This window comes from Chenopodium album, chromosome 24 (assembly GCF_948465745.1).
Source record: "Chenopodium album chromosome 24, dcCheAlbu1.1, whole genome shotgun sequence".
NCBI lineage: Eukaryota > Viridiplantae > Streptophyta > Magnoliopsida > Caryophyllales > Amaranthaceae > Chenopodium > Chenopodium album.
Window position 1 is genome coordinate 302742 of NC_137857.1, and position 57429 is coordinate 360170.

At 33.9% G+C, this 57429-nt stretch overlaps 6 protein-coding genes and 1 pseudogene across 7 annotated transcripts; 3 read left to right on the top strand and 4 right to left on the bottom strand.

The window, feature by feature from the left end:
* Nucleotides 1-353: 353 nt before the first annotated feature.
* LOC145610392 (putative lipase C4A8.10) lies at nucleotides 354-6619 on the bottom strand. Its single transcript, XM_081665737.1, has 10 exons — nucleotides 5895-6619; nucleotides 4116-4183; nucleotides 3792-3862; nucleotides 3374-3652; nucleotides 2014-2177; nucleotides 1870-1925; nucleotides 1717-1769; nucleotides 1491-1611; nucleotides 1092-1189; nucleotides 354-670 (listed from the first exon to the last, which is right to left on the bottom strand). The coding sequence occupies exons 1-10, from the start codon at nucleotides 6299-6301 to the stop codon at nucleotides 599-601; spliced, it is 1389 nt and encodes a 462-aa protein (XP_081521863.1). The 5' UTR covers nucleotides 6302-6619; the 3' UTR covers nucleotides 354-598.
* Nucleotides 6620-8939: 2320 nt separating this feature from the next.
* On the top strand, nucleotides 8940-9786 carry LOC145611841 (pathogenesis-related protein PR-1-like). The gene has a single exon (XM_081667221.1). It carries the CDS (start codon nucleotides 8948-8950, stop codon nucleotides 9593-9595), a length of 648 nt encoding a protein of 215 aa, XP_081523347.1. The 5' UTR covers nucleotides 8940-8947; the 3' UTR covers nucleotides 9596-9786.
* A 488-nt stretch (nucleotides 9787-10274) lies between these two features.
* On the bottom strand, nucleotides 10275-10839 carry LOC145612669 (pathogenesis-related protein 1 pseudogene; annotated as a pseudogene).
* Nucleotides 10840-14503: 3664 nt separating this feature from the next.
* On the top strand, nucleotides 14504-23126 carry LOC145610343 (uncharacterized). Its single transcript, XM_081665673.1, has 15 exons — nucleotides 14504-14697; nucleotides 15560-15639; nucleotides 15880-15997; nucleotides 16115-16293; nucleotides 17842-17924; nucleotides 17998-18182; nucleotides 18739-18800; nucleotides 18971-19079; nucleotides 19153-19272; nucleotides 19602-19721; nucleotides 20032-20152; nucleotides 20238-20394; nucleotides 21874-21946; nucleotides 22386-22513; nucleotides 22636-23126. The coding sequence occupies exons 1-15, from the start codon at nucleotides 14622-14624 to the stop codon at nucleotides 22756-22758; spliced, it is 1734 nt and encodes a 577-aa protein (XP_081521799.1). The 5' UTR covers nucleotides 14504-14621; the 3' UTR covers nucleotides 22759-23126.
* Nucleotides 23127-25866: 2740 nt separating this feature from the next.
* Nucleotides 25867-31811, bottom strand: LOC145610380 (26S proteasome regulatory subunit 4 homolog A-like). Its single transcript, XM_081665724.1, has 6 exons — nucleotides 31217-31811; nucleotides 29694-29939; nucleotides 27393-27562; nucleotides 27075-27291; nucleotides 26829-26969; nucleotides 25867-26189 (listed from the first exon to the last, which is right to left on the bottom strand). Exons 1-6 carry the CDS (start codon nucleotides 31691-31693, stop codon nucleotides 26106-26108), a joined length of 1335 nt encoding a protein of 444 aa, XP_081521850.1. The 5' UTR covers nucleotides 31694-31811; the 3' UTR covers nucleotides 25867-26105.
* Nucleotides 31812-37586: 5775 nt separating this feature from the next.
* LOC145610338 (RAF-like serine/threonine-protein kinase 20) lies at nucleotides 37587-47406 on the top strand. 2 transcript variants are annotated; one of them, XM_081665668.1, is made up of 10 exons: nucleotides 37587-40453; nucleotides 40552-40653; nucleotides 41028-41180; nucleotides 42588-42751; nucleotides 42931-43078; nucleotides 44117-44239; nucleotides 44307-44394; nucleotides 46347-46543; nucleotides 46618-46740; nucleotides 47125-47406. In XM_081665668.1, the coding sequence occupies exons 1-8, from the start codon at nucleotides 38015-38017 to the stop codon at nucleotides 46511-46513; spliced, it is 3384 nt and encodes a 1127-aa protein (XP_081521794.1). In that variant the 5' UTR covers nucleotides 37587-38014; the 3' UTR covers nucleotides 46514-46543; nucleotides 46618-46740; nucleotides 47125-47406. The 2 variants fall into 2 exon arrangements, with proteins under 2 accessions (XP_081521794.1, XP_081521793.1); XM_081665667.1 differs by having other exon boundaries at nucleotides 46347-46740.
* A 1260-nt stretch (nucleotides 47407-48666) lies between these two features.
* LOC145611443 (large ribosomal subunit protein eL33y-like) lies at nucleotides 48667-50368 on the bottom strand. Its single transcript, XM_081666774.1, has 4 exons — nucleotides 50226-50368; nucleotides 49615-49843; nucleotides 49479-49524; nucleotides 48667-48909 (listed from the first exon to the last, which is right to left on the bottom strand). The coding sequence occupies exons 1-3, from the start codon at nucleotides 50291-50293 to the stop codon at nucleotides 49483-49485; spliced, it is 339 nt and encodes a 112-aa protein (XP_081522900.1). The 5' UTR covers nucleotides 50294-50368; the 3' UTR covers nucleotides 48667-48909; nucleotides 49479-49482.
* Between the last annotated feature and the right edge of the window lie 7061 nt (nucleotides 50369-57429).

Here is a 57429-nt window from a genome sequence, read left to right on the forward strand (position 1 = left end):
GGAAGTGTTGCAACTATAAAAAAAAAACATAAAAAATATATGACAAAACGAAAATGAATCAAAGAAAGAACAATTTAACAGGTTAATGTATACTCGCCTAGAAAACACGAACATGGGACATTCACTTTCAACTTAAATGGAACAGCAGAGTCTAGTATTGATTTCATATGAATAGAAAGTAATGAGCAGGGATCTCCATAACCAACACAGACACATTACAAAGTCGTCTATTCTATCTGAGTCATCCTTGTATATCAACACCATCAGAATACTTTCAGCTATATTGTCATGGGACTATAGGAGAGATCAAGGAAAAAAAAAGCTCTTTTGGAGGAAAAATGAGAGCTCTTGCATAACACAAAGGTCGCATTGACCACCGGCTGTGATAGATGAAAAAGGTAATAATTACAATGATCATATACTAATACGTAGTAAGAACGTTCTAAATTCCAAAAATGACGTCTAATAGACATACATGACCAGAATTTTCGGTAAAATACAACATGCACAGCTATATCTAGTCTAAGAAATGCAGAGTAAAGTATTTTACAATTCAGACAAACCCATGGGACACAAGATAAGGAGCGATATATGGAGATTAAACCAGGAAGTTGTTGATCATATGGTAGATAACATCTGCACCATCAGAATTCAACCAATAGCTCTTCACCTATGTTTATCGAAGAAATGCAACTATTAGTAGCCATTCCATTGTAAGATTTATGAAAAAAGATGAATTAGTGAGCATTTTGCAGTCCGCTTCTAGGTATATGTTATTTATCCTGACTAGCCTCAGCTTCATATTTTTAAAGCAACAATTACAGTTCTGGAGCACTGCTCCAGGAAAACAAAAGAAGGAAAACATATCAAAAGAAGTCAAGCTCAAACAGAGACTTGTATTTGCATTCTCTCTTACTTTATCCTACTTTATCCTACTTTATATTACAAACCACTCACATTCTTCAATACGAGTGTTTTCTTAACTTGCATATCTACAATAGCTGAGTAGAACATAAATGGAGATGATAACTACAACAGTACAAGGTAACATACTGTGACAATGCAGCACATGCATTTGGTTTGTCACTTACCTGAATGGTATTATGTGCAATGTAACGCTGTCTGCTCCGATGGAAGCTAACATCTACACGTTCCCAAGGTACTTGGTTAAGACCTCGGATCATCTCCTCTACAAGGGGCCAGAAAAAAAAAATGAATAAGAAAACTTGTTTTAACCAATGTGCCCTCAGTATTGAACCACATATAATAGAAAAATCTTGGAAATGATATTGCCCCCAGGTATGAGGAAGTTTAAGAATCAATAATGTCCTTTTTTTACATAGATAATGAATCAATAATGTCCTTGAAGGCTTGAATATTATATGTATATGATGAGATATTTAATAATTCCATTCAAGAAACAGAATTAATTGTTAGCTAGGATCTATCCAGCACAGAGCCTAACATCCAAATTGCAGGTAAAAACAGACCTTCATAGTCAAGTGTCTGGTTATCAGCATATGAAGGCACTTTATGGCGACCGTTATCCAGAGTGTCATGCTCCACGTAAACAATATGAGGGTACTTGTCATCGTTTGCGAGTAAATTTGACTATAAAATGGAGGGAAAAAGTAAGTTTGATGATATATAGTTTTATCAAAGACTAATGATTATTCTGGTAAAAGTAAAATATGATCAGGACTAAGAAACATCAACCTTAGGTAGTTCATGCTGCCTGCGGATTGAAGAGGTGCTCCACCCAACTACATCTGAACAAGCAGTCAGGAACAACAAAATAATTGCATCCAATGGCTTACATAGCTCACAAAACAATAGAAGGAAAAATCATATTTTAACAAGGAAGGATACGATCAAAGTTAACATTAGCATAAGCAACACGCCGCTTGAAAGATCGTAAAGCAGAACTGTGAAGGTCCAAAAGATAACCAGATTAAATTGATGATAAATTCAATATATACAAGTCAATTATGAGACAACTAATGATATACCAACATGAATTTTAGTTCATATGAATCAGAAGCCATACGAACAAGAAGTGGAGGTTTGCCTTCTTCAATATCAGTTAGAAAGAGATGCTTTCCAGACCTTCCAGCAATCAAGTGCGCAGTTTGTGAAGCTTGTTTCTCCAAGAAAAGGACGCCACAAAGGAAAGGTAACTGTGGTTAAAACAAGTTGTGGATGAGATTAATGTTTTTAATCATACTCCAGATGGCTCTCAAATAAATGATCGAAACAAATTGTGAAATGAATCAGCAAAGCTGGACACAGATACCTAGACTTAGATGGATGAGGTACAAAACTGGGTGGTTCAGAACACACTGAACCAGAATTGGACCAGTACCAGGCCTCAACAGACCCTTGAGGTGGAAGGTTGGGTATTTTATCATTTTTTTTCCCAAGTTAATATTTTAAAAAAAGACAGTCCGATGAACCAGGCTGTGCCTAGGCTGATCCAGCGATCCAAGATAAAGCAATCCACTTAGAAGCTCCATGGATCAAGAACCAGTTGCCCTTGTGTTAGAAACCATTGGATTTAATCCATTTGCTCTCAAGCCCCAATTTGTCACTTTGCTCACTTGGGAGATCACTTCAAGCCCACGAAGGAGTATTATTTATGTGTGCATGGCCCATTTGCTATTTTGGGCTATATAATTAAGTTTATTTTATCTTTTATTTAAGTTGTAATAAGGCTTAGAGGAGTTACTAACTTCCTCTCATATTTAGCCATAAGTTTATGTGTGATTAAGTGTAATTGTAACTCTTAATTGCTGATTTATAGCTACCCATTTAAATAGGTGTTACAAAGGAGTGAATTAAGAGATTTTATTCAGTTTTTGTAACGTTGAATGTGGACAGTTTTAGGAAGATGTTAAGTTGTAACCTCTCACTTGCCTTGCTGCCCATATTTCCTATAAATAGGGAGCTAATAACAAGAGAATGACAGCTTTTGATTATTGATAAAATAACCGAGTGTTTTTAGCATTAGGCTTTGAGTTTGTCTCGAGTTAAAGTGTTTCCTTATAGATTTGAGTTTGTTCTTGAGTTATAAGATTAGGGTAAACTTTGAGTGTGTCTCGAGTTCTTGCCTAAGTTACTTGAGGGTGTTCTGGGGTTTTGGTTATATATCCCGTTTCATGAGTTTTCTAGTGTAATTCGTGAGTAACCCACTTTAAAAAGTTTGAATCCATCGACCTATATTCGGTTGGGTGTATTTAGACTTAAATCCTTCAGGCAAAGAATATTCAAGATCTAGCCTTTAACCTAGAGTTTATGCCTAGAGGGATTCGTATGAGAAATAACAGTACGCACAAGTTAAGAAGAAACATTATGCAAGTCTAGCTGAAGTACCTACCTGTCTATGTCCTCGTGAACCCAGATGTGGAGTTGCAACAGTGATAAAATTCATCGGTTCCAGTCCAGCAATTCTACCTTGGCCGTCTTCCCCAACCCTTTCCACACTACAACTTAAAGTCTCATCTTCGAAGTAGTTTCCCTTTGCAACCAAAATGTTTGATGTTTCCTGAGGTTCATACAGCTTTCCAATAGCATGCCTTGCAACAAGACCCCCTAAAGAATGTGAAATAAATGAAATCTTCTGCAACCCTGGCCTGCGGCTGATAACAGTGGATACCTGCAGTTGTGCAAAGTATGAACATATCATCCCCAAAGTCTTGTAAGGAGCAGAAAGCATAAGCTATTCATAGGGAAGACAAGGCAAAAAATTACAGGTAACTTAGGCTATGAGGATGAAATAGCTATTACCCAAATACCTCATCAGCAAGACGTTCACCCATCAAGTCAACACCGTCAAATGTCAATGTAGCGGTGTTGCATTGACTACCTGCAGCAAAGTGGAATGAAAACTTTGGCAAATTTTTTGATGAATATAGAGAGAAAACTAGCTTCCTCTCAATCAATGATAAATAATAACGCTTTTTTATTTGAATGGAAGAAAGGCTGGTAACAATTCATGTCTAAAAAAGGAAAAGCTTATAATAATTTCTGGATGGATCAGTAATATGACTAGAGGAGGACGCCTCCCTGTAAAGTGAAGTTACTAAAGTATGGAGCAGGAGGGGCAAAATAGAACTCACAATGCACCATTACTTTGTCAGGGAGCTGCTTCACAAATTGATCAGCAGCAAATTTCCAGTCAGTGGCACTACATTATAAGTGTTCACAAGTCAAGTAAGTATGTGTAGCAAGTGTATAATTATAGAGAGGGGCACCAAAAAATATATTATTAAGTACTATAAATTTCAGAATGGAGAAAATTAAAAAAATTCAAGTTGCCAAATCATATGCATGGTGAAATATTTCTTAAAAGTTTTAGCAGAACAAAACTATAACGATGAAACTGAACCACCTTATACAGATAGAGAATGGTGAGTTATAGGATTATAGGCATATAGAAGGGCAGACAAACAAGGTAACAACTTCTATCTTTTGGCTAATTCAGCACTAAGTGATAACGGGTGACAAGACATGATGAAAGGTTCAATCTTCTCAGTTAATATGTTTTCTTTTTGTCATTTTGTGGGACAAGGAATAATAAATTGATGCATATTAATCACTCATATAGTGGTTCAAGTACACATTAAACCACTGTTGCCGATAAACACATGTAAATGATTCTGGATCTGTAATTTTACAAAAATTAGCATTTCCATAAAAGAGTGGACAAACCTTAATAGAGAAGGCTGCTAAGCGCGTATAATATGTAAGTAAACACTGCCCAATCGCTGACATCAGTTGGAAAAAATCGTCTGCTCATACATACTCCATATTACATAACATCAAACAAGAATATCTCATCCTTTGTGTCACCTAACAGACCTAGAAGTTATTTCTATAGTTCTCATAATTTCCTCATACATGTCATTCTGTCAATTACCAATTAATAGTCAACCAGATTACTTACAAAAATGCTTACTAAACTAGTTAAAGTGGCATTTATTATCTCCCCTGCTTAAAATGACTGCACTGCAATAATTTCTGTTCATTTGTTTGGCCATAATCCAATAAAAGGAGCCTTCAATTTCATTCTTCACAAGGTCTTTAAGAAAACGTATCTAAAGCACTTTTAGTCCCCACATTAACTCAATGTTTAAGGAACTGAGCATAAAGGCATACCCCATACACCAATAATATCTTTACTACCCCCCTTCATAATCACTCTCTCTCTCTTTCTATTTCTTTTGCTAACTTCAAATTGATGGTCCATTGCCACAAGATTCATAATTTCAACAAAGTAGCACTACAACAAGTTGTCTTATCATCCAAATTCCAACATATGATCCTCTTGAGTAAAAGCGTCAAAATCCTTTATCAAACATTAATTTAATTAAGCACAATAGGGTAATTTGTCTCATAAAATTTCCACTAAGGATTGATATGCTTCCTCAAACCCTTTATCATTAAAAAAGCAACGAGCACATATATTGCATTTGTATATATCTTTTATCCTCAACTTCCATCACTTATATCAAACTTCCTATCGGCATTGCCATCAAACAAGCATCCCTTGTGACTACATTCTTTCAACAAGATAAACACATAACAAGTTATTGGCTCTCTAAAACTTTCAATTAATATTGGTTCTTCCACAATCCACATGATGCTAATCCTCAAACTCAAGTTTTGGAGTTAAACCACAAGTTCAATCATTAGGTTGAGTTACATACTACTAGTAGTTACTACCCTCAAAAACAATGACTACTATACTTTAACCCTCTAACATAATATGCAATCATGGATTAACATCAACCTACCAATATTATCTATCATATCATATTATCATTGCATAAATTAATGAACATTATAAGAATTACAAAACGAATGTAAGGGATAGGAGAGAGTAAGAGAGAGAGGACCTTCCAATAAGACCATTAACCATGACAACAAGATGCTTAGGAGAGAGCTTATGTTCAACCATGGCAGAATCCACAAAATCCTGCCCACCAGCAACAGACTCAGTCTCTGTCTTCTGCCCTAATTGCTGCAATTGCTTATTTTTCCTATTCCCAAAACACCCAATTCCCAATTTACTAAGAAATTCCATCATCAAAACACTATCAGATTTGTTCTGTATACTACTACTACTGCTGCTAAAAAAATTGTGCTGAAAAATCCCTTTTTTCTGCTGAAATCTGCAAGAAATGGGTGTTAAAGCAGGAAATTGAACTGGGTTTTTGCTTTTTCTATGCTTACAATCAGATCTCCATGAAATGGGGTTTGAGGGTTTGATTAAAAGTGCAGAACTTTGATGCAAGAATATCATGAGATACAGAAAATGGGAAAGTAAGAAGAAGGGTACATTTATTTAAAAAAATAAATTAAGAATAAAATTAAGGAATAGTGAAGAAGTGACAACTAGAAAGTGGTGGAAGAAGAGTGGAGTGTAGATGGTGGCACTGTAATGTGACTGCAACTTTTTTATGTAAATTTCTTTGCTTGAACGATATGTATGATGATTAGTTTGTGTGAATATCAAGGTTACCAAAGATCTTGTCATCACATTAGGATTTGAGTATTTTTTGACCAATTCTATTCCTAACACTAACGAATTAGATTCTCCTGTTAATAGAAAGAATTTGATTCTTTGATGACTTTGAGTTACACATGATCCACGAGTACTTCAATCAAAGTTAGTACTCCGTATGTTTTTAGTTTTGTTCGTTTTATTTAATACTACATCCGTTACATATTATTTGCAACGATTAGACATTTTCCCTCTCTACTTTATGTCAAATCGTTGTAAATAATATGTAATGGAGGTAGTAAATAAGATTAGTATAAGTTATACTTCATACTCCCTTCATTTCAATAATCGCAGCATTAGAGTATCTTGTAAATGTACATGGACACTTGTAATAGCCCGTAAATCCACTCGATGCTCTACAACGACGATTAAGGTGTATCACTCAAGAGGATGACATCCTAATTGTACTTTTTGCTTATCTCATAGGTGGCTGATGGGAGTGAATTTAGACATGTTTATGCCATTTATGAGCTTTTTTTTTTTTTTTTAACATGATGAGCTTTTGTTATTTTAACTTGCTCAATGAAAAACAAAAAAATGGGCAAAGGAGCACAAAATACACGTGTATATATAAGATTCTAGAAGATAAATGGGAAAATTTATTTTATACATAAACCAATTCATGACCTTATTACTCGTAATGATAGTTTCCAAAGCTTATAAAATACTATATGTAGGCACGTCATCCATTATTCATATTGGTGATTAGAGTGCCACAAGGCGGGTGATTAGAATTGATTTCGTGTTCTCCTATAACCGAGAGAAAATCTCTAATTTAACCACTTGAATTATACCTCACTCTTGTATTGACAGTTAACAGCTTCTAAAGCTTCCTTATTTCATATCGGTGATTAGAGTGTCACAAGGCGAGTAATGAAAATTGATCTCATGATCTCCTATAACTGAGAGAAAATCTCTAACCACTTGAATTACACCTCACTCTCGTATTGACATTTTTTAAAGCTTCCTTATTTAATTTTTGGGAATGCAAAGAACTTAAACAAGTAGAGATAGAAGTTAAATTGACATATTTTGGATCCGTTAACCCGTGAACAAAAATGTACTCGTGTTTCAACTAATTATCCTCATCTATAATTATTAATACTAATTAAAGACAAATCAAACAAACCACATTATTAGCTAGTTAACGTTTATGTGTTTTGATACCAATGAACTCTATTAGTCATGTGATGAGTAGAACTGTAGAGTCTTCCAGATTGTTATTGTTAATGGTAGGTGGTCCATGATGTCTTAAGAAACAAACAATGTAGAGCTTCACGGGTTTATAGTTTTAGAGACTCGCAATCACGACTTCACGAGAGAATATATTGGCACCTATATATGGCCTTCCCACCACCAATCGTATGTACCTGTGGTTGTCAACTATCTTGATAAAATCATGTAAACGGGAAATTAGTAATATCTTAAAAAAAAAGTACTCTACAATGTACATAATATTACAAGATTTATAATGAATTATGATTAACTAATTTATTTTAATTAAGGTGTGTTTAGTGCACCTTTTACAAAAAAGGTTTTAAGTCTGATCCGTTTTTATCCTAATCCATTATACATATAACATGAAAATCAAGGGTAATCAGGTATTAATAAGATAAGTTTAAGGAAAATGCTATACATAGCCCTAAGGGCTACATATAAGCATTTATTTTATTCTTGAAAATTGTTTAAATTTAGAAAATCATGACAAAAATACACTAATTACACCGATTTGCGCGTGTTTTTGTCATGAATTCCCAACTTTATACATTTTTCAAACGTAAATTCAATGCTTATATATAGCCCTAAGGGCTATGTATAGCATTACCCTAAGTTTAAATAGCACTCTCAAATCCTCAATTAAAGTTTTAGAATGGTACTCGAAATCTATGATCACTCTATCATATCTCATCTGTTTTATAAGTCTATTTTGTCCCTAATATAAGCTTTTGACATTTTATTATTTCGCATAATATATACAAGCACACTAGGGTTAAGGCTAAGAATACGTAAGTAAAATACCAAATTAATAATATACAGTAAAGATTATTTACATAATCTAACACAATGTATGTACTTTAATTATATGAAGAATTATAAAAGGAACTTTACATAAGTTAGCTACATGATCCCTTATTGTATGTACTTTAATTATATGAAGAATTATAAAAGGAACTTTACATTTCTGAGCATGTGACTATCAAATAAGACATTATCATAGACATTATTATCTATATAGCACAACCGTACGACCACATTCTCGTGCATTGAATAAAATCCTATTTATCTTATTCATATATTATTTCTACTCCACATATCAAACATCAAATATTACTTTCACACCATATAATATAGCTACTCGACCAATATATATACACCTCCAACAATATGCTATTTCTAACCATATTTTTGGCACATATAACTTCCAAAAAAACAAAAAACATGAAACCTTATTATTATTTCTTCCTTTCTTTCATCTCCACCTTACTAATAATCCTCACTTCCTACCCAAAACCATCATTCTCCACCCAAGAACTCACCCCACTTAACCCTAACTACAACTTCCCACAAGTGTACAACCTCTCCAAGCAACTATGTTGGGGTTGCCTCGGTGAAGCCCTAGAGTTCCTAGCGTACCAAAACCTCGTACGAGCCAAAAAGTTTGAGTTCCCCCTAGTATGGGACACTAAACTTGAGAAATACGCGAAGTGGTGGGCAGGACAAAGGTATCAAGATTGTAAGTTACAACATTCGTTTCCTGAGGGCGGGTTTACGTTAGGGGAGAACATATTTTGGGGGAGTGGATCACAATGGAGGCCTAGGGATGCTGTTCAAGATTGGGCTGATGAGGAGAAATATTATGATTATGGATCAAATAGTTGTGCTGAGGGACAAATGTGTGGACATTATACACAAATTGTTTGGAGTAAAACAAGGAGTGTTGGGTGTGCTAGGAGTGTTTGTGAAAATGGGGACGTGTTTATGACTTGTAATTATTATCCTCCTGGAAATTATGTTGGTGAACGACCTTATTAACTCGGGTTTAGTTTGGCTTTGATTTGGGTTTCAAGAAATTATAAACCCAAATAGGCAAATATATAAGCAAAGGGCATATATATTTTGAATATATATATAGCAATTATATATGTACTACTTATATTGTACTATTATATGTCAAACTAATTATGAAAGTCATAATATATGAGTTGGATTGAATTTGTGTTGTATGTTAATTTATTGTGATCATAGTGATCAATGAATACCCTTATCTATACGCTACATTGCTAGCAAATCTATGAATGAAGAAGTTGATTGGAAAGTATAAGTTGAGATTACTTGTCTCTAATAAGCAAGTACAAGTTTCGAGTAATTAAATATGATCTCGGATTTTATAGCTAGTTATAAACTTATAATTCATAGCTACTTAATAACCATGTCTTTTAGCTCAATTTTATCCATCCTTTTCGGTGTAGCTAGAAAGAGCCACAAGAACATGTAACAATTTCAACTTACAAACATTATATCAATAAAATCCAATTCAATGCAAAAGTAAAATTTTAATCAAAGTTTATAATTAAGCACTAACCACATCTTGTGGTTCTTAATAATAATAATAAGTTTTTAGTAATACTAGGTTATTACACAATAGATTGGACCAGGCCAACATACTAGGGTTTGTCATTGAAATTGAATACGTAGGTTATTTGGGCTCTACTTAGTAAGGCCTTAAACCAATATAGTTCCCACGCGGATCATAGTTGCAAGTAATAAAAACACCACGACCATTATAACAAACAACTTTAGCACAACCAACTCTCGTAGAACTTCTCCAAACAATTTGGGTATAATGTCCACAATCCTTGCCATAAGCACAAGAATTGGAGTTATAGTCATACCACTTTTTCTCATCAACCCAATATTGGGCTGCAAAGGCCGGTGACCAATCAGTACCACCACTCCCCCAAAATATGTTCTCCCCATAAGGACCTCTAGAGTGTTGTAGGGCACAATCGTACCGCCTTTGGTTAGCCCACCATTGAGCGTAGGCAGCCAACTTATTGTCCCATGACAAAGGCGGCACCCCAACAGCTAGCATTCCGAGCATCATTTTGAACCTTCATGTAAAGATCAATGTCACTCGTGGGTTGGGCTGGAGATATGTATGGACTACCACGATAAGGTGATGGACTATAACTATATGTTCTACTGTCATATGCATAAGATGACATTGAAAGTAGTAAAAGAACGAAGATAAAAACACATAATATGTTAGTAGACATTTTTTAATTTTTTCTTTTGGTTTTGGTTTATGGAGAAGGTTATAATTATGTTGCTCTTATTTATAAAGGCATAAGTGTAACATAATTTGTCAAAGTAAAAACTGTAGCATTTAGTGGCAACCCATGTTTTTTCATGATTAGTATGACCTTATGTCAAATTGAGATTAATGTGATTCGTTTCTTCATACAAATTGGGTTTGACGTTTAATTTATTTCCCATTAAAAGTAATTTAACAATTAAATATAATTGATTATTTCTTTAATTATGATTAACCCAATTGCTAGATAATTATGTCAAAGTTCCAACATGCATCAACATGGAAACTGGCCGGTTTAGGGTGATAAAATGATTTATGTTCAATAACATGTACAAGTATTTTAATAATTCTTTTTAGTTAACTGCTTGTACTGTTGTACATTGTCTTTAGTCTATTTAAATTTTAAAGTCACTAATAAAGTAATAAAAGTGTTATTGATAATGAACTTAGTATTTGTAGTATGTAACTTATGATAAGGGAAGTCATGTCGATGTTATTTGTTCATTCCGGTCAACTGCAACCATTCTCCGATCACCAAGGGTGCTCTTGATTGTAAAGGAACGACAAATAATGAGTCACCTATCTGAGGTGAGGATCCATAAACATCGACTAATCAAGATAATTTTTCTTACAAATTAAATCATGCTCTTGAACTCTAATACATTATGCATTTATCACGCTAAATTTTATATACGACGACCCTGCTGCACGCACAAAAATTACCTTAGATGCACCTAACATCCGAGTATATTAAAAAGAAAAAATCCATGGCAAACTAACCGTTTAATTAAGTTTAACAATTTGTATACAAGTAGGGCAGAGTACTTGATTAAAAAGTGGCTAGAAAAGGAAGATAATAGAACACAACACATGCAGATATAATCGGCCTAAGCTAGTGAGCATTCATGATCATGAGTATTTGAAAGAATTTTACGTATCACAAGTTTCCAATTTGGAGTTTATCACGCCGATGATTTGATAGCTTTTTAATTAATTTAAATTGTGTAAACCTATCTATATTCTATGTAACGTGATGAGGGCCACAAATTGTGTTGTAAGATAATGTCAATATGCAACACCCTTAATGTCAAAGACACCAATTAACTTTTCATACATACATTATCTTGTTGCATACAACTTGAATCCTTTGTTTTACTTTATTTTACCAAGTATTTTTTTTAAGTTTGTTTGTATCAGTATTTCCTTTGTTCAAACTTGGCACACATGTCAGCACAAGTTTAACCTTAAATATATGTACTTATTTAACAATATATATCATAATAAAATTGTATTATATATGTTATTACAAAGCGATAGTCAAAGTTAGTATATAAATCCTGAAAAAAAAAAAAGTTAAACATGTCAAGTTGACTTAAATTCATACCACATGTGTTTCAAAATATTCGTAATAATTTGACTTTTGCACTATTATATTAACCTTTTATACTTCTTCTTAAAAATACGAAGTTATATAATTACAAACTAATGTGTGGCCCGGGCGATGCCCCTGGTTGCTAGTTTGTACTTGTTGGTTTCGAGTTTAAGTCATGCTATAAACATTTTTAGTTGTCAAACTCAATCATTACATATTGGAAACAAATAGTATAATAAAAAATCAATAAACGTATCTAAGTTAACTATAATTATGTTGGATAATAAAACACAATTAATAAATGGCTAAGATGGTAAGACTTGTAACTTGACTTGTTGGTCTTGAGTATGTCGAACTTAAAAAAGGTGACACGTGGAACATATTCTGTTTTAGTATAGATATGTACTAGAGCTGTAAAAAACCGACCCGAACTGGTGATTTCGAACTGTTCCGAAAAGGAACCGAACCGTTAACAACCCGTTATGTTATAACCGTAAACTGACCCGACCCGATTTTTTAAAACCTGAAACTGAACCGATCCAAATGCTTGAAAACTGTTAAGAAACCGTACCTGTTTTCAAGCGAACCGATGCAACCCGAAACCGAGAACAACTCGAACCGAGTACTGCCGAACCCGATAGTAACCCGACCTAGTGTAAACCGAAACTGTTAAAACCCGACAAAAACCTGATTAACCCGAACCGTTTATAACGCATAACCAGTTATGACCGAACCGTTTACAACCCGTAACCGATTATGACCGAATCGTTTACAACCTGTAACCGGTTATGACCGAACTGTTTACAACCTGTGGCCAATTATGACAGATCAATTTATAACCCATAAGTCCATAACCTATTATGACCAAATCGTTAACCCTATATAAATTCCTTTTATGAGTAATGGCTTATTGGATAATATATATTGTATTAAAAAAAATATGAAATTAATAGCTAACTTTAGATTATATTTATTATAATAATAAAATAAAATAAATAAATAAATAAACAAAAAAAAAAAACACACTCAAATCATGATACTTTGGTAAACAAACAACAACATGACTATTTCATAATTTATTAACTTGGTAAGAGTGAAAAGTTTCGACTTGTTCTAATTTTCGTTACCTATTCAACCTAACTTGTTTAACTCATAACTCGATTTTAATTTGATCCGATTTGAATTCGTGTATGAGTCGTAACCTAAGTCATTTGATTTGAATTCGTGTATGAGTATAAATGTATGAGTCATAACTTGTTATACGTACAATATGACCTAATAAACCCAATTCTTTATAACCTGCTCAATCATATCCTAACTCACTTGATTTGTTTAACTCACTATTCAATCAACCCAGCTTGTTTTGTGACCCTTATTAATTAATTGTGACTTTGTGAGTTAGGATTTTACCCAACTCTTCATAACCGGCTCAATTATATCCTAACTCACTTGATTTGTTTAACTCACTATTCAATCAACCCAACTTGTTTTATGGCCCTTATTAATTAATTGTGACTTTGTGAGTTAGGATTTAACCCAATTTGTTTTGAACCAAAACCCGTTTTTAAATCGACTGAGTTCAACCGGAACCGATTATGACCCGAACAGATTATAACCCAACCCGATTAAAACCCGACCCGATTAGGACTCGATCTGTTTTGACCCGAAAACCGTTCTAAATTGGAAAACCCCGTTTTCAGACTAACCAAGTTAAACCCGAACCGATTATGACCTGAACCGATTACAACCCGACCCGATTAGGACCCGATCTGTTTTAACCCGAAACCCGCTTAAAACCGAAATAATCCATTTTCAAACTGTTGAATTCAACCCGAACCAATTATGACCCGAACCGATTACAGACCGATCTGATTAGAACCAGACCCGAATAGAAACCGTAGTTAAAAAAACCCAAACCGAACTGACCCGATTTTATTTAAAACCGAACTGAATCAACCCGTTAGAAACCGACCCATTAGAAACCGAAATCTGATAAACTGAATCGAAAACCGAACCGAAAATCCAATTGACACCTCTAATATGTACTCATTAATGGTCAAATTGTGAATTAGCACAAAAATTGTCAATCACCTCATATTTACACTTGATTGGAGCTTAATTCCTCGTGAATTTGATTACCTTAAAATTAAAAATGTGCACCAATATTCATTCAATTTGTCATCAATCCCCATCACACTAGATAAGATCATAAGATAGGATATACATACATTTAATAATTTTAAAAAAATAAAAGAAAAGAAAATTTCAAAAAAAATAAAATATAATAAATAATGTACGGCCAAAATGAAGAAAAATAATCAAGAACCCGTTAATTGAACCAACGCCACCCCTATTCAACGCTTGTGATCAGAATGTCCGGCGGCGATGACTCCCCTACTCGCTCCGTCTACCTCGGTGTCGACGTCGGCACTGGCAGCGCTCGCGCAGGTTCTCCTCCTCTCTTTCTCTCTCCACCTTACGACGTCGTTTCCTTTGTATATATGCGATCACACACTAATTTTTTTATTTTTTTTTTTTTTTTTTTTATAATTCAATGTAATCACTGTTTTATTGTAAATTGTAAAATGCCTTTGTTCTAAAAGATATTGTAATTTTGATTTTTCATTGTTGTTGTTGATTTTGTTGCATTAGCTGCTTATTTGTAATGCTTAAGTTAATTTTTGATTGCATGTATGTAAACTATAGGATATACATTTTAAAATAAGTTGATTAAATTTTTAAGTGATAGATTAAATGGAGCATAATTGAATTGCAAAAGTATATGAAATGTTTATATTTGTGTATTGGTTAGGATTCTGATAACAAGTAAATTGTTTATATTTGTGTAGGCATTTATATGTCTAGTTATATTTCAATGTTTTCTTGTTTTATGTTAATGTAGATTACTGAGGAATTCTGCAAAAATGCTAATCACCGAAACAATCTGATATTTCATGGCCTTTATAGATATCCTTGCTGGATTCAAGTACAATATTTTTTTCTATAATCTAGTAAATGACATCAGTTTAGTGACGTTAGGTTGTAATAACTACATATAAGTTCATATCTATTTGTCATGTAAATGTAATTGTTGTTTTAGATGAGATAGGTGGAAAGATCATTATTGAGATGAAGAAATTACATCACTTCAGAGGGTCCATGATTCCGAATTTCCGATCAACAAATTTGAAATGTGTTATTTCTATTAGTTACTATAGAAAGTTTAGCAAAGTTTCCTTACAAGTTTGATGCCACAATGTAGTCTGGCTCTTTATTCTAGGCTGTTTCTAACACATTTGTGCTGATATAGGTCTATTTGATGTGAACGGTAAGCTTCTAGGTTTTGGAAACTGTCCCATACAAATTTGGAAGGAGGCCGATTGTATTGAGGTGAGAAAGTTATCTTGTATATTATAGTAAGCCGACACCACCATTTCTCTTCTTTACTTGGTGTCTAATTGGTGGAAATCTGTCTTACCATTCTTACAAAGAAGTTGTATGAGATACAGAGTACATCATATTATTTATGATTACATTCAAGTTTGTTTTTTTTTTTTTTTAATTTTTTTTTTTTTAATTTTAATTCCAGTTATTATTTTTCGGAGGTTTAATTTTCCTGCTTTTATCCAGCAATCTTCAACCGATATCTGGCTTGCTGTCTGTTCAGCTGTGAAATTAGCATGCACTCTTGCAAATGTTGATGGAAAAGAAGTTGTGGGGATTGGGTTTGCAGCAACATGTTCCCTTGGTGCGTAAAATGTTCATTATTGTACTTAGTCAGTTTGTCTTCGAAAATTAAGGTTATGTTTTACTGCTTTCTATAGTTACTTCCTGAATTTTGACTAATGTGGCTTATTTTCTCCAGTGGCTGTAGATTCTGACGGTTCCCCAGTTACAGTTTCTTGGAGTGGTGATTCTAGAAGAAATGTTATTGTTTGGATGGACCATAGAGCTGTAAAGCAAGCTGAAAGGATCAATGCTTCTAACTCACCTGTATTGCAATACTGTGGGGGATCTCTTTCTCCTGAGATGGAACCGCCAAAGGTACCTGCTTGTTCAATATATTCTTCTTGTGGTGTGCAATAACCTTCATGGGAAGCAAATTTGTGAAATTCTTTTGATGCTTAAACCTCACGCTGATTCTAGTCAGAAAAACTTGTAATTAGCATCCATGTTGCAAACAGGCATGGTTCACTCCCACCATATAGGAGCTTGTGCCAAAAGGTTTACTTTTCCAAAGCTAAGTAAGAGGAGAGAATTAAGTATTTATTTGCATCTATATAGATAAGTAAGAGAAACATTATGATAAGAGTCCTCAATATTCTGTTTTGTGTGCCAAACTGCCATCGCTGTATGAGAATTGTAAAACTAGCAAATGCTGAGCCTGAAAGACTCAAACATGCCAGATTGTTTCTTGATTTTAAGGTTGTTCTTTATTTAGAGATAATTTCTTTAACCATCGCTTAAGGTTCTAGAACATTTCTGTTTCATTAGGGCCATTAGGCTGTTAACATACTGCTACTTCTAGATGCATTGCAAGTTGTTTTTGCAGCCTTGCAGCAACTTCTTGACTATATAAGGTGTTTGAACAACTTAGGGAACTCTGTTCGAATCCCAATTAGATACTAAAAACATTAGGATCAGACTGATAGTCGGTCTAGTGGTCATTTTTCCCAACACCTTTCTGGCTGTCTGCACTCTGCAGAGCTGCAGCATGCTATGTATTGTTTGTGATGATGGCCCCATTATAATATTTATTTGGGTTCTGCTTCTTCATATGGATCACTCATTTAGATGGCATAATATCTTGTGAAACTTAAAGTGTTTGAAGTGGGCTGTGGACCAAACTTTTCGAAGCGTCAAAGCAAACTGAAAAATAAAAAAAAATGGTGGCTACAAATTGCCTATTGAGGCTGATAGTATTTTGGGCTCAATCAGTATTTCCTTTGACAGCATGGGACAAATAATTTTATTGGGATACAAAATAGTCTTTGCTCCTTAAGCATCTTCTATTTAGCAAGTGGATTAATGCGTACTGGTACACTGGTACAGTTGAGAAATATACTCAGTCAATTAGCTTCTATAGCTACTTGAGGATGCTAGTTGAGCAATGATCGTGCGGAGACCAAGCCTTAGCTGTTATGGGCATAGCACCATCCAAAAATCACATGTGAATAATGAATTTGAGATACTTAAGAGATAGGGGAGATAGAAATATAGAATTGACAATGTATCTTCTTTTTTGTCGAGATCAAAATTAGCAATTAGATTTGCAAGAGGTGGAACTTGTGGAGGTTCTGGGGATTAAGCTACATTGTATTGAAACTGTATAAATAGTGGATATCCTTATCCTCTTGATAGTATCAGAGCTTTAGAACATTATTTTGAGAATTTGAGGGACAGAGCCACTATAAAACACCTGCATTGTTATTTTCCCTGCTTTAGGATTATCTTCTTGACGCATTGCTTTAACTTTAAAGGCAAATTTTAGCAAAAATAATCAGCTTGTGAACTTTGTTTCTTCTCCTCAAATGCATCACATATAAGCTCTAAATTAAGTGGCACATGATTTATAAGAGTGCTTTTCTGCAGCTTTTGTGGGTTAAGGAAAACCTCAAGGAATCCTGGTCAATGGCATTTCGGTGGATGGACTTAAGTGACTGGCTGTCCTATAGGTACTTGGTTGTTTTATTATTGTATTAAATTGGTTTAACATTGAGTTAATTCTTAGTTAAAATATCTTTCTAGAGCAACTGGTGATGATACGAGGAGCCTTTGCACCACTGTTTGCAAGTGGACATATCTGGGTCATGCACACCTGGAGCAATTGAATGAGAATGATTCCCGTGATATGGAAGCTTGTGGTTGGGATGATGAATTTTGGGAGGAGATTGGCTTAGGTGATTTGGTCGACGGACATCATGCCAAGATTGGTATACTTCATGCTTCTTTTTTATTGTGCCAAACTGCTAAATGCTACTACTTCACTCTGCTTTATGATTCTATAAAACCCTTTCAATTGAACATATCAACTTAGTAATTTTAACACCTAGATTACTTATGCTGATTTGAATATGTTGCGTGTATCAATAGGTGCACATGGTGAGCTTCCTGTCTAAAATCTCTCTTTTCTCTGTATTGCCAATAACAAAGTTTAGGTGATACCGTGATAATCTACACTGCCAAGTCAATCTAAGACTTCCATCAGCATATGTGTGGATATGTGCATCATATTCTTGTTCAGCCATTCACACGTATTCTAGGCTTGTTTGGCATCTCTAAAATTTTATTGATGTGTGTGTGATGAGATAGGCATTTAATCATTTATGTGATCTAAATGTATGTCCTTTAGGATGTAGTTAAAAAAAAAAAAAAAAAACAAACAAACAAACAAATTATACTACTTTTAAGGTTTATGTTAATTTCTTTTCTGTTTATATATATGTGGTATCTTATGAAGCCTATATTGCTCTCCAAATTTGCTAACAGGCCGGAGTGTTGCTTTTCCTGGACATTCTTTGGGCTCTGGTCTGACACCAGCTGCTGCAAAGGCAAGAAATTTTGTGCTGAAGAGTTCACACTGATTTCAAGTGGTGCTTCCTTGGGATCCATTCAACATAATATATAGCTACATCCTTTTAGTGGGCTTGGGAGGGAATTCTATGTGCTTATTGTAGATAAATGTTGTTGCTTCATTTTTTCAGGAATCTTTGTTTTTCAGGAGCTAGGTCTGGAAGCTGGTACTCCAGTAGGAACATCTTTAATTGATGCCCATGCAGGAGGGGTTGGGGTCATGGAAAGCTTGCCAGCATCTGACTTGAAATGTGAAGGTACATTTAGCTCTTCTAAGTGTCTTGTTAGCTCACAGACTACACTTTGTCTGACGGGAATTTAATTGTTCAGCTGATGAGAAGGATGGAATCTGCCGTCGTATGGTATTGGTTTGTGGAACATCTACTTGCCATATGGCTGTGTCTCAGAGCAAGTTGTTCATTCCAGGGGTCTGGGGACCATTTTGGTCTGGTATGCTTTTCCGTTTTCACCATGTTGTTTCCCTAGTTTTTTACCTGCTGTTGAACCCTTCTAGTGCTAGGTTTCTTTTCTAGGCTGAAGCTAGTGTGTTCATAGTTCATGTTAATTATCGCTTTGCAGATCAAATTTTTGTTTTTTATTTTTCCATCGTGTTTCATAAACATCTTGTGTCATAATATAGCAGATTGCCACATATATTATAAGTTTTTTTTCTTTCCTTTGTGTGGAAGTCTTTTTTATTCTATCGTTGATTATTTCTGTTTGATTGTCTATCTGAAAATTGGAGAGGTGATTCTGCATTTTCTTTTCCGCATGTTCAGCAATGGTACCTCAATTCTGGCTTACAGAGGGCGGTCAAAGTGCCACTGGGGCACTCTTGGATCACATAATTGAGAACCATGTAGCTTCTCCACATCTGGCAAATCGTGCTGCCTCTCAGGGTAATTTTTTTTGTTTTATTACTAATTAATAAACTATATTTATCAGATGTGATACGAAGTTAAAATAAAGAGTTCAGACAGTCTTTTAAACTGAAACCAAAAGTGCATATTAGTCCAGTTTCTTTGAACCTCCCTAATTGAATAACCTCCCAAAAACTTGAATCTCCTCTCTAAATATCTTCCCAAAAATGAATGTGCCAACCATTCCCTATCTCACACCTCACTAACCTAGGGTAATGCTGATTATTCAATCTTGGTTTAATCATCATCAGCCTTTTCAAATTCATAGACTGGTTTCTTTATCTTTCAGGGACCACAGTGTATGCACTTCTAAACAAGATGTTAGAATCAATGATGCAGGAGCTTGATGCTTCATTTCTTTCTGCTCTAACAAAGGATTTGCATGTCCTTCCTGACTTTCATGGGAATAGGTAAATTAAAATGCGAACAAGTCGTTATTTTCTAATTTTTATGGTGTACAAGAATGTAAACCTTTAAATTTGCAAATTGGTTCAGGTCTCCTATTGCAGATCCTAATGCAAAAGGGATGGTCAGTGGTCTTACGCTTGACACAAGCGAAAAGCAACTTGCTCTTTTATATCTTGCTACTGTACAAGGTATTGCATATGGCACCCGTCACATCATTGAGCAATGCAATGCCAATGGCCATAAAGTAAGTATGTATATTTTGTCGTTGTTTAACATCCTAAATTGTATTATAAGGGGGACTTTGTATTACTTTGTGAGACTGCTTTCATGAACTAAAATGCGTGTTTTTATATGAATGTACTACTTTATAACCCTGGGTATATGTAAGGTGACGTGTTATACCCAACCGTATGATTACGCTTTAATTATCAACAATGTAAAGATCGTTAAACAAATGTATACCTAATTTGAAAAATATATTCAACTATCAACAATGTAAACAAAGGTGAATTTAATGACCTTAATATATGAATATGCTTAATTAGTTAATTTACCCTAATTAATGAAAAAATAATCAGTGTTTGTGTTTTGGTGGGGGTTTGATGGAGGTAAAGTTATTAGATTGGTTAGGCTAGAGGTAATGGATGCTTTGGGTGGGCTAGTGATTTGTTTTCTCAGAAATTGGTAGTTTCTAGGGACATTTAGAGATGGATAGTGGGGTTGAAGGGGTTGGTGTGGTAGCAGAGGGGAGCTGAGTGAGGATGGGTGGTGCACGCATTAGGTGATAGGCAGTAGAGTACAGGAGTTTGTTGGGTCGATTTCTTTTACTTAACTATTTTTTTCCTAAAATTTAGAAATTTGTTTTCTTTTGTTAAGTTTCATTCAATTTTTATTAAGTTAGACTTTGTATTAGCGTTGAAATAGGGTCATTTACAAACTGTGTTCATGCTAAGCACTTTGTTAGGCTATGATCATGTAATGCATTTTTTCACGTATATGTTTGACCACCTATAGCTAGGTACATAGTGTAAACTCTAGTTCTTTGGAGTATCAATGCTCATAAGAGTGTTTAATTTGGATATTCATCATCATCATTTCCATTATTGTAACCTGATGATTATGGGATATTGTATTTGTGTACTTGACCATACCAAGAAAAGTTGTGGTTTTCAGAGGTGTGTATGGGAAACTTAGTGAAGATAAATGGCTTGAAAAAAAGGAATTTCTGCTTAAGATATGTCAACTGACATAGTGTACCTTATTGTTGCTCAAGGAGTTGAGGGCTTGTTTTCTTTTTGGTCAAGTTACAGACTCAGCTAGCTGTAGTATAAGGGATTGAATGTGTTCCACAGGGACTTCTGTTGGAAACACCTTCTAGTGTGCAGACTGCTGTGGTTGTGATTCCTGTGAACAAATTTGATAACAATTGTAAATGTTTGGGTTTCTATTTCTTACGAATGATTTGACATAAGGCAGTTCTGAATTCTTAAGCATTCAGAGGTAGGTCACTAGTTAAAATAGTACCTATTTCCTCGAGGATTTTGCTAGGTAAGCCAATAGTTGGTTGAAGCTTTCTTATGTAAAGCATGATATTTGTTCCCTATAGAAACCAATTGGTAAACTAAGACTCCAACTTGAGAAATTTTTTCTGTTCTGGTTATGATCCTTCCCAGTTCCCAGGATGTCCATAATGCTCCTAAATCTGACTTATTTATTGTAACAGATAGACACCCTTCTTGCTTGCGGTGGACTAGCAAAGAATCCTTTGTACATACAAGAGCATGCCGATATTACTGGTTTGTACCTGATTATCTTTCTCTACCTTCTTCCCCTTTCTAAATAACTTATTAAATTTTTTCAGTGAAATATATGCTTACAATCCTTCTGAATTCAAGATAAATTTATTTAGTTGCTTGATGGTTATAGATTAAACTAGTATCGTCTGTTCTTTGTCTGGATATGTTGATCCTACATTCCTACCATCAGTACATAAAGCTGTGTTCCTGTGTAATTCCATTCACTTCTCTCTGAAGAGGAACTTAGAGATGAAAAGGCTAACTCTATTATGTTTGTTTATTGTTAAGCAGAGCGTTTTTTTTTTCCTGTGTTTATATTCTGCCTACAGTAACACATGAAGTGGTATTGATATTCTCTAGTACTATATCAACTCATTCAAACACTAAGTTATTGCCCGCCATTAACATAGTCTGTAATAAACATATATTTTTTGCACAGGATACCCAGTAATTCTTCCTCGGGAAAATGAGTCTGTATTATTGGGTGCTGCTATTCTGGGTGCTGTTGCAGCAAAGAAATATCCCAGCCTACATGAGGCAATGAAGGCACTGAATGCAGCGGGCCAGGTAGGAACTTATGTATCTTGCTTTGAAATGATAAGAATGTGTATATATGCCCGTCACTCATGCATGTTGTCCATGTATGACAATTGATTCATTTTGCTAGTACTAACCCTTGAATGTTGTAGGTCATTAACCCATCCAAAGATCCCAATGTGAAGAAGTACCATGATGCGAAGTATAGGATTTTCCATGACCTTTACGAAAAACAAGTCTCATATCGGTCCATCATTGCTGAAGCTTTGGCCTAGGTGGTATGGTAGTATCTTCAGCTCTGAGACAAGAGTCCTTAAGAGCATAAAAGTTTATCAATTCGTGTTCAAAAGGAATTGGTTACCATTTGGAGCTGTACATTTCACTTTCTCCTTTTCCTCTTCCTTTTTCGCAGTCATTGATTAGTTTGCTTATTTCTAGCCTTTTATTTACTGTATACCCAGTTTGTTATGTTATTCGTCGCTGGTGTAATGCCTTCTTAACTTATTGGTTATAGATTTAACAAGGAAACGGGTTATGTAAAGCTTAGTACCTAATTTTCGTAGTGATAGAATTATGAACTCTTGCTTCACGGTTCTAATTTAGAGGAACTGCTGCTATTTGCTGTTCTTTTATTTACTTTCCACCGCGATGAACTTGAAATATCTCCTTGTCTATAAATTCTTAGTTGTACGGCTTGGACCTGGTACACCTAAAGCTAGTTATATGTTACTCCCTCCGTCCCTAAATTACATCCCTAAATTAAGAAAGAGGAATGTAATTTAGGGACGGAGGGAGTACTTTATTATTTGGGTCAGTTTATCAGTTTAGGTTATTTTAAAATCTCTTGATAAACTAAGGGTTAAAAAATTTTAATTCCAAAGTTGTAATTCTCGTATATTTAGATGTCAATCAAACAACCACTTATTTTTCACTAGAAATTTTGACATTGAACATGGTACTCTCGCAAGCCAAGTGGGGTGCAATCAGTGGGTCTAGTGGCAGTGGTGGACTGGTGGGGGTTGCCGAAGATTGTCCACATATGAACCAAAGAGTGGCCAATTTTTGAAGAATTAAAAAAATACCTATTTTTCTCATTTTCCGCTATTCGTTTAATCGCCTATCCCTTCCCAAAGAGTGACCAATGTTTTTTTTTTTTTTTTCCTTGAAAAAATAATACAGTACAGTAGAAACAAAATAAAAACTTAATACTTTTATTTCTTTAAAACACAAAACAACTTATAGGTTCTTTTTTAATTTACTTTTTTTTTTACCTTTATCTTCATTGTTCTCCAAAAAAAAATAAAAATAAAAATAAAAATAAAAAATTGCTAATGTATGCTTGACAATAACTTCAATTACATAGTATCAAATAATTAATATCACAAACTAAATAACTTTATGCTCTAAATCTTTTCAATAATTTACATCACTTCTTTCAAAAAAAAATAATTTACATCACTAAGATATTTTACATTTTAAGTCTTATTCTAGTCGAATAAGTTAAAGGCTAATAATGCAATTTTATGTCCTTTTGTCTATTAGATTTTAATTTAATAATTATGTCATTAAATTTAATTTAATGACGTTATACTAAATCGTCGAATTACAGTTATGGGCTTCATAAAACATATAAAATTATCACATACTCGTATCTAAATCGAATGAGTTCTTCTCACCCTCTTTTTGTCTATTAATTTTGCTTATTTTCCTTTGTTTAGTGCCAATTTTAGGATTGATATTAGTAGTATTTACTTATTTACACATTTTTTTCATGCATAGTAAAATTCGTTTTGAATGCTAATTGTTCATGTCTAGATTAGTTATTTATCCTCCATATTAGTTGTAATTCTCTAGATTGTCAATATTTATGATTTTCTGCTTTAACTTATCTACACTTACTCTCCCCTATACTTAATTAGTGATGATTAAAAAAAAAAAAAAAAGGCTAAGCTAAATATACTATTCACCAAATTATAGATAAAACTTAATTTAGCTAACTATGTTTCCATGGCAAAGTTAAAGATAAAATCGCATAAAATTAGGTTATCCATCAACGAATAAGTTGCTTTACCTCATTTCTTACTCCACAACGCCGTAATTAGCTTAGTTACTTCCATTATAAATTGAAAATCCTTTTCATCCCGGTAATAATAAATAAAACATTCTCAAAAACACAAGCATTTAAATTTCATCTCATAATATACAAAAAAAAAAAAAAATAAATAAATAAAAAAAGAGTAGCAAAATCTACAAAATGGGCATCTCAAGAAAGAATGCAGTTGCAATAATTATAGGAATCGTGTTATTTAGTTCAATAATATGTGAAGCAAATAATTTTGTATCATATGGTGCAATTAGAAAAGGAGATAAAATTTATGGAAAAGGTAACCAACAACTTGGCGGTGCAGCTAACAAATACAATAGAGGATGTGAAAAGGATACTCATTGTGACAAAGACCCGAAAAACGATCAAAATAATGGTGCTCCAGTTAAAGGTGATAAACAATAAGCTATGAATTAAGGATTTTCATATTTATACAATAACTGATATATGTAGTAGAATAATAAATATTTAGCATATTTATTGTTCTACTATGTAAAAATATTAATAATATCTAATGTAACTGTTGAATTTTAAGGTTGTATAGAGTTAGTTAGGGGTACGTATATAATTATGTAAGCCTACCTAGCTCTTTTTGTATATAGTGTACAGTGTGTACTCCCTCTAATAAATTTCGAAGATGAATTATCATCGAGATTATTCGAAATTAATACAAATTTATGTGACATCTCTTATTTGAATTGTTTCAATGTGTCTTGAAATAGATTAACTTTAACATCATTTTTACTTGTATGTAAAATGTGAATGTTAGTGGTTAAATCATATATTAAAAACTGACAAGCAACATGGATAGCAAAAGGTAATGAAAGCAGAAGGTAAGTAGGTAACCAAGAGAGTTTCAAGTTCTATCATTGAAATATCTACTATAAAGATTCCAAAAGAGCAACGTACATAAAAGAATGGAGGTAGTAATACCCATAAAAAAAATTCGAATGGGTTTCTTTGAAACTAAACATAGCCTAATATATCCACCAGAAGATAACCAAAGGGATGGTAAAGGTAAAGACAACTCTGAAGGGGGGATGACCCAAAAATGGAAGCCATTAGAAAGCCACATTAGACAGCCACTGGCTCAAGGTCTTAACTGAGCATTTGCTCAATTGAATCAATCTAAATATGCGGCAGCAAAGGTAGCGCAATCTTATTTGCAGTAGCAAAGGTAGCACTCCAGTTCCACAGAAGAGTTTCTTAAGATTGATGGGTAACCATCATAAAAGTAAAATCAAAAATAAAAATAAAAGAGCCACTGAGAGATCTGCTGTAGAAAATGAGCATTATGATGCTCAAAAATCGTCTTAAGAAAATTTGTACATTTCAAATGGTATAACAATCAGCTGATTTTAAGAATGTTAATTTCATCTAAATGAGAGGGTTGATAATCTATTTAAAAACATTGAAATGTATCGAGAAGAAAAAAAACAATGAAGGCATAATAACGATGAAACTTGATAACAGCTGGGCGTTACCATAAATTGTGAAATAATATTTCCAGAAACAATTCTACATGTAAAGCCCTTCTGGAACACCTTCTTTCTTCTTGTACATCACCTTTTCCTTGGCTTTCTTAAAGTCACCATGGGTTACCTGCACCATAATATACGTACTAATCAGCAACCTTATTGAGCGTTACATGAATCGCAGCACAGAATAATGTACAAGGATATGACCCGTTAAAAAGAAGAGTTTCAAATTTTTTACTAAAACCACACCTGTATAGTTCCTTCTGATGATAATACTAAACTAAATTAAGATATAAGAACCTATTCAACAAGTGCTACATGAACCAGGCCAGTGACAATCAAATATCTAATATAGAAGCACTTATTGTCCGTTTACAGACGGTAAAAAATGGTGAGGAGTACATCAACATAAGTAATTTTCTCAGTCTAATACCAATGTTCACGGTGATGCTTCTACATCTAATTAGTATGTGTTGTTCATAAATTTTCATTGGCACCCAACACCTCTAAATATGGCAATGACTAATGGAATGGCCATGGGGGCATAGTTGCATTGCCATGGACAATGGCATGAGGATTGCAAAAAACATGTCAATATATTACGATTTTATCACCGCCTACCCAAAGCACTACAGCTACATTTCAACAGACAATGAAATTCATCCATTTGAGATAACTGACAGGTTCAATAACTTCCCAGAGTCCCAGACAACACACCAAAAGCAGAAGTATTCATTCACCAAACAGAGTATAAAAGCATCACCTTCATACGCCGTTCTCTTAAAGCAAGCAATCCAGCCTCTGTGCAGATTGCTTTAATGTCTGCTCCAGAAAACTCATCCTTTGTCATCACAAATTCTTCTAAATTGACATCTTCAGCCAATGTCATCTTTGATGTATGTATCTATATTAAAAGCAAACACAATTGTGATTACGCATGTTACAGGCTTCCAAACATAAAGATATAATGTTAATTACAGATGAATATCTTCTTGGTTTAGACAAGTACCGTGAAAATGCGTCTCCTGGTTTTAATATCTGGCAGAGGAAATTCAATCTTTCTATCTATTCGCCCAGGACGAAGCAATGCTGGGTCAAGACTTTCAATTTTATTAGTTGCAAGTATGACTTTCACATCTCCTCTAGAATCAAATCCATCTAATTGGTTCAGCAACTCCAACATAGTCCTCTGAATCTCACGCTCACCGCCTGAGTGAGCATCATATCTGCATAATTGATCAAATGAAAACCAACACAGTTTAGGGAAAATAAAATTACATATACAAACTGATTTTACAGCACTAGATGAACCAGGAATGACATATACCTCTTTGTGCCCACCGCATCAATCTCATCAATGAAAACAATTGATGGTGAAAGTTCATCCGCAACCCTAAATAGTTCCCTGACTAATTTGGGACCATCACCCAAGTATTTCTGAATCAATTCACTTCCAACGACACGCAAAAATGTGGCTGAAGTTGAATTTGCTACAGCCTAGATAAGAAAACATCCATCATAATTATCACAGCAGAGGATGAAATCATAAATAAGAACGTCAAATTGCAATAAAGGTCATTTTGAGAATATAGTGATATTACATCATAAACCTTCATGCTGCCTTTTTTCTAGAAATGTGGGGGTAAACTGATTAGTTGAGGTTTCCCATAGGTTTGTTTCAAGAGTGATATTCCTGGTAAATAATGAAAGCCATTTCATCACCTTCCTTGCTTAGAAAGATCATTGTATTAAGATTAAAACTTATGTCTAATAGTTTCATCACTAGTGTATAATGATTCAAAAAAAAAAAAAAAAAGGTTCTTTAGTAGAATAGGCTTGGTTGTCCAAGGTGCTCTGGTCCAGGTCTCTAAATTCTACAAGTATTATGGCTAATGTGTGGGTTAATGATCGACAACCAATGTAATTGAAAGGAATAATATATTAAAGCATGTGCTAGAAAATTTCAGGGATAGATCCCTAAATGACAAGATAGAATGTGTGTGTGAGGCTGCGGGTGCATCCACCACATGTTGCAATATTGAATAAGAGAGGAAGTAACTTCTTCAGCTACTTCACTTAGATCTCCAATGGCATATTCCTCCAATCCTACATGATCTTTATAGTAACCTTAAAGAAACTATCTTCCTCACTTTTTAAGTCATTATATCTTCACTCATAATTAAATCTTGCATCTACTTCAAACACTAACATCTACTTCCTCCATCTCCCTAAACAAACTTTGAATTATCTATATGCCACCTAACATTTTAGCCACAACTTTCAAAATTGATGTAAAACCCATAAAGTAGAGCCACCAATTTCCAAAGCAAACAGATTACGGACATACCAAGATGACTCATCAGATGATAGATAGTGATTTAAAACTACCTCTTCGTCTTGAAATCTATGCCAATTAAGGAATAAGCCTAGATTACACGTTGAGCATATCAATAAGATATCAATCCTTATGGAAATTAATTTAAACACCTCATTTAAAAGATAATCCAACAGACCTACCACACTGCATTCTTTAAAAAATACACTTACACATAACATCTCTACTACTTTCCCACATAATTAACCCACCTAACTTAAATAATTATTAAGTAGCTCAATCCATATAAGAGCATCCTTACCACCTTCCCCACTAATCACCACAAACCCCAAGTCCAAAAATAAAAACCTCCCTCTTTAATATTTGCTTACTGAAGGCAACATCTATTAGATAACATACATTTAGTTTTAACAAGAAACAATGTTGAATCTCACTATCTTAGGCTTTGCCAGACAAACCACCTTTGAATGGTACAATTAGTACAAACCTTTTTGAAATATATGAGAAGAAGTACAATTGATCAAGAGCCATCATAGAAAATCAGGATGAGAATGTTTTGTGGCAAAGATTATTTGACAATTTCATAGATGCTATGGCTTATGAAGAACACCAAAGGTTAGGTGCGCGATACCAAGTGTCCCTTAAATTTGGTTCCTCATATTTTAAGAAATCTTCTTCACTTTGTGTGCACTGGAAAAACTATAATATTACAGAAGCCCAAAGGTTTTTGAAGTGATTTTTAAGCCTTAAAGATCAGTAGACATGATTCACCAGTAATATTTAGTGTCAGAACGATAACTATGGCTGGGAAAAATTCAAGCTTTTTTGGAAACACTAGCTTTTTTTGAAACCCACACCATATTTCTACCCTTATAAACAAACATGTTTTTCTTATTAGAAGAGAAAGACAAAAGAATCATAACAACATCATTTTGGTAAAAAAAGAATTTATCATTTCTTCCCAGGAGAAGAAGACCCCTTTTATGCCAGATCTCCTCTCCGTTTCAACAAGAAAGAAACCTTAAGCCCATGCATTACAAAACAAAATGCTCATTCACAACATCTAAAATTTTACTTCGTATGTGGAGACTTTATAAAGGCAGGACTTCAAGGAAAGGAGAAAGGAAACAATAATATGCAATGAAAAATATCATGAGTATAGTCTTGTGACTATAAATAATCACAGAAAGAAGATGCACATAGAAAATAAAATTTTGTCAAAGCTTTTAGACAAGAATCTCTACTCTGAAAAAAAACATACAAAATAATTCCACAGTTAGGCATAAAAGTTACCTTGGCCAGCAAAGTCTTCCCTGTGCCAGGCTCACCATACAGTATAACACCTTTAGGAGGCCTAATTCCAATGTCCTCATACAGCTCAGGATGAGTAAGAGGAAGTTCTACGGCTTCTTTGATTTCCTGAATCTGGGGGTCCAACCCACCAATGTCAGCATATGACTCCAATGGAGCTTTTTCAACTTTCATCACAGACACCATAGGATCCACCTCATCTTGGAGAATTCCAACAACTGAAAGGACCTAGAATAGAAAATTCGTCATGATTAACGCAGACAAAATTAAGAAACAAGGTCACAACATTAAGAGTATATCAGACAGATAGGAGTAATGAGAAGTAGCTACTATTGCCAAAGCAGCCAAGTCAAAACAGAATTTCATCTTCCTATACTTTGATTCTCCAAACCATCTCTTTTTTGGAAAATGTTAGGGCTATGCTACTGAAACCAATAATATGAAGTTCAATCTCATTGTCATCACCAAATAAAAAAACATGCTAAGATGATGCCAAGATTCAGGTAAGCCATTTACCCCATATCAATCAAAATCACCGCTTAGTACATCAATGAAAAACTATTAACACAAACTTTCATTAACTGGAATATTAACAGAGCTACACAAGCCAATTGCTCCACCATATGTTAGACTGTTTATTTTAAACAAAAGTCCCATAACTCCAAGCCTCAAATATGATTCAAAACATTAACAATTCAAATTTGACAAAAGAAGAAACAACACCCAGTCTGACCCTCGATCAACGCACACACTCCCTATGCTATAATACGCATGACATAAATAATAATCTAAGCTGATAAACAAGAATGGAGCTAAATACTAGAACCTTTACTAAGAAACCAAATCATCAACATAAAATTCAAAAAGCTTCGTAACAAAGAGTTCCTTTGACTCAAATCACCAACCAAAGTTATTAAGCCTATCCCATGTTTCTCCACCAATATAATTCAAACAACCCTCAATTCATATCCATTTGGCCATATTCAATTTCAATCCCAATCCCTAAGACCCGAGCCTAAGTGAAGCTTTAACCTCATATAAAGGCCTGAAGGCTGACATATGCACACAGTGTCATCACATACAACCCAACCGCCTAGCCTCCTGAGCAAACTAATACAACATAAAATCTAATCCAGCACTGAATTGAATATTTCCACTTTACCTAAGACAAACAAACAAATGCACCTCATGTTACTAAACATTAATGCTTTTCACCTCAAATTTCCCGCATTTGCACACCAATGTAGTTCATTCACCCTTCAAACTCATACCCACTTGGCCATATCCAATCCCAATCCCCTTAATCGCATTCACATACTTCCTTGCCTCGCCTCCCAAGCAAAGTAATACAACATAAAACCTAATTGTAAAATCAAATTGAAAGCTTCTACTTTTTCCATAAAGAATACACTAGATCCACAATTACACCAAAAAAAAAAACCCAACAAAAATCAAAATCAACACAATTCAATCAACGATTCAATAAATTAGGCCAAAAAAAGTACCTTATTGTGCATCAAAATTGAACATCCAGGCTCCAATTGATCCTTATCAACAAAAGACATAATACCCACATAATACTCAGGCCCAACCGAAGAACTAACAATAGCATGATTCTCATCAATCAACTCCTCCAAATTCCCAACACTCATAGGAGAGCCACGAATATCATCAACCTTAGATCGATCTTCCTCAGTCTTTTCTTCCTGGGGTTTCAATCTTTCTTGATTAGCGACAAATTCTTCCTCCATTAACAAGTAATCCTTCACTCGTTCAAGCTTAAGAAGCCTTAACTTGCACTTGGTATGTGGGGTTACAACAGGGAGTCGTGCGGCGGCATCTGGGCCTCGTTGCTTGCGCTGCTTTCGACCCACACGAGATGGGGGTGCGGCGGGCTCGAATTTCTTGTCTTTCTTGTCGGAGTTTTGGTTTTTGTCGCCGGAATTTGGTGGCCGATTTAGACCTGATGGTCCTTGACCCATTGTTGTGGGGCTTCTGAGTGCTGTTGCAGTGAGAGAAGAGAGAGGAAAGAGAAGAGAGAGATTGAATTGAATCCTGTTGGAGAAGAAAAGAATAGTGAAAAGAAAGAGGGGTTTTCAATGGCAACTTTGGGAATTAGGGGAAGAGTAAGAGTGTATTGGACTTTGGTTTCTTGAGGAGGAATCCAACACTTCAGTATGAGACATAGAAGTGTCAATTCGGGTACTCGAGCCGGGTTTAGAGTGGTTAGATTAGGTCATGTTAAAGTTGAGTCATTTCTATGTTTATCTAAGTTAGAATCTGAATTGATACTCAATCCGGCCAAGTAAGTTAGGGCCATAATAGAGAGGTTAGATTAGGTCATGTTAACGTGAATTTTAATTGGGTTAGATCGGACAAGTAAGTTTTTGACACCTCGTATAAAGTTTTACGACATATTATGGCATGTAGATGGGATTTGATGTCAGGTATTGTACTTGAATTAATTAAGTTGGTATCGTCCTTAATATTTTAGTCGGCTTACCTAGTTGGAAAAACTAGCAATTATGGGTACCATGAATAGTTGTCATACCATTAGGTAGTTGATAACATGAGAGTAACTCTCGAATAATAATAATAATAATAATAATAATAATAGATACTTGTAGAAAGGTTAGATGTCAAACTAGCACATGCATGAAAATCAAAATTCATAAAAATTAGTTTGAAAAGAAAAAAGGTTGATTAACTTATTAGGATTGACATTAATGTTATACAAAGTGTTAAATGATATCAATATACGAGTAATAATTTACTACCACCGTTCCTGAAAATTCGACTCACTTACTACTTATGTGGTCAAAATAATGTTATGATTTATATAATACAAATAAATTAGAATGAGTGATCTTAGATTTCCCTTATTATAAAGTTTTCAAATGTCAACTTTTTATAATTTTCACTTATACATAGCCGAAGATACTCATAATCAAAGATGTTCATTGGAGACCGCACAAATGCAAAGTGAGTCAAACTTTCAGGAACATGGAGAGTATTAGGATTCATTTTGTAAGTTTTAACCATAGCACTTGAAACCCCATGCTTGCAATTATACTTAACCTATTTTTTTTTATTTTAATATGATTTTATTTTTTTGAAGTACCAATCAATACCAATTTCACATTGGAAAAAAAACACTTATTTCATTAACTTTTCAAAGTAGAAACATTAATATCTAAATTATTTTTCCTCACAAGAAATACATCTCAACCATGAACACGAGTACAGTATAGTGAATATAAAAAAAAATATAGTCAAATCATTCATACTCCCGTGATCCAATCAATGTATACCATATACGTAGTATTAAAAGACATTCCAACTAAAAATTACATGCTACGTGGCACTTCCCCCCATCTGTTTCTCATTTGATGCCATTATCACATTATTATAGCAAAATTGGGTAGAACATCACAAACTATTCTTTCGAGTATGCTTATTAGTATGATCTATAAGTGGATCAAAGTACAATACAACCTTTAGGGGTGGGTGTAATTAGTGACATTAAAGAATTCGGTAATAAAATTCTACCTAAAGCACAACTTCTTCTATTTTACTATTCTAGTTGATTAAATTCTCGAGGGGTGGTACTCAAAACTTGGGATCAAACCCCATCTATATAATTTTATCTAATAACAAAGGGAGTAGTGCAATATTGGAGGTAACCTTAAAAGAAGGTGCTTATGGCGCTCCCACATCGAAAGCTGAGGTATATGGGGGTTGAAACCTCCATCTAGTAGAGGCCTTTTTAAATGGGATTTCTTGTCCAGTACCAAAGCAAATAACTTGCAAGATAGGGCTTAATGAGGACAATATCTACTAGTGGGCTCATGTTAACCTGAGTGTTACTAATGGTACTAGAACCGAGTCCCATTTTGGTGTCTAGTTGTGCCTTCCGGACGTAAGCTCCTTAAAAGAGGAGAGAAATTAAAGTGCCTATGGCGCTCCAACACTGGAAGTTGAGGAGAATGAAGTCATCGTCCTTTGGGCAGGACTTATTATGTGCTGTTAGCCTGTTAGGTACTTGTCGTTTTAATTATTCTTTTTAGTGGACTTTTTTAGTAAATTTTGAATGAATTATAAACTAAGGTTCATAAGCGTTACTTACAATCCAATTTGGGGTAAACTAATAAGGGGTATAGGGGATGCTCCCTCTTATATACGAGGCTACCAAATACGAGTATAATTTATACAGGGTCACCTAATAAGAGATATATAGGGTCGTCATTCTTATTTTTGAAATTGTCAATTATTATAAGGGTATTTTGTTTTTTACCACCTCACAAAAACACGAAAATCTCTTTTACCACCTCCCAAAAAAAGTATTTTACTTTACCACCTCATAAAAAACACGAAAATAGGTTTTACCACCATTGAACTGATTCCGTTTAGGAATCCGTTAAGTAGGCCCATAAAGCCACGTGTCGTGTTATTATTGGCCAAAAAAAGAAAAAAAGAAAAAAATAAAAAAAAAAGAAAAAAAATAAAAAAAATAAAAAAATAAAAAGAAAAACCTAAAACTACCCAGCCACCACCACAGCGCCACCATCGCGCCACCACCCCCTTCCCCCCAATTCACCACAACCCTCCCCGAAACCACCACCCGCGTCGCACCACCAGCCCCAACCCACCTGAACCCTCCCCCTCCCTTTCCCACAACCGCGTCGCCCCCAAAACAACCAAACCCAAAACCCTAGATCCCCACCACGGCCACGAATCTGGCCACAAATGGCCGAAATCGGCCGGTTTTGGGGCTCAGTGGCCTTGATCGGCCGATTTCAGCCTTTTAAGGTCAAATTCGTGGTCGTTTTTGGGGGGATGAGTTTTGGGTTTGGTGGTTTTTGGAGGCGATACGGTTGTGGGGAAGGGAGGGGGAGGATTTAGGTGGGTTGGGGCTAGTGGTGCGACGCGGGTGGTGGTTTCGGGGAGGGGTGCGGTGAGTTGGGGGGAAGGCGGCGGTGGCGCGGGGGTGGTGCTGCGGTGTTGGCTGGAGTAGTTTTAGGATTTTTGTTTTTTTTTTTTAATTTCTCTTTTTTTTTTTTAACAAATAAAATGCTGACACGTGTTACTGTGGGCCACACTTAACGGAATTTTTGGATGGAAACCGTTAAGTGGTGGTAAAACCTATTTTCGTGTTTTTTATGAGGTGGTAAAGTAAAATACTTTTTTTGGGAGGTGGTAAAAGAGATTTTCGTGTTTTTGTGAGGTGGTAAAAAACAAAATTTCCTTATTATAATCTATACGGGGTTATTTGTTTGTGATATAAGGGCTGCCTAACTTCATTGAATGGTTAGCGGTCCTCGATTTGGTTGTTCTTGCTCTCAATTTTCATATACACTAACGAGTGTCTAATATCTTTGATTTCCATTGATTTGGAAAAACTTTCAGATTTCTCATTCACAAAACGTTGTAAATTGTAGTGTTTATAAATTTATGTTGATGTTTGAATTTATAATTAAATAAATGGTTGAAGTATTTGTTGCAACAAAAAAGAAAGTTAATTCAAATGGTAGCACTCAGTTAATGAGAATTAAAGAATTTGGAGTCGATCTGGGTACATACCTATGTTGTATGAGCATCATGCATACCAGGGTATGTTCATTTTTTCATGAAACTTCAAATTTCAATGATACATTTTGTGTTTTCAAAAGAAACGAACCAGGGTATGTTCATTTTTTCATGAAACTTCAAATTTCAATGATACATTTTGTGTTTTCAAAAGAAACGTAAATAGTATCATTAGAGTATAAAGGTCCTATCATATACCACATTAGTATTATTGAAATTTACTTCAATAACTATATACTAAAAGACACACCAGCAATGACACGTGTCATGTTCTGGTGTGTCCTTAGTTTTTTTTTTTTTTTTTTTTGAAAAATTATTATGGAAAAAAATCTTATACATTAAATAAAAAAAAGATACGGAGTAGAAAATTTATACATATATAACAGATTATAGAAGATTTGATGTATATTTCTATAATCTATTGTCAACTATATAAACATAAGTAGATACAGTAAGATTTTTTTTTTATAGAATTTGTGTCATATATTACAAGAATTCTATTTTTTTTATTAATTTTACTTAATTACATATTAGAAGCTCAGTAGTTCGAATATCAAATATTAAAAATTATTTAAAATAAAATATTTGATTTATCCTTCCACAAAAAATTAAAAATATAACTACTATAAATTTAAGCATTAAAAAAAAGTAACATTCTTCACATAATTTGAGACATACATGGTGTAATGTCCAATGTTTTTTATCCAAATGATACCAATACAATTTGTAAGTGAAATCGAGTATATAAAAAAAATATGCACATTAACAAATGTGTAGTTTTAAATGCCCCAATCATCGTTCACCTTTTATAATTTATATATACCCGGGTTCACATAGAAGTAGGTGTACGGGTGTACCCAAGGTAGTTTTTTTTGCTTATTTAATATATTTTTTTCTTCTCATTTAAGAGTTAAAATGAGCAAAAATTAAAAAAATATTGGCTAACGTACTCTTTCATAAATCATAATATTATAGACAAATTTATATTGTATAATTAAACGTACTGTTAATACGAAACAATTACTAAAAGTTACCGTGCATGGCACGGGACCTAACCTAGTAATCAATAAAACTCTCTTTGTACTACTAGAAAAATATCATGCATGTGCATACCATTGAAAGCTATTATAATACCATTATTGCACTATCTGATGGTTACGATATATATTTTCAATTAATGGTATTTTGGTATGTAAGGTTTTAAATCGCACAGGTACATACCAATAATTGGCGAAAATTTGGGGAGTTGTTTAATTTGGCAGTAGTGTATTTTGTTTGATTTGATAGCCAAACACAATGTTTTATCTGTTTACGACTAGCCACACTGAACCATGGTTTGGTGAAGATAGTGGCGGATCTAGAATAAAATTCCTTTTCGTGAGAGGGCTTCCTAATGATATTTTCCTTATTATACACATAGTGTTATTGCGCTTATTCATCATCGGTTTTCTCTATAATATATACATGTTACTCTGTATATTTTATTTCATGTAATTTTGTTTTCAAATACCTTGTACTTAATAGCAATTCCAGTCTTATTATAGTATGTTGTCATTACGTCTCTAAGGATCTGTTCTAATTTACTGAATTGAGCTGAACTGATTGGAGCTGAACTGAACTGAAATGAATAGAGTTGAAATGAATTTTTTTATGAGAGAAGAAAATTTATAACTGAATAGAACTGATTGGAGCTAAACTGAACTGAAGTGAAATTAAGCTGAAGAGAACATGCCCTAAATCATTTAGAATTTCATTGTAATACTTAATAGCAATTCCAGTCTTACTACGTACTACAACGATTTAGGACATTATCCGGGTTAAAAACTAATTTTTTTTCTTAAACTATGTACTACATGCCAAATAGGAACGCCGCCCGAGAAACTGAACCAAGGGACCAAAAAGGAATATCCTTTACCCAAATTGTCCATCCCTATGTTGGGCATTTACGCTTATCAAGTTTCTAAAAACAAAATTCAACCAAAATCGTTATGGTCCAAATTCATTCTCAATTGCACAACAAATTAACAATCAAACATTTTTTAGTGGTGACTACTACTTGTAACTGATGACGCAAACTCAAAAAATTCAATTCATTTTTTAAAAAAAATCTCAAATTCCACGCGCCAATAACCCAATCACAGATCACGTGAATCACACGCTATTTAAACGCCTCTACAAAAGTTCAAAAAACGTACTAAAAGGTTCCAGTAAACCAGGAAGTGCCACGTGTGTCCCCACCTGGCACAAAAGCATCGCATCTCCTCAGAGCTTCATTCATCGCACAACAAAATAAAATCAAAAATAAAATAAAATAAATAAAATATTAAAAATGAAAATAAAAAAATAAAAAATAAAAAAAAAACCACCATAAGCGACGAACGAAGGAGCGAAGCTATGGCGGTCATTTCTCTCTCCTCCAATCAACACCTCTATCATCATCATCATCACCATAATTTTCTGCAATTTTCTTCATTTTCATCTTCTCTGAGTCGAAATTTTTATTAATTTTGATTTGATTTTGATGATGATTATGACGATGACGATAATTTGATTCTTGAAAAGAAAACGAAATAAATCGTCGTTTTTAGGGTTTCAATCGAGTTTCCACTTGTCAGGTAATTTGATTTTTGAAATATCTGGTTCAATTGTAAGATTATTGTGTAAAATTAGAGTGATTTTGGTTGTGTTGAGTTCAATGGTGAAAATCTGGGAATTGTATGAAACTAATGTGTAATAATAAAGAGGTTGAATGTTTGGGGGAAGAGTTTTTATTAATTGAATCTGATAATATTATTAATAATAATAATCAGCTGCAAAATCAGGCTGTTTTTGTTGCAATGGAGAATAATAGTAGTATTATTGGCAGTAATAGTTATAATAATTTGAATATGAATATGAATTTGAATATGAATGATGAATCTTCGGCATCTAGGGTTAAGTTTTTGTGTAGTTTTGGGGGGAGTATATTGCCGCGACCTCAAGATGGGAAGCTTAGGTATGTTGGGGGAGAAACAAGGATTGTGAGTGTACCGAGGGATATTAGATATGAGGAATTGATGGGGAAGATGAGGGAGTTGTACGAGGTGACCGCGATTTTTAAGTATCAGCAACCCGAGGAGGATCTAGATGCACTTGTTTCGGTTGTTAATGATGATGATGTTACTAATATGATGGAGGAGTATGATAAGTTAGGGTCTGGGGACGGCTTTACCAGGCTTAGGATTTTTTTGTTTTCTCATCCGGAGCAGGATTCGTCGTTGCATTTTATGGATGGGGATGACAGGGATACGGAGAGGCGGTATGTGGATGCTTTGAATAGCCTGTGTGAGTCCCCTGAGTGTAGGAGACTACAACAGTTTAATGATTCCCCGGTAATGACTCCTGTTGATGAGGTGCATATTGCTGATCAGATGTTTAGTTCGATGAATCTCGAGGGGAGTGTGCATAATCAGAGGAATTTTGAGATGGGTATGCCACAGTATAATTTAAGGAAGCTTGCTATTCCTAGTATGGGTTCAGGGCAACATTTGGGTCATGCTGCACAACGGTATAATGAGGAAACTCAAACTCCGTGGAGTCCGGCTTTCTATTCCCCAAGATGTGGGGGACCTCATGATACACGCACTTATACTGAGTATCCATCTTCACCGTCATCTGCTCGTTATCGTATGCCATTTCAAGAAGTGCCTGATAAATGTGGGGATAGGATGCCAGACGAATCTTCTCTTCAACAAGGAAATGGTCAAATCCCATTTGATCCTCAACAGCAATACTCTGACAATGCCCCCTGGATGCCCCCTGGAGGTATGCCTGTTGATAGAGGTGGGTTCCCTGGCAATATACTTAATGAGCATAGTGTTCTGGACAGACCAAGCGTCTGTGAGAATTGCAAAATGACTTTTCAAAGGAATCCAGCTGCTTCTGACTATCACTGGAGGCCTGAAGGTCAGGGTCATGTGGAACAGTCGGCTGTTGCAAATGGATACCCTCATGTTGCAAATCAGTGTGTTGAATGCTTTCCAAAGAGGGAACCTGTTATGTTGAACACGGATCCAAAGTTGCAGCATAGTATAGCTGGAGTTGGAAGGATGGGTGAACATTATAACTTAGATGGTTCTGGTGCAAACATCACTATGAGACCGAACAAATTACCTGAGGGGCAACTTGTGTCACCACCTTATGCCCCTCTTGAAGATTCTTGCTACACCCGACCTGGTGCTGAATTGGGAGGTGAGGTTTTCCACGGCCAAGCTGTTGCTGCTGGTTCACAAGCTCACGTTCCTTTAGAGGAACGAGGTGTCCATGCTACAAACTTGCCATACTCTTATGGCACAGATATTCCTCACCAAGTATTACATGGCCATCCGTCTGCACAGGCTATGTGGAGGAATGTCTCAACCCCGATGCATGTGCCTCCAGTGTACGATCCTTCTAATCTTCAGCTGAGAAACGGTATGCCTAGCCCATCAGTTCCCAGGGCCAATGTTGATGCCAGTCCCAGATTCTTTGTTGGAGTCGATCAAAGTCCTTGGGGTGAATCTTCCCGGAGTAGGTTAGGAGTTGAAGGATCCGCTACACCAGAAAGTCCTTATGGCCATTTTTCAAAATTGAGTGCTGGTGCTCCTTTGCAGGAAATTCACCCAACATATCCTCAAGATCCTTTAAGAAACACACCTAATATCGGTAATATTCCTCCCATTGAATCTCTGAGACCTTCAACTATAATGAATGATAATATGCTTTCTTCTGGAGCTAGAGATCATACTCCTGTACAAAGAATAGATGCTAGTAATGCTGTGGTCAGGTTAGATGAAAGAAACATTCATCATGAATCCAATGGAACTACTCACTTGAGAAAAGCTGAGCGCCCAGATATAAATGGTTTCATCTGTACTCAAGAAAATAATAATGCAGAGAATAATTGCAATGTGGCTTCACTTAATACTATGAAGCTAAATAACTGTGGTGAAGATATTAAGTATGGTATTGAACTGGGAGAAACCAATACTTGCCCACAGGCAGACTTGAGTTTCTTGCCTGAATTGGTAGCTTCTGCCAAGAAAGCTAAACTGGAAAGTGTTGAAAGGGTGAAAGCCAGAGCTCAGGAAGATGGCAATCCTGCAAGAGTTGCTAACATTGATGAAACAGGATCACCGGTCAGTGTTTGACTGACTTGATTTTGTTTTAATCCCATCTATGTGGAAGTTTTCTTAATTCAATCGCTTCTATGATGAACTTACGAGCTGTTTAATAGGATGTTGAAGGTAATTCTGAGCGTGACTCTGACGATAACATTGATACATCTAAGATTGAGCACACAAAGGCTGAAGATGAAGCTCTTGCTAAAGGACTTCAGGTGCTTTCTTTTTAGCCCCATGTCTTTTACTTCTGTTTTTACAAATTCTCTTTCATATTGAGAAAAATAGCAATAGAGACCTTCAAGCATCAGTCCTGCCAGCAGAGTAAGAGACCGTCCAGGCAATGTGCTTTCGCCTGTGTCATTTGTTTAGGGTGAAAGACGTTATTATTGAATGTCTTGGTTGAGTTCAGGACTTTGGTTGTTTTCATTCTTACATTTTTTTTCTTTTAAACATGCTATTACTTATTTGCAATCATTAGATTCGAAAGACATTTTATGGAATGCGTTTTTTTTTGCTTTTGTTTCTGTAATTACTGATTGTGAAGTTCAATTCACGACTAGCATATAACTCCTCACTTTTGTTGATTCAGATAATATTCAATGATGATCTTGAAGAGATTCGTATGCTTGGTTCTGGTACGTATGGTGCTGTTTTCCATGGGAAGTGGAAGGGTTCTGATGTAGCTATAAAAAGAATCAAAGCTAGTTGCTTTGCTGGAAGACCTTCTGAAAGAGAACGTCTTGTATGTTATTTTCATTTCAGAATTTACAAATCTGAATTATTTTATTTTACATGACGTGGTGATAAATTTTGCTCTCCATGGCCCTTTTATATTGTGATGCCCATTTGGACAGAAACAGTAATGAATGAATCAGATCAGTGAATCTGAAACATTAATCTAGACTATGGGTGTGCTTGATTTACTGAGAATGTATAGCTTTCTTTTTTTAGGTATAATAAATAAAATTTTAGCTATAAACTTAGCAACAAGGATTAAACATTGAAAAGTGAGTAATAGCTTTCTTTAATATTATGCGGAGGATGTGCCTAATATATTGCTTGAAATCTGCAAAAGGTAATGTGAAACACCATATTAGTGTAACTATTGTGATTTTCTTTATTACTACCCTTAGTACTTGTCTTTAAATTTTATCTTAACAGCTCTCTAAATTTCCATTTCCTTGTTTTTGAAAGAAATAAAAATTGCTCTTACTTTGGCACTCTTTTATTCATTCTAACTTTGGTTACTATTACCATCTTAGTCTTTTTTATTTTTAATGGGCACTTCCCAAAAAAAAAAAAAAAAAAAAAAAAAAAAAAAAAAAAACAGGGAAAAAAATATACAAATTTTTATTAAACCCTACTAGATGTTGGGTGATTGGTTTTCATATTGAGTGATTCTCGGGGATTTAATATTCGTCCCCTGCCTCACTGCCTTCGGCTATACCTTATGTGAATGTTTTAACAAAAATTTCTTTTGTACAATCACGTAAAGGCAATTAATTATTCCTTCATCCCCCAAAAATTAACTTACATGGATTGTTGCAAGTCATACTTTGGAATTGTTTCTTTGATTGATTATACTTCATCTGTTTCTCTAAAATTGCGTCACTTGAATTGGACACATTATTTAATGTAAGAGGAGAGAAAGTGCAAAAAAATTAAAAGTAAAAAGAATATTTAAGGAAGATAAAGAGGATGGGAGAAAATAAAATAGTGTGCCAACTATGAATAAATTAGGCGTGGAAAGTTGTCAAAAAAGGAAGGGTTGCAAATTTAGTGAAACGAAGGAAGTATTATGTAAAAGATTATATAACTGCATTTGTGTGAGTATTTTCTTAAAACACATTTTATCGACAATTTGTTACCATATGTCCATGTGTACATTTTTTTTTCCCCTAAATGGAGTAACAAATCAATGGTCAAACGCTAGAAGATAATGTATTTTGGCCTCTTAAATAAAACCCCTCTTCCTTTTTATTTAGTTATTTTTATTTTGTTTAGTTATTTTATTTTATATGTGTGAGCATGTTTGACTATTTAGTTTGCTTATAGCTGGCCTGCACATTATGACTATAAGTATATTTGCACTTTATATAAAATTGAGCTATCTAAGAAACTGATGACTTAATTAATGATTTTAATATAGATCGCGGACTTTTGGAAGGAGGCTTTCCTATTGAGTTCGTTGCATCATCCGAATGTAGTTTCCTTTTATGGTATAGTACGTGATGGCCCTGATGGGACATTAGCAACTGTCACTGAATTCATGATTAATGGATCATTGAAACAGTACTTGCAAAAGAAGGACAGGTATTGGCAACTAATGACTACTGATGTACAATAGTGAATTTATTGAGCTGGTTGTTGTGAAGTGTGTAGATTGCACTTTTACAATCTTCGCACTCTTTGGATAAGGAAGGAGAAATATTGAATTTTTATTTTTTATTATTTTTCAGTAATTATTAAGTAAAATTTCCTTTTCTATACAGAACAATTGATCGCCGTAAAAGGTTAATCATAGCTATGGATGCTGCTTTTGGAATGGAATATTTGCATGGGAAGAACATAGTGCATTTTGATTTGAAATGTGAAAATCTTCTGGTCAACATGAGGGATCCTCATCGACCAGTGTGTAAGGTATGTGCTTCTTGTGTATCTTGATGATTAATGCTCATCTAATGAGGTTTCCAGAGAGAGTTATACTTTGATTTTCTTATTTGCCTGCTATGTGTGGTCTGGCCGTGTCTCTATAGTTTTTTTAATTTTATATTGCTGTGATGCCTCAAGCATTTAATTGTGAATTTTTTATCATGACATTTGATTCCCTTCATCTCTATTTCATGCCTACCTGAGTTCGTACATGATCTGATGTGGTGACTTTACATTAACTAGTTGATGTGATTTGCTAGTAAGAGAAAAATGAAAATATATTAACTATTTGCTGTGATCCGCTAGTTGATGTGGAAGCTCTTTAATTTGTATAATCATTGCACCTTGTATTTATGGTGATGTGTTCATAGCTGAATTTTATAGGACCTACCTTCAAACCCAGGAATTTAGGGGATATACAGTATATAGTAATATACGATTTATGGGGACCGGATTGTATTAAAAGATGGCTGTGAATTGAAGCTGGGCCTTTGCCCCGGCTTAGCAGCCTGCATCTGAACACATTTTAACAAGAGATGCTGAAGAACATTGTAATTTTTCTGTGCCGTTTTTTTTTATTTAAAAAATAAATATACTACGTATATATTTTTTTAATGATATGTTTGTTACATTGTACTTTTAATTTATTGGCTTTCCCTGCCTCTCAAAGTTCATGTTTCTGGGGTTTATCCAAAATGTTGTTTAAATCAAAGTTTTTACTTGCTTTACATGTTTTTATTGGTGTATTAGTTTACAGATAAGGCCCCTGGTTCTTCCTCCCTTCTGCAATTTTCTATCATCAATTCTTCTTAAGAATTTTCTTTATATAAAACAAACTAATATCAAATAATTAGCCATTACTGGGTGAAACTCGTTAAAGGCAGTGAACTACTTTGGCTTTTTTGGTGCTAATACATTAGTTTGTCATTTTTAGTAATCAGGAAATAACAAAGATTGTATTGCACCAAGTGTGCATTATATCAAAGATGAGTAGAGTAGCATTTGACCTTATTTTTCGTGTCCTAGATTGGTGATCTGGGCTTGTCAAAGGTGAAGCAACATACATTGGTGTCAGGTGGTGTTCGTGGAACTTTACCCTGGATGGCCCCAGAGCTTCTCAGTGGAAAGAGTAACATGGTGACTGAAAAGGTGAGTGTTGGAATTATTCCCTGTTTATTCCTCTCCTTGATATTAACCTTACACTTATGTGATGTAGATTGATGTGTACTCATTTGGGATCGTAATGTGGGAGTTGCTCACTGGAGAGGAACCTTATTCAGATATGCATTGTGCCTCAATAATTGGTACGTGAATCTTGTAGACGCTCTAAGTGCTTTACTACGACGATTGTTAATTTTTCAGTCCGCTTCCTTTTGATATAAATTTGAAACTCGTATCTATGGTGCTGTGACGCCTGTGAGTGCTTATTTGTATTCTGATGTAAGTTTAAGTGACAAGAAGAATGATGATTTTAAGGTGGTAATATCATTAATTCGTGCAGAATTATAATGATGATTGTACTCTGAGTTTGGAATATGTAGAACACATATAAGACAAGTCCATTATGGTCAATGCCAATGGTTACCTCTTACCTCGCAAAAAAACTGATTAAATAATTCTTTAGAATGATAAAACTCAAAATTTTATTATGGTTTATTCAAATTCATTTACTGATTTTTTGTCATTTTCACTTAGATGAAAAGGAGGCTTTCTTCTGCTGCTTGGTTGATAGGATCAGGGTTCCTTTTTCAGACTGTAGGATTACGAGAGATATTCTTATTCTGTATAACTCTATTCATTATTTTCCTTCTTTGAAAGGCAAAATTCTTGCCTTTACTAGCCGAGAATTGTTTTTGTATGGGTTTATTGAAGTACGCAGAATAGCTATACCAACATATGAGATTACCATAGCTTTTTCCCTAGCAGTTTTGTGTTTCCTGATCTCTAGTGAAAGGATGACCCTACTTTGGCATAAGAGTGCTCTTGTAGTCCCGTATAATTCTGTCATGAACCAAGTTTGTTCAGCATCCACTTGAAGAACCTGTTAACTCCCTTACTTAAAGTGTATATAGTTACTTTTTTTTTAAGCTTGGGTAATTTTTTGATCTGTAGCTCATCTATAATACGGGAGGTAAGTTATTGTAATGAACTAATTTTTTGGTCTATATTTTGGATTTCAATAATGCAACAATTAGATATTAAAGCTTGAATATTGATTGAAAATAGCAAGGTTTACAAAGGATAAGATTATTGTAGGCTATCAGCCTATCACTCTCAAATAAAGGCTTGAGGCCATAACTCTCTAGGTTTTCCAATACTAATATCCGCCCACTATTTTCTTTCTACTCCCTCTCTATCTATACTATGGACTTTTAACCTTGTAAACTAATGTTACTACTAGAATACCCATTACACCTCCTTAGATCATTCTATTACAGTTATACAGTGACCATAGTCTTCTCTCTGTATATTTCCTTTCTATCAGATTTTATAGTTGCCAATAGTCCAACAACAAAGCACACAAACTCATCACATGTATATGTATTCTTTAATATATATATATATATATATATATATATATATATATATATATATATATATATATATATATATATATATATATATATATACGAAGTATATATTTTTAACTAAAGGCTGAGAGGATTTTTCTTTTGTACAAAAGAATTAAGAGTGATGGAAAAGAAGTTAGGTGTTTTGAGAGTGGAGAAGAGTTGGGGTTCAGGAGGAAAGGCAGGGAGAGTGAGGGATCCATTTTCCCTTGTTCTAATGGAAAAGAATTTGGGAGGTTTTACGTATCCTTCTTTTATTGATATAATAATTCATCAAATCCTTCTAGACCTGGAAAGAAATGGCTGCCAGCTCCCTGTCCTTACTTTTTCTTCTCTCCCACACTTTTTTTTTTTCTAAATATGTTATTTAAACGCAGTATCAACCTTTATTATATTTTCAAAATCCCTTGGCATTCCTTTCGTCACCATTAGGCATCTTGATCACCAGGCTCAGGGAGCTCTGTATACCTTGAGTCCTTGAGGCATCTTGATATGTTGCCACTGTTTTACTTGGAGGACTGATGTCTGAAGATAGAGGGCTCATAATTTTTTGTTTTATTACTTAAGGTTTTTAAAGTATATGCACTTAGACTTTGGTTTGATTTGATTGGGAATGTACGAGTGTCTGAACAACAATAGAGAACTGTAGCTGTAGCAATTTGACAAACCCCGCATGTTGCTTGCAGGTGGTATTGTGAACAATACATTGCGTCCCCAAATTCCAACTTGGTGTGATCCTGAATGGAAGTCTTTGATGGAAAGCTGTTGGGCACCTGACCCGGTCAATAGGCCATCATTTACAGAGATTTCCCAAAAGCTAAGGAGTATGGCTGCAGCAATGAATGTCAAATGAGGGCATAAGGCAGCTCATGAACTTCTGCAGGTTTGATGTCTATTAGCTTGACACTGATCTCTCAAGTTTTGGAAAGCTAATTATTATGCTGCTTTCTGCTTCAGACACAACTATGGAGAAGTATAACAATTTTAGCATTTCATCATATATAATTCTGTGTCACTATGCACACTCTAGCTGACATTCAGAAAGATCAGAAAGTTGGGAGTGCCATCCCAAAACCGAATGTAAGTGTTCCTGTGTGCAAGACTTTATAGGCTATACCGTTATTCTATTATTCTGAGCTAGACTAACTATGTGTGTCATGAGAAAAATGTGGAGGGGAAGACAGGATATTGATGGGGAGTGGAAGGGAGGAGAGAGAATACTACGGGCTGGCATTTTCCTTCCAAACCTTGAGACGATTTGTTTTACTATGTATTGAAAAGGAAGGAAAGTGTATTCCTGTGATATTATTCCTACCCCTTCTATATCCTTTTCTTAACACGAGAGAATGGATCCTGCATTCTTCCTCTCCTCCCTGCCCTTTATTATCCTTCCGTCTGAACACACTAAAGAACCTTTAATTATGCTTTGGGGTTTGATTGTCGAATTGTATTCCCCTTGTGCAGAATGTCATGCTTACAACACTGGATGTCAGTTCGTAGTAGTGGATATCAGAGAAGGGCTCTTTGATTTCTAAGCTGAAGTAGTGGATTCCGTTGTATATATAAGCCAATATATGATATAGCATGATCCATATATAAAGGAACAAATAGTACCATAACTTGCTAGGTTGTGATCGCTAAAGTGGTCAAGTTTTTTTGGTTTATATTGTAGATTAGGAATAAATTATGTGTAAACATTAAATCAAGTATGCTGTTGTAAAGAAGTACATATGATTTTTGCTTCAACAGCTCTTTGTAGTTCATTCTACTGATGTATTGACATCATATTCTCGTCGAGCATTATGGTAGATGTCTGAGAGGAGAGCTGGGTTGAAATGTTGAATAGAAAATTGTGGTATAATTTTTGTGAAAACTGGTGAGATTTCAATTGACGCCTTGGCAGTTTTGAACTTCTGATAATTACCTTTTGTATGTTTTTCCTCTTTCTTTCTTTCTAGGTTTTATGCAGAGTAAAAATTTCAAGTAAATTCTTTAGGAAAAATATATATGGAGTAATAATAATCTTTTTGATTGCTTATTCCATTGTTCCTAGTCTCCTAGACTTCACCAAATCCACCATTTTTGTCGTTCATCTTCATTTTCTACTCCTCTCTTCAAACCCAAATACACCCCTATATCTGCCATCTTGGTAACTTCCTTCAGTTTCCTCCTGTCCTCCAATGCGCTCCACCAGCCGACAGTGGAGCTGGATATGAGGTTGAATATGGTGGAAAGAGTGAGAATGTTTAGACTAATCTAAAAAATTTCGAATTTCTATTGCCAACTTTTATGGACATGTCTTGGTTTCCATTGTTAGCTAGCTCAAATTTCCTAACACTTGATGCAGTAAACTAAATACCATAATCTACCCCATAAAAATCCTACCAAAAAAAAAAAAAAAGATTATTACCCATAAATTCCTAGAACCATAATATAAATAATTAACACACACAATTGCAGAGAAATTATCTCAGCTCCATGAAAACCGAAGCAACACCCATATCCAAAAAACAATCAACGCTTCAAAAAAATTTAATACTGTAAAAAAGGGGAAAATTTCTCATATGGTAATTTTTGTGAAATTGCACTAGAAATAAAAATTATTGCCTTTAATCAGGAAGACTTTAACAAAACCTAGTGCAAAAAACAAAATGATGAACTTAATGAGAAATAGGGAGTAGATAAAGTATGAGATTGTACAAAGAGTCAATGGCTAATGAGTTTAAGGTGCTCGATAGACTTGGGTTTTTCAATTAGGGATCAGATTAATGCAGTACTTTATGTTCAGTGAGATCGCATTGGGACTTCAGTAGCAATAAGAACTAAATGTACATCATGGACACCTGCTGAAGCATTGCACCGGTATTCATTGAGATTTAGATGATCCGCAGTTACACAACTACAATAACACAATTTAGAGGGTAACTAAGTGATACACAAATTTTCCTTGAATCCTCCACTAGATAAACAATCAGGCATTTAAGAACAACAAATTAACAACCATCATTAACTTGGAGCAATAATTCTTCAACATTGAACAAAACCAGTAGTATTTGTATACTGAGTGAAAAATTAGTTACAAAACTTCAGGTTTCAGAACCTAACACAAATTTTTTTACTCAACACACAGAATTATTTTATTACAAACTAGATAATATCGAAAATGGCTCAGCTTGAAACACCAGTGAACACTGAACAGCTCTAGTAAAATAAATCCTCACTTCACCATCTTGCATATGCAACTTCGATCTGCAAGAGGACATTTAGAATACAGTTAGTACCTGAATTTAGTCTAGAAATCACTAGCTCAAAGTAACACAGCAAGCCTAGATGCTGTAATCACACCAAAGATCATATTATCGTCTAATTTACTTGCCTTAATGTCAACAAACATAAATTGGTAAATCATATAGGAGTAATATATTGCAGCACCGAGAAAAGTGAATAAGTTGTGTGAAACGTCTTTTATTTATCAACAAGATAATCTGGGGCTTGTTAGCTGAAATGAAGGCAATATTCAAGAGGAAATTGGACATCAAAGATTATAGAATTGATTTATGAACAACTCATAATTGAGCAACTGAAACTTAATTAACCTAGAACAAAAGGAGGGAAAGAGAGATCGAAATCTGATATCCAAAATCCTATAAATTGGAGGAAATTTGGAGTTTAGCACAACAATCCAAACATCAGTAACAATTGTAAATTTGATTTCATAACATTTTACTACAATACAACTACATTTTTTATCATCCAACAAGATTAATTAAATTCTGATCAATATAATAAACATCACAAATGCCTAGCAATTACAGTACCTTATTAAATGTTGCTGGGATACATCATAACTCTAACCTTATCTCCCTGCAATAATATCAAAAAATTCAAAAAATAAAATCAATAATTCAACCCAAAATAATAGAACAAATTGAATAAAATGAAAAAGAGATATACCATAGATTTAGGCGGAAGGTTGGAAGTGAACTTAGCACGAACAACACCAGTATTACCATGAGGTCTGCAAACTTTACCCCAAATGCAACGATAGTGGGACCCATTCTTCTTAATTTGAGCTTTGTAAATGTAAGCAATCCTCTTTCCCAAATACCATGATACTTCTTCTTGTGTATTTACTCCTTCGATCTGCACTAAGGATGTGTTTGGGTACTGGTTTGATTTCGACCTATTATTTTACAAATTCAATGATTATTTTAAGAAATGCCCAGTAATTAGAATCAATTGAAGACACAGAAATTATGCAGCTTTTAGAATTTAACAATGTAAAAGATGATTTTAAGCAATACCCACTAATTAGAATCAATTGAAAATACAGACATTATACATCTTGTAGTATTTCAGTTACAAAGTAAAAAAATGATTTTAATCAATACCCAGTAATTAGAATCAATTGAAGATACATAAATTACACATCTTGCAGTATTTTACAAAGAATTAGAATCAACTGAAGATACAGAAATTCAACATCTTGTAGTAATTGACAATTTAAAAGATGATTATAAGCAATACCCAGTAATTAGAATTAATTGAAGAGTGAGAAAGTTCACCTTTTGTAGCCTAGGATTGATCCTCTGACATACAGCCTTACACGCTCACCTTGACGTCCCTTTACCATTTTTGCGCTTTCGTAACTTGTGTTACAGGAGAATGAGCAACGAGCAAGATGATAAAAATAAACCCTACGGAAGTATTTTTTATAATCCGGGTATGGGCTTCAAGTCTTCAACCCATATCCTAAGTGGATACTATAGAGTACTTCTTACTTCCTCGGTTTTTTACTTGAAATCATTTTGACTTTTGCACTATTCACAAACAATAATTGACTAATTTTGTGATTAATACTACGATGAAACATAGTCATGTTTCATGTGTAATTTTGTTTGAATCATTTTAATGTATGTTTTATTAATAAAATATCTAATTTTTATAATTTTACAATGTCTATAATTATTAGAGATATTAATTTTTATAATTTGACTTTTGCATTATTCCCCTCGCCGCCTCTCCAGCCTCTTCCCCTTGAACCATCGGGAAAAGCCCTTCCCTCCCCCAAAACCCTTTCCCCACCCCCGCAAAACCCTAGAAACTCCTCCCCCGACCCCCAAAATCTAGTGGCTTTATACCTAAAGTTAAAGAATTTGGTTTCCTCTATATCATATTTGATCCCACCACCCCAAGAAAGGAAAAGGTAATTAATTACCTTGATTTTCTTGCATGTTGTTTTTGTTACTTGAATCTCATCATCCACTTTTCGTACCTATATGCTTACTCAATTTCCCTCTGTATCATTGTACGTACCACCACGTACCCAAGGAAAAATCACTCTTATCTAACCACCAAACTCCTCTTCACCCATCAGGCTACAACCTTATTATGTCCTTAACCATCATCATTATGAGTTCATTATTAATTAAATTTACAACATAATACCCCTTCCTCATCTGAATAATGTTTGGATGGCGATATTATCTTCTTCCTCTTCTCAAAGGGAACTGAATCATCAATGTGTATCATCAACATTAATTAGCTATTTAGCTCACAATTTTATTTTTTCTTTTTAGTCATGATGTTATTTTGTTTGCTCTACCTGATTTTGGGGTAGAATAGTGTTCAATTTTTTCTCAAAATCTACTTGTTAAGTTGCTATTTTAATGTTTTTTGTCATATAGCTCCTATATCATACACGCATGAATCGTCGATTACATAAATTACATTGATACATACTTCTACTTAATTAACGTTGATATATATATACTTTGATCTTCTACTTCCTCTTTAACAACACACCACATGAACACGTAATTTAAGTAAAACAAATAAACGGCAGAAGTATGATATACATGTATAGTATTACTATTGCAAAATAATTAGAGGAAAACGCCATATTGGCCGGTGCAAGCTTAACTATATGGAGCTGTTAGGGTGAATATAAATCAATCAAAATAATGGTCCCATATATATTATTCCCTGTTGCAGGTGAATACTTTGATTTTGTAATCTGACTAATTAACTTATATATATTCTTGATTTCTTGTTTAAACTCGGGTTGACTTTTTGCTGAATTGCATGATTCCAATTTTCTACGTTGATTTTTGAAATGTTTAAATTGCATGATCATGATTCTTTTAATTAGAATCCTTGTTTTAATAGGGATTGTATTGTAGGTCATTATCATGGCCAAGAAAAAAACTATATTTGGATAAAAAAAAGTCATCGTCTATAATAATCCGTGGTACCTTTTGATTTATAAATTTGATGTTGATTAACCTAATACTTGGACCTTATTTATTTTATCAAATCTAAGTCAAATTGTGTGGCTTGTTTCTTAAGGTATTGTGTCTTGTATAGTTCTAGAGGAGTTTGTTGTGGAATGAGAGGGAATCCTAGGGAGGTAAACAAGATTGTCTTGAAACTAGTATGTAGTTTCAATTTTGACTCTTTTGAGTATGTTCATAAACCTATTAGCTCTTCCAAATTCTCTTGGCGAAATTTGATTTGCTATGAAATAATTTCTCTCGAATCAAAAAAAAAAAAAAAAAAGATGATAGGTAATCACGAAACGCTTAATGTATGTGCATACCTTAATTGGCATGCAACATGTTATATTGTTATAGATCGATAACCAAAGGTTATTTTATTTAATTATCTTATTTTAACTTAGTTTTAAGAAATAAATTTAGATAATTTTAAGTGCAGTAAGTTCAAATAAGTAAAAATCAAGTGAATAGAATGCACCCTAATTATATCCAAATAGAATTCACTTTCAAAGGAATGTGATGTCTGTACCATAGTCATCGATCCCTATACATGAGCTATTCAGCCATTTACTTTTAAAGGAATTCAAAGTTTTTTTAGTTGGATCCCACATTCACTACCACTTTTTATCTCTATCTTTTTCACTTAGATAATAACAACATGCGCAAATGGTATTAAGTTGAACTAAGGAATAATTATCCAATTACTTATAAAGAAGTACACAAATATACACTTAAAGGGCTACTCAAGATATCTAGAAGCTAGCTGTGATGTATATTATTAAGGAGCCAAGATATTTATAAAGAGATTAGGTCATCATAAATGAGTGCTTGAGAAAATATGGACTGTACTTGGTGTTTTTATTCAGCTTATATACAGCATCTATGTCAACTTCCGTGATGAAAGATAGAGCTTTTTGACTTAATTAATATGATCTTATCACTATAACAAATTAAGTCAATGCTATTAAATTTAATTAATATTGTGATCATCACTAGCTTTGGTATATAATAGCTTATCACCAACGGATAAATGGGATTTTAAGTTAATTTTTGTATGTCAACAAATTAAATGTTGAACTCTTTTGAGAAATGCTCTTTCAGTAGTAAGCTAAGGTCAAATGATAAGATTAAACTAATATATGATATACAAATTGATGTGTAAGTTGTGATTTATTTAAACTTTAACATGAAATCAGCATGATAAGGGTCAAAATTTTTGATATCTCAAATCGTTTATAAAAGGTTCTATCACCTCTACAACTCTATTATTCCACATAACATGCTACCTCTGTTTCATACTCATGCAATATACCAAAATTCGTATATCATATACTAGTTTGATTGTCGAACATGTACATGGACGACAATGTAAAAAAAGAAATGTAATAACTAATAAGCTTAATGAAACGCGGATGCAAATCATGTAATGTATGTATTCAGTAAATATGTTAGCATAAGATAAAACCAATCATTGGTACGGTGTATAAGCCTTGTTCAGATCAACAATGTTCTTTGAAATTTCTAATTTTGTGAGTCACACATAGCATTGAGCATTCTCTTTGCAACACGATGGATTATTCTATGTATCATGCATGTATATGCATTGTTGTAATTTCGTTAATGTACTATCATATACTTCGTATATTTACATTGTTGATGAACAATGCAGATATCATGTCTACTTTGTAGAGTTCATTATGAGTACAAGTAAGATATCATGTCGATCTACTTTATAGTAGAGTTCATCTGATCTATAATATAATGTATGTGTACTCTTATTTTGCTGGTTTTGAATAATATTAACCCAGTCTCCAATATAATTGGAGGGAGATGTACATGACTTAGTTCATTTTGGATAAAAGACTAATCGACATACCCTCGTCAGAAGTCATAATACACAAGCATAGTACGTCATGACATTTCGAACCATCTCTTATTCCACTAGAACATACAACGTAATTTTGTCATAAGCTTGTAACAATACATAATGTATGAAGTCCTTTGAAGTTTGAACAGTAGGCATGCACCATGAGTACAAATTATAGACCCGTTTTCTTTACTTTTTCTCTCTTGAAAATACGTGTGTTTCGACTTCACTGTCTAAGAAACACTCCCGAGCTAAGATTACCGAGGATAATTCATCACCCTAGCTATTGTTCATAATCCCAAAACTCCCTTAAATGTATATTGCATCCCAAGCCTAGCTCCTAGGCTATATTTTCAACATAATATACATTGAACTATACTAATAAAACTATTCAAATTAATACTATAATTTCAAGCTTATCTTGTTATCAAGACAACCTCTACCAGCTGCCTCCTAAATTAATTTAATAAAAATAAAGAAGAACCTAATAAGTTTGGTCTTTGATGATGATGTAATTAGAAGCCTCAATAACACAGATTCTAGGAATTAGAAAAAAGACAAACAGAAGCATGTTTAATTCTTCCTAAAGATCCGAGTCAATTTGAAGATTAATAAAACAAAACCCAAACATAATAAAATGTTAATTTGTGGGAGTGAGTGCTTTTTAAAATTTGTTAGCTTCTATTTTGTATATTTTCATGTAGGGATATGTTCTTGACCTTAAGTAATTAATATAGTAGTAATAATTAATTAGCCAAGAAACATTAGTCCAAATTAGTGTATTAAATTAATTTAAACCAAGGTCAATGAGTGGTGCAAATAAGTTTGAAAATTTTGGGGGTTTTCCTTTGTTATTTTCTGCTAGAATTTAAATATTCACTAGCTTTTTTTGGAAATTTATTTTTTTAATAAAGTAGGATTATACAACTTGGCATTCTATATATTTATTTAGTTTTTCATATCTTCTCCCTTTAATTTGGCCATATTATTGGGGCTAATTAAAATAATTGGACAATAATGACACTTGTAAGAAAATGAAGAACAACATAAGCTAAATTTCATCACTAGCTCAAAAGAAAAGAACATTATTGTAGGGTATGGTTGTTTTTTTATCAAGGGAATTTCACAAAATTTATCTCTTCATTCCTTCCCCAGATAAACATGTTACCCTACCTAAAAATACAACCTTTTACTATTGTATTATAGAAAAATTTCAACTTATTAAAATTTTATTAGACTGAACTTATTTTTGTTGAACTTAATAATGCAAACTAAAATTAATTTTATTGAACTTCAATATTTTTTTCACTAAGTAAATATTTTTTGAATAAGATGAAGAGAATAAGGCTTAATGGGTAAATGATTGGAGGGTAAATTACTTCTTATTATTTTTACTTGTTATTCATTTGGCAAGTTTATCAATGTGCACTTGATCAAAGTCTATTTTTGCAAGTTTTCGGGACCGAAGAAAGAAAACGCAGGTAATAATTGGGATTATTTAGAATTAAAGAAAATTGAGATTATTCAAAGTAAATTGACTAAAATTGGAATTAATAAATTAAATTTTTTCATGAAAAAAGGAAAAGTAACATTGTATTAGAACAATGATCGAACTAAGGATCGATCTTGTTGTACTTCGTATAATCTAAACCCCTAGTGGAATAAATGACATTTGTCACTACAGGAGTACAGGGTATCAACCTCTCGTATTTGTAGATATATATAAAGTGATAATCAAAATAGTGTATTTTGTGTGCGACTGACCACACCATGTGACCACTTATTAAAGAACAAAGTAACCCCTATAACACTAAACTGGTAACCCTTATAATATAATATTGTCCAAGTAACCCCTATAACACTAATAAAGTAACCCCTGTAAAACTGAACGAGTAACCCGTATATATAACACTAATTAACAAAGTAACCCTCGTAATAAAAGTCCACACCGTGTGGCCAGCACATATAAGATTTTGTGTTATCAAAATGAAATACCATCAAATGATGTAAGTAACGTAGTAACTAATTAAAAAATCCAACCATAAATTTTCATACCTTTATAAAATTGTAAGATAAAGTTTCTCGGTCAATGTAAAATAGTACTCAAGTATCAATTGTTGGTCCCTGCAGGCGCCGGTACTCTTGTATCGTACATCTGTTTTGCAAGAAAGAACATAATATAGAAAAGTGATGAACATATAGTTATAATGAAAAGAACATATTGTTAAGAAGTAATGAACATAAATTTCATACTAAGATGGAGTATGTAGATAGATAAAGAGAAATGATGAAGCTAGTATTGTTTAAGAAGAAGTGACGCAGTGCACATTTTAATTTTCAAAATTTTTTCGAGGGAGCTGAGAAATGCAGTGCACAATTGTGCATATAATTATAATAAGGGATTCTTTTTTTTTTTTTTTTTCCTTTTTTTTTTAACTAAGATATTTTGATGGAATATCCTACCTATGCTCAAAAAGTTTTTGAAGATAGTTTAATAGTCTTTCTAGCTTAGCTAACGGTACTTATGTTCCTCAATTTTGGATTTATCAGATTACTTTTTGTATGATTTTGCCAATATATCTTCTACTTGTACTGCATTATTATTCATAATAAAAAGAGCTTTTTGATTAACATTTTATAGAATTGAGATGAAATGATTGAGAATTTGGAAGTCTCACCCCTTATTAATGTATAGGTCTAATATGTAACCATGAAAATTTATAATGATTATGGTACATAAAATGGAAGTATCTTACGGTAACTAATTTCAATTCATATTACCATTGTCGTCATAGTAATTAAAAGATGCTCTACAAAACACATAAAGACGTACTCTGTTATGTACTTATGTATAAATTAAAGGTATATATTTGAGTCAACTCTGTTAATGATCGAGGAGTAAATTCTTTTATTCTCTTTCCAATCCATTATTAGAAATAAGTTTCAATATTATCAATTTAAGAGTCTTTTAACAATTTTCAAAGGAAAGGTAGTTAGTCCAAGATACCATCTTTCAACTTTGTACCATGTCGTGATAAATTCAGTAATCCATCTATCTCATTCAATATAATTTAAACTACTTTTGACTTTGCAAAGCAAATTAAGGGGAAAAAGGTGAATGTAAAACAGTGATATGCATATAAATACATAATTGTACGGGCTAGGATTAAAAGCAATATGATGTAACAAAATTTAATTAAAAGTCAACATGTAAGACCAATAAGTTGGTGATTATAGAGAGTTTTATAATTAATAGTATTAACATTGCATATGGTTACAATTTAAGGCTTGCCACATTGGTCAATAATAATAAGGCCTAGGCCATGTAATCTTCAACATATCAAATCAATTTCGGCACAATAAAAATTGTTCATCATATAAATTTATTAAAAATAGACGTAACTAACACGTTAAGTTAGTTGTAAGTGAATTACGTAATATAAATCTGTATGTTCTTGTTGTTTTTATTAATCTTTGATTTCTTCTATTGCATCCATTAATTATAACAATAACGAGTTTTCAATTTCGTTTAGTAAAAATTACAAAAACATGGATGTGTTTTCTACACATACATTTTATGCATGTCAATTTTCAATTCTCTCATGGTATATAGTGATATATACAAAT

Coding starts and splice junctions, on each gene's coding strand:
- LOC145610380 (XM_081665724.1), bottom strand. CDS start 31,693: ATGGGTCAAGGACCATCAGGTCTAAATCGGCCACCAAATTCCGGCGAC. Junction 29,940..31,216: donor CAATTTTGATGCACAATAAG/GTACTTTTTTTG, acceptor TTTCTATTCTAG/GTCCTTTCAGTTGTTGGAAT. Junction 27,292..27,392: donor GATGCGGTGGGCACAAAGAG/GTATATGTCATT, acceptor TCAATTATGCAG/ATATGATGCTCACTCAGGCG.
- LOC145610338 (XM_081665667.1), top strand. CDS start 38,015: ATGAAACTAATGTGTAATAATAAAGAGGTTGAATGTTTGGGGGAAGAG. Junction 41,181..42,587: donor CTTCTGAAAGAGAACGTCTT/GTATGTTATTTT, acceptor ATTTTAATATAG/ATCGCGGACTTTTGGAAGGA. Junction 42,752..42,930: donor TACTTGCAAAAGAAGGACAG/GTATTGGCAACT, acceptor TTTTCTATACAG/AACAATTGATCGCCGTAAAA.
- LOC145611841 (XM_081667221.1), top strand. CDS start 8,948: ATGCTATTTCTAACCATATTTTTGGCACATATAACTTCCAAAAAAACA.
- LOC145611443 (XM_081666774.1), bottom strand. CDS start 50,293: ATGGTAAAGGGACGTCAAGGTGAGCGTGTAAGGCTGTATGTCAGAGGA. Junction 49,844..50,225: donor TCAATCCTAGGCTACAAAAG/GTGAACTTTCTC, acceptor GTAAAATAATAG/GTCGAAATCAAACCAGTACC. Junction 49,525..49,614: donor ACCTTCCGCCTAAATCTATG/GTATATCTCTTT, acceptor ATATTATTGCAG/GGAGATAAGGTTAGAGTTAT.
- LOC145610392 (XM_081665737.1), bottom strand. CDS start 6,301: ATGATATTCTTGCATCAAAGTTCTGCACTTTTAATCAAACCCTCAAAC. Junction 4,184..5,894: donor GTTAATGGTCTTATTGGAAG/GTCCTCTCTCTC, acceptor CTTATAATGTAG/TGCCACTGACTGGAAATTTG. Junction 3,863..4,115: donor TGACAAAGTAATGGTGCATT/GTGAGTTCTATT, acceptor ACTTTGCTGCAG/GTAGTCAATGCAACACCGCT.
- LOC145610343 (XM_081665673.1), top strand. CDS start 14,622: ATGTCCGGCGGCGATGACTCCCCTACTCGCTCCGTCTACCTCGGTGTC. Junction 18,801..18,970: donor TGACACCAGCTGCTGCAAAG/GCAAGAAATTTT, acceptor TTTGTTTTTCAG/GAGCTAGGTCTGGAAGCTGG. Junction 20,395..21,873: donor GCAATGCCAATGGCCATAAA/GTAAGTATGTAT, acceptor TTATTGTAACAG/ATAGACACCCTTCTTGCTTG.